This window comes from Canis lupus, chromosome 34, assembly GCF_011100685.1.
Source record: "Canis lupus familiaris isolate Mischka breed German Shepherd chromosome 34, alternate assembly UU_Cfam_GSD_1.0, whole genome shotgun sequence".
Classification (NCBI taxonomy): Eukaryota; Metazoa; Chordata; class Mammalia; order Carnivora; family Canidae; genus Canis; species Canis lupus.
Genome location: NC_049255.1, coordinates 8,937,910 through 9,009,998, shown reverse-complemented (window position 1 = coordinate 9,009,998; position 72,089 = coordinate 8,937,910). Strand labels below are relative to the sequence as shown.

At 40.1% G+C, this 72,089-nt stretch overlaps 1 long non-coding RNA gene across 4 annotated transcripts; it reads left to right on the top strand.

Annotated features, from left to right (window-relative positions):
- The first annotated feature begins 23,460 nt into the window (after positions 1-23,460).
- Positions 23,461-56,219, top strand: LOC111093865. 4 transcript variants are annotated; one of them, XR_005383693.1, is made up of 6 exons: positions 23,461-23,614; positions 43,309-44,466; positions 44,665-44,775; positions 46,083-46,232; positions 52,769-53,102; positions 53,272-56,219. It is a non-coding gene; the product is annotated as an uncharacterized LOC111093865 (long non-coding RNA). The 4 variants fall into 4 exon arrangements; XR_005383691.1 differs by adding an exon at positions 26,899-26,987 and having other exon boundaries at positions 23,471-23,614; positions 52,769-56,219; XR_005383690.1 differs by having other exon boundaries at positions 52,769-56,219.
- Positions 56,220-72,089: the final 15,870 nt, after the last annotated feature.

Below are 72,089 nucleotides of genomic sequence, written 5' to 3'. Positions count from 1 at the left end.
TTTTGTACTTCTAGCCCAATTATGACAAAAATAGATCTTTAACTGATTATACCAAAATCACTCTGGTGATAATCTGGAAGTTCTTATGGCACATTTTTTAAACCTATAATTCTGAAGAATTCTCTTTGGAGGTCAATAAAGAAAATGGTAAAGAATTGAAAACCCCCTTTATTGTGTCCATTGAGAAGTACCACTGTGCTTTGTCTTGTTTTGTTTTGTTTTGTTTGTTTTGTTTTGTTTTGTTTTGTTTTGTTTGGAGAAGGAGCAACAGATGGGTGCAAACGGGGAAAAAGGAAAGCAATAGAGACTGGGGAGCCTATAATCCAACCCATTGTGCTTTCCTAGACAATGTTCCCAAATTAGTTTTATTTCTTGGCTTCCTCACACCCCTGCCTCCTTCCCAATCTGATGGTCATACCTTAAAACTATGTGGTTTGAGCAGAAAGTCACACTAAATGTAGTCTTCAATTTATAGCTGAGCCTAGATGGAGGTCTTGGTCGTTTATGGGCTTTTTCAACCATTTTCCAGTTGTTTAAGAACCTTAAATACCTGTTTTTCCAACCCATTAAGGCCCCATATTTTTTTTACCTATTTTCTTCCATTTATCCTTGCAAACTGATCAAGGTCACACTAGTGCTTTGATTTCAAGCATCCCCCCAGAGTTGCTGACGCATTTAACTCATGATTTGCTTCTGTGTGACATGGACCAACATCTTTCAGCTTTACTCAGTATCCAGTGCCCAACTGCTAAGCCAAAGCCATGAGTTTTAGGTTCCATTAGCATTCTATTTCAAGGTACCAATTTCAGTATTAGTCAGGGTAAGTAATGCTAGAATCTGTAACAAACAAATCTCACATATTATTAGCTGCTCATAAAGGAAGTTATTTTTCATGTCACAGTTCATGAGGGTTGATGTGGGTGGAGGTGGGAGTGAACAATGTGTTCCTCCACACTGTCTTGTCAGGATCTGATCTGACACAGCCTACAGCATTTGTGATGTCCCAGTATTTGCCTAGGCAGCAACATCAAAACAACATGCAGGAGATGAGAGAAAGAAGAAATGGAGAGGGACTTCTCTCCTAAAGACCTCAGACCAGAATTCAGAATTGACATGATGCTTACACACACTAGTGTGAACCCCAGCCATATGCCCTCCTTCTCCCCTTCAGCAGATGTAAAGTAGTTGAGAGATGAGCTGGTTTTGTGTGCTCTGGAAGGGATTTGGGGAGCATCTACCCAGCAGTGGCACAACTACACTGGAAATATTATTACAATAGGACCCAAGTGGTTTCTCTCTTTCCATCTTCTCCATTCCTCTATAATCTATTTACCACACAGCAGCCAGAGGGATCTTTGCAAAAGGAAAATTATATGATTCTGCTGCCCTATGTAAACCTCCTAGCTACCTAAACCACTTGAAGGAAAAACCAAGCCATTGAGATGGTCTACAGTGTTTCCTTGACATGACCCAACATTGACCTAATATCCCCACTACTTTCCATCCCCTCTCACTGACTCCCTATGTATGTAGAGACAGCTGAGTTGGCCCCCATCTCTGGGTCTATCCCTTTGTTGTGTCCTCTCCCTGGACTTTTGTTTCTTCAAGTCTAAGCAAGAATCAGCACTCATTCTCTTCAGCTCCCAACTCAATAGAGAGGTGTTCCCTGTAACTGCCCCAAATTTGTACTCCCCTGTCCTCCTTACACTGTTGTATATTTGTCAAAGAACTTCTCACTATCTGATAGTATGTATGTTTTGATTTGTCTTTGTGTGTTTGTTCCACAAAAACATGAGCCCCAAAAGGTAGGATCAGGGTCTGTTTGGTTCATTGTTGGAAGAGTGACTAGAGCTCGGTCAACACTGTTGAGAGAATAAATGAACAAATGAAGAAGTGAATGAACTTCAGGTTAAATTAATTATGTCATTTATTCAAAGTTTAGTTGAGATTGATGACTAGCTGAGATCAAGCACAAAATTGAAAATTCTGATGATTAATGAGGGCCAACCTCAAGGGCCAGTGTATTACTCAGAGCCCCCGTCGGAACCTGAAGTTGCACTCAGAATGACATGATTTGGGAAGACTTTAATTAAGGGTATTTATGATGGAGTGGGATGATGTCCCAGAATCACAGAGATGACACAATTCTTAAATCTGGCAACTGCTGAGCTTAGTCCCCAACTACAAGACCTGAAGAACCACCAGGAGGTCAGAAACCAGACACCGGATGATGTGTAATGGGCCAACTATCTAGACATGTGCCCTGCACTTCAGGGATAGATCTAACTCCAGAAATACCACAAGGAAGGATACTCCAATCTTGCTATCTGATGTCCCTCTGAATCTCTGTTGGTTCTCTTGCCCCAGGCTGGATTCACAAGAATCTACAGAGTAAGAGAACTCCTTGATGAAGCCAAACTTCTCAGAGTGTTAAAGCCCAGGGCAAGCTAGCATGGTGCAGACAGCAGACGGGAGCAACAACAGGAAGATATACAGCAGCCATGTGACTATGTCTTAAACAGGCAAAGATGGATCAAGGCTAGATGACATTAGAATGGGGGAAAATTTTAAAGGAAAAAAATTAAGAGAAGGAGCTACTTGGAAGAGCAGTACTGAGTATCCCACTTGCTGTACAAGCTTTGGATTTCCCAAGAGATATGTGAAATCCCAGGGGAATGGGACAGTGAGGCGCCCAGAAGTGGAAGTAGCATGTTTCTGGGACTCCTACCCCACTCCAGATTTCCAGACTCATTCTGGATACTGTGCACACAATGAGATTGCCACTTTTTAGGAAAGTGGAAGGCTTGGGATATACTGGAGAGATGCCTGCAATGTAGCCCTATTTTCCATACCATGTGCAAGGAGACTAGGGTCAAAGGAGAGCCTCTGTCAACTGCAAGTCAGGCTCTCCTGAGACTTAACCACATCTCTCCCAGAGACTGGAATATTGAGCCAGAGTCCACCTGGAGCACAAGTCAGGGACCAGGCACAGGCAAACTCTGAGCCGAAGGCAAACCCAGGATAGACACATGGAGGGAGTTCAAGAACCCAGATGCTTGTTGTCAGACAGACTAACTCTCCCTTTACCGGCCCCTAGAAGAAAGTGTGGCTGTTCACTTGATCATCCAGATCCCAGCATCTGGGAAGCATCTCAGAAATGGTTGTCGAAGTTAAATATTCAAAGCATAGAATTAGAAGGTTAGAACACCAAGAAAGACAAGAGTGAGATGGAGAACAGGCCCCAGAAAACAGCCTTCATTCTAGAATGTAGCTCTTGCTTCTCTAAAGCTTGAAAATTCTGTCTCCCTGACAAAAGTTATGGTGCTTCTTTATACAAATGTTTTGTGAGAGATTGGGTATAAAAACATATTCCCATTGGATTTCAAGAGAATGTCTAAAGCAATTCAATAAGAACCATACCATGTAACATTCCGTGTAGTTAAAAATGACATTTGTACATTAAAGATTAGCATTTTTAAAAATTACAGATAAATTGAGAAAAATGTGCAATCTTTGTATTAGCATTGGTATTGAGGGGAGAGCTTCTTTATCTCCTTTCTTCCCCTCTCTAACAAACGTGCATCAGAACCTCCTTGACCTTAGCACAGAGCAGTGGCCCCACGAACATGCAAGGGCAAAAGGCAAGAGTATGTTTACAGAAGCCAGACTAGCCTGGCCCAGGACACATACCAAGTTGGTCTGTCCTGGGGGAGGGATTTGCTTGCTACACAAAAATCAGACTTATATCATTTAACAATGTCCACCAAATGTTTATTTTGTAACTATGGAGTGAGTAACAATCTCTGTAATAGCTATTAACTCTGTGTTGCTGTATATAGAAAGGCTGAAGGCGAATGCAGTGTGGGTGTTTGACTATATTTCAATAACTCTGTGACCAAATTTTATCACATTCTTGTGGTAAAGTCTGACCACAGCTCCTTGTAATCTTTCCCTAGCTCAGAATCAGGAAAAGTAGATTTGTGAGGAAAAGAGGGAGGAGTTACACTCCCCCGACTATGTGCTCATTAAGGATGGAAGGAAACGTGTAAAGTTCCCACAAAACTTGCTATGTTGATAGAGATTATGGATCTCAATGACACTATAGAGATATGCATATGCATACACAGATGCACATGGATATGTAGACATATAGAGATAAATAATACAGAAACAAATGAAATTGATGCAGCCAAGAATTGGATGTACACATGTATATATAGATACACAGGTTAGATACAGAAGTAGACACAGATATACTGTGTGTCTCTGTGCCTCTACTTCGCAGAGGTCTGTGTCATAGAGATGTAGAAACAGTTACAAAGGCATAGACTAGAGATGGAGATAGAGATCAGCTATAGACATACAACACATGGAGATATATATGCAGATGTAGGTGTGGATTTCCATGTATTTGTAGATGTAAAAACATATGTGAAAATGTCAAGATCAGTGTAAATATAGACATAGGTTAGATATGATTGTCAATGTGGTTGTCCATGTCATTGTTGATGCTGACACTTATGTTATATAAATACATAGATAGGGATAAAGGAAGATGAGATGCAGATGTAGACATAGAATGTTGTAAAGAGATGCAGATGTAAAAATAGCCATAGACACAGGAATAGATGAAATACAGAAATTGATGTGGATGTCATGTCCATAATGACATTGACACAGGCATTAACATAGTCACGGACACAGATTAGACACAAGAAAATAGAGATGGATAGAGATGTAGCTACTGATATAGTTGCCAACACTGATGCCAATATCTCTAGAGAGACACACATTGATAAAGACACAAAGTTGGGCTGGATATAGATGTTGATGTTAATACCAATATCTATAGTTACATATTTGTATATAGACAAGAACACATTGACAGAAGTCAATCTAGCCTGTCAATGTGTCAATACATATTAACATATGTATTTGTTTATGTAACTATAGATATAGACAAAGACGGAGATTACGCATATATGTAGATGCAGGTCATGATATCAACGTTGGTGGAAATGTGCATTAGAGATGTGTAGAAATGAGAGTTGATGTTGCTGCCAGCATTGATGTGGAGATACAGCCTATGGGCTTACATTAGATATGGATGCACATGTTCATAGATATTAATAGCTATATCTATGCAGGGAGAGAAAGTCGTTGATTAGGTACAGAAATAGACACAGAAGCTTCATGCGTGTTACATTGACATCAGTACAGATAGACACAGGCTTAGACTAGATACAAGAGTAGATGTAGATGTCAGTGTTAGATGCTGATGCTGTTGTCAGCATAGATGAGAGACAGACAAATGCCAATATTCGCATCTGTATCACTATGGCTATTGACATAGAGAGATGAGATATACATGAAGATGTAGGTGTTGAAAGTTATTTAGATACAGACATGGATGAAGACAAAGGTATGTTCCAAAGGAAAGCACCAATGTATTCCAGGTCTGTACATAGATATGCAGGTCCCATTGCAAAAGCCTAATTGGAAAATTACCATTACCCTTCTACTCCCAGCCCTCATTTCCCTAAACTGCTCCTGTCCCCCCCTTCCCCCCTGGTAGGTGTTGTGCATGTATATAGCCATACATGACCCCATCTTTAGCTTATTCACTTCTCCTGAACAAAGTTGCGATGGTGGGAGGGCAGCCCAGTCCTTTCTCCAGAATTATTCTATGAAGTTACTTATTTCTATGAGTTAAGTGAAATAATCTGCTGAAAGTGTTAGCACCCAGCGCCAAGCACATGCTTAGTAAACACAAGGTGGAACATGTTCCTAACTCTCACAGATTTCTGACCATTGCCCCAACCCTCCTAAGGCTGTGTGTTAGAAGCCTGAATGCCTTAGTAAGGCTGAGAAGTACAGAAATTCCTCTCCAGTCCTTAACTTGACAGCTACAATGTCTTTGTTCCTGTGGGAGTATAGAAGTTCCTGAGCATCTGATGGCCTTAGAGAGTCAAAATGAACAAGCTTAAAGCCTCTTGCTTATTCTTAGCCATTAATTTCCTTCCTTAAATTACACGGAGGAGTTACACTTGGATCACAGACCCAAATCAAATATTCCTCCAGGAGTTTTCAAGAGAAGGATGTGTTGAGTCCAGAGCTGACCAACACACATGGTCAGCATGGCTAAAGTCCCAACTGACAGAAGCAAGGGACAAATAAGAACAAGACTGTTTTCAGAATGAGTACATTTGAAGGAGATAGTCCGGGCCTCCAGGGCTGCAGTGTCTCAGGCTGGTCCACTATTATAGTTACATATTAAAAAGCATCATGCAAGAACTCACAAGTGTATACCCACAGGCTAATGGATGCTTGGAAATGAAGGTTTGGCATTATCTTAGGAGTTTCCTTGAAAGTGGAAGGAACAGAGCCACCTGATGGCAATACAGATGCGTGTGAAGAAGCATTTGAGAGGATGCTTGCCTAAATACACATGCCAAGCAGATAGGCTTGCCCCTACACACACACACACACACACACACACACACACACACACACACACAAAATGGTATTTACAAATTGCAAAGACTTTAAGACATGGAGATACTGTGGTTGGTAATGATACTTTTCTCAAAATGTCCACATCTTGAAAAAGAATTTTATAGGAGATGATTAGAAGTCACCAAAAGGAAGAAATGACATGTCTGATAGAAACTATGGAAATACAACTCCATATGTAGTAGACCTCTTTCAAGTGTCTCTACGTTTGATGTCAGTAGCAGTGCCAAGGTCTTCGGCTTGCTAACTATAACATTAAGATACCGCACATATGAAATTTCCTATGACATGGACCCTTTTTGTGTGTCTACTGGGGCACTTCAGCAGCTGCAACAGACCAGCCCATGAACAGCTTTTGGAGAAAGCTGCCTTTTGCACTTTTCCATGTTGCTTGCATTATTACTTCAGAAATAAACAGTAGGGCAAGGACTACACTATGTCTTTATTTCTTTTCTTGCATCCTTCACATTGCTGTCCTGATTTTGTTGGTTTCTTACTCACTATGTCCATCAAGTCATTATTTTTATAATCTTCATTATGTGGAGATTAACCAGATTAGATGTTTTACCTAAAGAGTCTTCCAAGCTTTTGCAACCACTTGATACAACCTAGTAGCTTGTGAGGGCAGCCGGGAAACTATAATTTTCTTCATTTTTAAAGAAGATGAATCTGCAGCTATAAACCATTGATTGTCTTGTTCAGGGTAGTGTAGCTGAGAGCAGAAAATCTAACAATTCAGATTTTGAGTCCCAAAAGACCTTGCAATTGCTCCTAGTTTATGCTGTTTTTTTTCTTCCTTTCCCTGCTCCTTCTTCTTATTTTTATTATTTCTTTTATATTAACATTAGAACTCCCAAGAAGATCACTATTTAGAGTTTAAAGATCTGATTAAAATCCTATCATATAAGTAATTCTAATTTTAAACTCATCAAACCTTTATCAATAAATAATATTTTGGTGAGTTTATAATAATGTCCCAACACATTACAAAAATAAGAAATATAAAAAAACAGATGATTGTAAACAAATCCTAAACATACCCTCAATTAAAATTTTGACCAAGTATTATGTCCCTAACAGCTTTAGGTTCAGTTCATTTGAGCAAACATGGATGAAAAGTTTGCCCTGCCTGGCCACCCTGTGAAAGACAGTTGAACAGTTAATGGTTAAAACTGAGCAAAGCAGCTTTTAGACAGAATCAATGTCTGTGTGAACACTTCAGTAGCTACTAACCTACTGCCCCAGGCCCTGTTCCCAGGGACCTTGAATTACATGGACCAGGGAGATCGGACCAATGAATTAAGCAATTTCCTTCGTCTCTAAAATTAATGCTCTTTTGCTTTGGACAATGTTTTTGCTACTTTCAAGAAAACAGGCATTGGATATAAATGCGATGCTCAGTATGGATGCAGCCTTTCACAGCAAGTTTGGTCTGTAGTTATAGAAAATGAAACAAAGAAGGACCTTTACCTTCCAAGTGCAGTGTTACAACAAAGTCATATCAGCAAATGCATGGAAGTGTTAGGTGCAAGTGGCTCCCTCCTGTACTTTAAGATTCTGGATGTTGTCCAGATCATTTTCCCCAGCTACCAGCCCTAAAAGGTTCCATGCAAAGATCCAACACTTCTCACCCTCTGATTCTCCACCTCATACCTTGCCAGCTCTTGCAGAAAGTGATGCAAAGATAATCTCTCATTGCTTTCTTTTGCTTAACTAGTTAGCGTAATCCTGATGTTCATGGCAGATACTTGAGATTGCTTAATCTCAAGCTATGACCAGGTTAGAACCTTATTCAACAGATAATGATTTCATTATTCGACAGATAATGATTTATGTTAAAAAATAGATTAGCATGTAAAGAGTTCGACAAAGAAAGAAGTATTAGGGAGAGACTTTAGTAAGATTAGATCATTTAAGTTCAGTGGATACAATTCAGTTTCTCTCTCTATCTCTCTCTCTCTCCCTCATACTTATAAACATATGCACACGTGATAGCTCAGTTTACTTATCTATAATCACACTTGTAATTATGTATTGATATGTACATCTGATTTTTTTTAATTTTTATTTATTTGTGATAGTCACACAGAGAGAAAGAGAGAGGCAGAGACATAGGCAGAGGGAGAAGCAGGTTCCATGCACCAGAATCCTGACGTGGGATTCGATCCCCGGTCTCCAGATCACGCCCTGGGCCAAAGGCAGGCGCTAAACTGCTGCGCCACCCAGGGATCCCGATAAGTACATCTGATTTTTTAATACTATTCCCAACCAATGTCAGGACTGTCATGTGAGGAAACACCCTTGGATTGATTAGCCCGAACAGGTGTTTAGTTTAATAGAAAGTGATAATTTTATTATGTGGACTCCATGTCCATGAGGTCAAGTGGTTAAGTACAGAGCAAATGGAGTTTTCAGTGTATTGAAGGTAAATAAACAAGGCTCTAGATTAATCTAAAATTCTTCCAGAAAACTTAACACAAAAGTTTCCTTAACTAAGTTCATATGACAGGGTATTCTAGATTTTTCTTCTTATTATGAAATGTTTTCCTAAGTGCAAGTAATATTTCATAATTTAAAAATATTTCCTGGGGATCCCTGGTGGCTCAGTGGTTTAGCACCTGCCTTTGGCCCAGGATGTGATCCGGGAGTCCCGGGATCGAGTTCCACATCAGGCTCCCTGCATGGAGCCTGCTTTTCCCTCTGCCTGTGTCTCTGCCTCTTTCTCTCTCTCTCTCTCTCTCTCTCTCTCTCTCTCTGTGTCTCTCATGAATAAATAAATAAAATCTTTTAAAAATATATCCTACCTATAGGTAATCACCTACAGGCAATAGTGAAAATTTTACTAACAAGTAGTATTTGAGAGTCTATGCTTGGAATGTTGCTGTTTCAATATTTGAGCTAGCCAAACAGGAAAGCTGAGCCAAGTCTTGTCTCTGGGCCAGGCAACCAGAGTGAGGAAGTCAGTTAAGAAGATCCCTTACAAAAAAAAAAAAAGAAAGAAAGAAAGAAAGAAAGAAAGAAAGAAAGAAAGAAAGAAAGAAAGAAAGAAAGAAAGAAGAAAGAAAGAAAGAAAGAAAGAAAGAAAGAAAGAAAGAAAGAAAGAAAGAAAGAAAGAAAGAAAGAAAGAAAGATCCCTTACTTCTCACAGTACTATCACAAATTCCAAGAGCTTCAATTTGGCTGTAGGATAAGACACCTATTAATTCCTACGTGCCTCCAGAACCAAGTGACTGTACTTTAGTGTATATACTATGGGCAGTCAGTTCCACTTCTTATTTATAATTGGGGAAAACATTCCTTCTGATTTGATAAGAAATTATTTAATTTGAATATTGTATTTTAATAATTGCTACATACAAATGAATATTTGTTTAATACAAAAATAATATCCTCAATGGAATCTGTAGGTTCTTACTCTTTTCTTAATAATGTAAGCTAAAATCTCCTGGTATTAACAAGTTCTTGAAATAGATTATATAAATGTGATTTAATACTTGACCAGGAGTTCTATACTCGTCATTCATTATAACTAGAAACATATTCTTCTGGGGCACCTGGGCAGCATGCAATTCTTGATTTTAGCTTAGGTCATGATCTCGGGGTTGTGAGATTGAGCCCCACGTCGGGCTCCATGTGGCACATGGAGCCTGCTTGAGATTTTCTCTCTCCTTCTCCCTCTGCCTCTCCTTGCTCTTTCTCTCTCAAAGAAAAGAAAAGAAAGAAGAAAAAAAGATAGAAAAAGAAAGAGAAAGAAAGAAAAGGAAAAGGAAATAGATTCTTCTTTAAATGGGAAAAACTTTTATGGAACCAAACTATTAAAAAATTAATATAATTAAAGGAAAGAAAAGATAATCGATGGTGTTGTTATTCAGCTCTTCGCTGACAGAAAGGCATAGAGTAATACTAAATGTTAATCCATAGTTTTATATTTGGATTGGATAGAAATTTTAAGTATAAGATCTTCTTTACTGAATTGGAAATAGTGGGAAAAATCAGGTGTGCATATCAGTAAAATCAGTGTAAGTGCAATCATGAATCAGGAACCAGAGTTATCGTGTGTATGTGCATGTACGAGTATGCATGTGTGTGTGTGAGACAGTAAGTTTGAAAAGACCCTGGATCTTTGTTTCCTTACCCTGTATTTACAGATAAAGGCATGATCCCTAAAGACACCTGTTTTTGCACCCTCTCCGGCCCCCACCCATGGCCACATCCACATCCTGTGCAACTCTTACCCATCACCACTTCATCCTGGTAAAGGCTCACTTTGACCCTCCTGTGAGCTTGGGTCTCCATGCTTCTCTCATAACACACTATTGCTTTGGGGGCTTTGCTTATTTGCTGTTTCCCCAATAGCTGTCTAGTTTCAGAGCACAAAGACTATGCCTTGCTCCTACTTCTCTCTCCAGTGTCCAGCACAGAGCTGCATCACTGGGGCCATTCAATGAATAATTGTTCTTTTTGTGAATCATCAATTCTCTAAAATTTTTAGTGTTGGGATGGTAATAATAATGTCAGTAGCATTTGAAAATCACAAATTGCACTTAAGGCACAAGTGGATGAGGATTAATATCCTTTTCTTTTCTTTCTTTCTTTCTTTCTTTCTTTCTTTCTTTCTTTCTTTCTTTCTTTCTTTTTACTCCTATAAGTAACAAAAGATGGTAATATTTTAGATTACCTTCTTGGTTTGTGAATACTACCTTATTTTTTTGTTGTTTGACCACTGAGTATGTTTCTAAACTTTACAAATCATGCCGTTTGTCAAAAGAGAAAAGGAACAGATTAGCAGTTACATTTTCACTATTCAAAAACCAACCTAAAGGATGTGGTGTGATGACTTCTTGTATACACACACAGAGACACACACACACACAATCTGTGACAGTAATATTAAAATATCTCACCAATTCAGGAGATGGTTTTAATATGCATTGACAGAGTCAACTGCAACACACATTTTCTGATATCAGCAAAGATATTCAACATTATTCACAATTATTTGAATTGTCTGTTTCAGAAATGTAGCTGTTGCTAATATGAGCCAGCTAGACCCTAAAAAGCATTTCCAACTTTTATTTTTGACTTTATGTATATTGACATTATTTGCACATCCTTCAAGTCAAGCAAGAAGAAACAAAGGGCAAAGGGCATCCCCCTTGCTTAGAGCAGAGACCAGCCTAGAAGCCTTGTCCCTTTTTCCTCTCCTTGCAGGAGGGAGATTTGCATACATGCGCATCACCTGCACACCATCAAATGCAGAGAATCCTGAGAGCATTCTAGGAGGACTGTGCTGACCAGATTACCTGGAAGCAAAAATGCTTGTGAGATGTGATTGTAAGTAAGCATGTAGTTACCTGTGTTACCTTCCAAGAAATATTTCTGTTGTTTTTCTTCACACCAAAAGGGCTCAAGCCACGTCTGTATGCCTGTTTTCCTGAATAAGGTGTGCTTGTTCTACCAAGGATATACTGATAATTCAAGGTAATCAACAGAGTACATTACAGGGGAAAATCTGAACCAACAAGCTGTACAAACAGAATAGCAATCAGGAGATTTAATGCATTTCTGATGTACATTTAAGGCACTGACACTGGGCCACAGATGTACATGTGTTGTGTTTTATATTACTGAGATATGGCCTGTGAGAACCTATTATAGCATATCATCACCCACAGTGGAGGGGCTGCAGAAGGAAATATTCCATCACACATTACTCCTGCGGATGTATTAGAGAAACAAATTGTACTCGGAATTGAAAAGTCACAGGCTTATTCTGTCTTAATAAATTCCTGCCAAAAGGCTAAGTGTAAGACTAGAAATACTTCCCAAATGCTGTTACTGTATTATCATCTTTGACATCTCAAGGGCTGTTCCCAGAATCATCAGACATCAGTTCAGGGTTCTTACAATAAATTCCTTTTTCTCTTTTTTCTTTTCTCTTTCCAAACAGTTCTTGATTTCATGTAGCCATTTTGAGTTGTCTGTTGTACCTGAGATATAAACCTCCCTTTGGCTAAAAGAAAGGATTCGTTGAAAGATGTTTGCTATTGGTTAATCTAGATAGTTTCATAATTTGAGGCACTAATCCTCCCCTTGTATTTTCCATCAGACTTATTGGAAGATTTTTCTGTTCTGCTGGAACGGCTTTAACATGGAAAAGTAAAAAGAATTCTGATCTCCGTGAGAGTAGGTTCTGGGTCCTAATTCTCCATGGATGGGGTGTCTTACAGTTAGTGGATGTTCCACAAATACCTATAAAATAAATGGCAGAATGGTTGTATGATTAATCACAATCATGATGCTTAAAAATATCCTAATGATATTAACATAGTGATATTTTATAAACCATAATAGCTGATATCAGTTTTATCAAGCTAAGATCATGACTTAAGCTGTTTCTTTTGTATCAGTATTCTAAGGTTTCATTTCTTGAGAATGGACATTTTTGGTCTTGTCATTCAGCACCATATGTACTGAAATTGAGCGTTAATTCTAAAATGAAAAAAATAATTGAGAACAACCTAGAGAAAGATGGTCATCCAATCCATAGGTCTCTAGTTTTCTGTAAAGGTGTTTATTAGCTATTTAGAGCTGTGTACCTATTACCCCAATATGTGTTGTCTCCCAAACACCAAAAATTTATTATCTAACAGTTTCTGTGTGTCTGGACACCGGGTATAGCTTGTGGGGGTCCTTTGTTTGGGGTCCCAAGTGAGGCCATAGGCAAGCTGCTATTCAGGCTGCAGCCAGGGCTCTCTTAGGACTGGATAGTCTACTTCCCAGCCCCTCCAAAATGGGCGTAAGTCCTCAGAGCACCGTAGTAGGTGGTACAAGACAGAATTCCAAAGAGGACCCAAGATGGAAGCCACAGCTCTTTTTGTGTCTGATCTCAGAAGTGACATCCATCACTTCTGTTGTTGTATAAATTCATAAGAAGTGAACCATGAAGATATTCATACATTTAGGGGGAGGAGATTCCACAAGAGGATGACTACAAGGAGCTGGAGATACCTACCACAAAGAGAGGCAACGACAGATTTCACTTTCAAGAAACAAATTACATTATAAAATGTTTTTTAATAGCTCAAGTCAAATTCTAGAGTAAAATTAGAAAGGGTCTCGAACCAAGAGCCTCCCCTCACCCAGCACAGACACCAGTTACCATCTGTGATGAGCAGATGGATCAATTAGATTGGTGCATTTTAGTGAGAAGGAGGGAGTGAAAGGCAACACTTACACATCTCAAGTGCTGTGCTGGATGCCTGGTAGACCCTGACTTAGTCAGTCCTCACTGAAATCTTGCAAGGTTGATATTGTCACCAGACAATCCATTGGGACTTAGAGAGTAAATGTGCTAGTCACTGCTCTGGACCTGCATGCTTACAAGTTGCTTGCTAGACCTACATCTTCTAGTTGATACCCCACGGCCTTACACAAGGCAGATACTCTTTTTTTTATTGACATATCAGTGACAAATAAAATTGAAAGATATCTAAAGTATACAGTGTGATGATTTGCTATCCATATATATTGTGAAAGGGTTTCCCCATTGAGCTAATTCATGCATCCATCCCTATGCATATTTTCCCTTTGTATGTGAGAAAGAATACTTAAGCTCTACTCTCTTAGATTTTAATTGTACAATATAGAGGTGTCAACTATAGTAACCACATATTTTATTTTATTTATGTTATTTATTTTATTTTATTTTATTTAGAAAAATGAACAAGTAGCTCAGTCTCTTTTTTTTTTTTTTTTTTTTAATTTACTTGTGAGACCACACAGATGAGCAGAGGAAGGGGAAGAGGGAAAAGGCAGACTTCCCACTGATCATGGAGCCCAATGTGGGGCTTGACCCCAGGATCCTGAGATCATGACCTGAGCCCAAGTCAGATGCTTAACCGACTGAGTCACCCCAGTGCCCCTTCTGCCATGTAAGTTTCACATGAAATCCTCAGACCTTCTTCATCTTATCATTGAACATTTGGAGGTATCTGGCTGGCTCAATAGGTAGAGCATGCGAATCTTTATCTTGGGGTTGTAAGTTTGAGCCCCATGTTGAGTATAGAGATTACTTAAAATCTCTAAAAAAGGAAAAGTTTGAAAAGCCTTTCTTTTTTAGAGCTGGTGGCTGCCTAAACTGAAAGTATTGCCAATTCTTTATAATATCACTAATATGCTAGAATGTCTTATAGACCACTTGCAAAGTCAGAAAATGGTAAATACTTACCCAAGAGGATTTTCTCAATTATGCTATATCATAACGTCTTGCCGAATACATTAAATATGTAATGTCTATGGAAAAAATGAGATCTTTTCCTTGATTTTCCTGTTATTTATATATGTGCGGAACTCATTAGCTCAAAACTCCTCAGAGGTAAACACAGATGTAAAGAATTACTAATGATCATGCTCATTACTTAGTGCTCATAATAAACACGGCCTTCATTCAACTCTGAAAGAAACAGTACTACAAACTATTATTCTCCACTTTGAATGTGTCTCCTCATATATAAAGATGACACAAAAGTAATTAGGAATTAATTGAAACTACTGTGAGCTGAAGTTGACTTCCCAGGATACATGGAGTTGACAACAGACCTGAGGCTTTTTGTTCCTTCTCTCTCAAATAAATTTCAGACTTGCTATTCCTGGCAGAGTAGATTTTTTTTTTTAATGACTTTGAGGGGAAAAGAATGTTCTCACAAATCAGAGAATATAAAATACTGCACAACTGAAATAGGTTTATGTTAGTTGATCATAAGAGAATAATAATTATGAGAAGAGAATAGAAAGACTGAATGGGAGTCATCCTGATATTTTCTACTTCAAAAAGTGATATTGAAAAAGTCATGTTTTTTTTTTTTTTTTGAAAAAGTCATGTTGAGAAGACCACTTATTTTGTTCACTAGAGAAATGAAGAATGCTTTCTTGTCTACTCTGTTCTTAGTAAACTTGTGGAGAAGCCAAATTCTATTGATAACAATTATAACGGCTAATACTTACTAGACATCACCATGTATTTTTATAGTGCTTTCCATGCGTTCATTCAATTAAATCCAGTGGTATTATTCTATACATTTTTGAAATAGGGGCATTGACTGATGTTACACAATCAGAAATGATTACATTAACAAGGATAGGTAAGGGTAAGGCTGGATTTACAGAACAAAACTATATCGTTAACTGAAATACCAGTCCACTGTGCACCTGCTGATGAGATAAGCAGGTTGCTTTCAAATGGGGACTCATGGTCTCAGGCTATCACAATGGAAATCTCATATGTTGGAATTGTTTGCTTCCAACCTGGAAGATTGAGGTGGGGGATACAGGGGGTGAAGTGTAAATAAGCCATGCATACTCTCAATCACATTGACCTGGAAGTGATCCATCATTTCTACACAAGGTCCATAGGCAAGAATTACTGATATGACCCCTTTTCCAATGTTTAGAGGTGCCAAGATAGAAAGAGCCACATGGCTATTGGAAGGGACTATTGGTTCTTCCATAATAATGGAATCTAGAAAATTACACCATTCATGAGGGATGCCAGTGATAAGTTCAAGGAGATGAACATCTATTTGTCACCTCCCTGACTACCTCTGTCATGGAGCATTGGTATTTGGACCTCTCAGCTGAGAGGAATATACATGGCACTTCGAGAAGGCAGAGGACTGGACTCTAAGAAGTTCTCTGCCTACAGAAGCGACAACATCTTTTGGGTAAGGATGGGGGGGAGAGGCTGCCTGTCCCTGTTTTCTTCATGAAAAATACGACAGAAAACCAGTAGTGCCAAGCCTGTGGCCTTCACACATCGCTAATACCATGGAAACATCCTGCGGCAGGGGCTTAGCCTAGCAACTGCTATGTTCTTCCACATGTAAGTGGATGGAATCTTTTTTTTTTTTTTCTTTTTTTTGGATGGAATCATTGAAGGGGTTCCCAAACAGGAAGCAAAAGCCTGGGAAAGCTTTTAGCAGGTCCCATTTGCAATTCATGTGACGCTGGGCTTGCCTTGAGGAATAGTGTCCACAGGGCCCTGTTTGGTTTAAAATGTAACTCTCAGGGCAGAAGAGGTGGAGCAGTCAGATCTCAGCTGGGTTTCTCTTGAATTCATTAACTTTCAAAAGGAAACACACTTAAAATAGTTTACTGTCTCTCAGTCACCTCTTCTTACTGTCTTTTCTAGAAGCAGCACCACTATGGGGCTTGAAATCCTAGAGGATGTCTTCCTTCTCTCCCCTTGGGCACTCAGGGTACCACCTGCCTGTCCATCCTGCAAACAGCAGGGCTGTTGTTCACAACAGGGCTCTGAGTCCTTACTGTTGCCCGTCCACATTGCAACACTCCTAAGCACTCTGTAACTACCCATTACTGTCCTCCTCACTGCAACTAAAAATAATACAAGCAGCTTGGTCATGCTATTTTTTTTCTTCCCAAGTTTAGGATGATCTGAGGTCAACCAGGCAAAGACCTTGGAACATATCATTGTACTGACCCTCCCAACATAACCAGAGTTTTTACATGAGCTAGCAGAATTTCAGGAGCTGTACAACCTGCACAAATTAGATTAGGAGATTCAGAAAACACTTCTAAATAAGAGGGGGAATGTTCACTGTCCTACTTGCTTTAGAGTGCCTATGTTTACCTGTGAGATTGGACATACCTAAGTCATCTAGATCAATTATCTTGTCCTTATAATTAACTTCTACCCCTGCACTCAAGTGCAGAGACCATTTGCCCCAGGGTCCTGACTGCTTGGTTTTTATTAATCCTCTTGTCTCTTTTCTAAGATCAAAGAAAGAGGCAATACCTAGTCAATAATGTATAAGACATTTTTAACAGACTGGCTAAAGTGAGTTTCTCCTAGCTCCACTGCTATTGGCTTGCGTTGCCTTTCATTTCAAACATATAACCATCCAGCCTAGTCATTACTAATGGAAGATGATTTCAGGGACCTTTCCAGTTATAACTAACATATACCAGCTAGTGATAGAGGTTCTCTATGTGTATAAAAAAAGGAATACAAAAAATGTAATGCAGAGGATTGGAATCTTACTAAAAATGGCTACATTAACACATATGCATCCCCCTCCTGGCTCTGCAATAGAAACTAGGGGAGAAAATATTTTATGGCCAGTGACTGGTCACAGGGCAGTTGAATCTACAAGTTGTCAACATAATAACAGGAGTAGGCAAATGAAAAGTAAATTGATTGTTAAGTACTCTGATAAGCCTTCTTAACATGATTCTCAAAACTCATAGACCTTCTGCCCACAAAGGTACAAGTTTAGAGTCATATGATTACAGTGTACACCTGCAAACCCCGTTGTGCTGCTCAATCTGTGTATTTTACTGTAGGTCAAGGCAGTTAATCACCAGAAGGCCTCGGGGCAGCCACATAGAAGCTTATTTATGGGCAAATCAAGAAACCGAAATACTGAACCGTGCCTGATTAGCTGCACTAATATGCTACTTGTGGCTAATTTCTGAGCTGGTTAACCCACAGGTGTTTGCCCTCATCCATCAATCATGTGTCCACCTCCTCTCCGCGCTCCTGGTCCTACCATGCATATAGATAGCCTGTTTAAATGACAGGCAGGGAATAATGGATGACGCACTAAATCATTCAGTGCTTAGTCAACTGTCTCTCCTCCCAAGCTGGTCCCACCACGTTCCCACTGCCCAGCTCATTTCAGATGTTTTTGTAACCCAAGTCCCAGGGGCCGCTGCATGCAACCTTTCAAAGGTACAAAGTGTACATTTCCCCATTTTTATTTGTTTTACTTGTAGAGCACACCCTTTGCATAAGTCAGCGCCATTAAAATTTCCACAACAGCCGGCAGTGCAACGAAGCAGAACAGAATTCCAATGACTTAGGTGCTGAAAGAAAATCCTCGCTGGGAATTTAGCAACTATGGCTCTCCATTTACCTTTAATTTATTTTTTTTAATTAAAGATGTTAATTAAATGGATCACAAACCAAACGACCTAAACACTAAATATTATGGGCAGGAAGTGCTTGGTTTGCATATAATTTGATTCTCTAGAGTAGTTCCTTATTTTAAATCAACTTATCGGTCAATATAAAAACCAGTAGCTAGGAAAATACGTATTTCACATATATTTACAATGTATGTCTATGTCGGGAACAGAGGAAAATGTAGGACTTAGCAGGAATTTTTTTTTTTTAAAGGTCTGGCTAAGAAAACTGTTAGAAGGAAATATCAGTGAAGAGGTACCAAATGAAATTTTATGAACATGATATGAACATGACAGGTGATAAAATAGTAATGAAAAACAAGGGTGTGGCTTCACTATATTAGAATAAGTATAAGGGTGCCTGACTGGCTCAGTTGGTAGAGTATGTAATTCTTGATCTTGGAGTTGGGATTTGGGAGCACAGCACTGGGTGCAGAGATTATTTTAAAAAATAAAATTTAAAACATAGAACAAGTATAGTAATAGTTTTGATGTAATAGACATGCAATACAAGATCTCAAGTCTATTGGTCACTGAAGGATGAACTTTGAAATTTTCAATTACTTTTAGGAATTTTACATTCCTCATTCTTAGGATAGATTACATTATAGGAAACAAAATAAATTATTTGTTATTTTTAATAATTTTTTAATTGAGCTCAAAGAGCCAAATAGAATGCCAGGATTCTGGTCATTAAAATACATGTGTTGTAAGGAATTCCACCTCAAACCAAGCCAGAGTCACAGGGGCCAGATTAGCTTTATTTGAAACAACTTAAACAGACAAACACTATGGTATGTGGTTTTCAAGATACTGGATACCAGGCACTGAATATTTAAGATCCAGGAAATAAACCTGGAAAGCCCTGTGATGGCTTATAGTCATCCTAAAGCTTATAGCCTTGAGAGAGGCTCAAAACAATAATGCAGGGAGGCAATCCTGGTGGGTCCTAGTGGACTCCTCTTGCTCAACAAACAGATGCAACTGAGCATCCAGGGAGATAATGGTGGCTAGATTATTACAGAACAGGGCACCAAAGAAGACAGAGCTGAATAGAGATGATCTTCTGGGGAGTTTCATAAGATTCTTCAAAGAATTTAGCTCAACTCTGATCAAAATTACATGTGAAGAAACTCCCAAAGCTGAGAAAGAACCATCAGAAAGGATGAAAGGCAACAGTCCTGGGCACTCATCCAGGTCACGGAGGGTGCCTATTTGACCAAACAGACCAGAACTCACGATACATGAGCATTGAAGCTGTATGTTCAGGAGGGTCTTATCTGACTAGGGAGGAATAACTAGCCACAGACTGAATAGTGCTCCCATTACACCTAACAAACTAAAAGCAGGACCTGAGAGGAACAAACTGCTTTCAAATAGTATAACTATGCCGAAGAACAAAATGTCACTATATTTATAATAATACAAAAATGTCCAACAATCAGAAATGTAAAACTCACCATGTCCATGATCCAATTAAACACTATCAGACATACAAAGAAGCAGAAAAACATGACTCATGTTGAAGAAAAAAGCCATTCAACCAAAAATTACACAGATGTCAGAATTAACAGATAAGGACACTTAAAAAGTTCTTAAATTGTACTCTGTATGTTCAAAAGTTAAGTAGAGACATAGAAAGGATGAAGAAGATACAAATTGAACTTTGAGAGCTGAAAATTCTATTTATAAAATTAAAATTTCATTGAAAGGGCTTAATTTCGGTTTAGACATTGCAGAAGAAAACATTTGCAATCTTGAAGACATAGCAAAAGAAATGACATTACATGAAAAACAGATAGAAAAAATAATTTAATAAAATTAATAAAATATCAGTGGTCTGTGGGGCAACTGGAAATGAATCAATATATATGCACTTAGATGCTCTGAGACTAGAGGAGGAAAAATGAAAATCTTTGAAGAAATAATGGCAGAATGTTTTCAAGTTCCATTAACATTACCAAGTAGTAGATTCAAGAAAATCAACAAATTTCAAGGATAAGAAACATGAAAAAGGAAAAAAACCCATGCCATGTCACATCATAATCATATTACTCAAATAAAAAAAATCTTATAAGCTAAGAAAAAAGACACATTATGTACAGAGGAACAGAGATAAGAATGATTACACGTTCCTTCTTGAAAACAAAATTCAAAGAAACAAAAAAAGAAAAGAAACAATTACAAATCTTTAAACTACTGAAAGAAAAAATGAACTGTCAACCTAGAATATCCAAAGAAAATATCTTTCAAAATCACTAGTGAAATAAAGGCTTTTGATACATTCAAAAACTGAAATAATTTATCATCAGTAGATCTGCACTAAGAACAATGTTAACAGAAGTCTTTGAGACAGAAGGAAAATGATACCCCCTAAAATGGGATTATACACAATAGAATCAAAAGCACTGGAAATAAAAAGCACATGGGTAGATTTTCTTCTTTCTTTTCTTTTCTTTTCTTTCTTTCTTTCTTTCTTTCTTTCTTTCTTTCTTTCTTTCTTTCTTTCTTTCTTTCTTTCTTCTTTCCTTCTTCTTTCTTTCTTTCAAAATCAATTTGTGATTTGTATAAAGATAACACTGTATCACAGTGTTTATAAGCAAACTTCAAATGTAAGGCAATAATAGCACAACATTTGAGAGATGATAAGAATTGAAAGTTTATGATTATGAGATTCTTATTCTGTGGATGAAATGGTACAATTTCACTTAAAATGGGACTGTGGTAACTCCCAAATATGTGCTACTGCATGTCAACTATACTTCAGTTTAAACAATAACATAAGTAGGGGCACCTGGGTGGCTTAGTCAGTTAAGTATCTACCTGTGGCTCAGGTCATGATCTCAGGGTCCTGGGATAGAGCCCCACGTGGGGGGCTCCGTGCTCAGCAAGGAGTCTGCTTCTCCCTCTCCCTCTGCCCCTCCGCCCAACTTGTGCTACCTCTCTCAGATAAATAAAAAAAAAATCCTTAAAGAAAAATAAAAAATAACATAAGAATAAAAATGTATACTGCCGATCCTAACACAACCACTAACTTAGCAAAAAAATTATAGCTAGTAAGCAAAAAAGAGAATAAAGTGAAAAATGAGAAATAATTATTTTAAATGAAGCAAAAAAAATGGTAAAAGGAATAAAGAATAGAGGGGGCAGTTAGAAAGCAAATAGCATGATTATATACTCAAGCCTGATAATATCAAAAATTACTTTAAGTATAAATGATTCAAACACCCAAATTAAGAGGCAGAGATGATCAAATTTAAAAACACTGAGAGAGAAATACCAAACTATACTCTGTCTGTAATAAGCAAACTTAGATGTCAAGACACAAATTAGTTTATTTTTTTGACACAAATTAGTTTTAAAAAAAAGATGGAAAATGTATGTCATGCTGACACTTTCCAAAGAAAACAAAGTATCAGAAAAAATCATATTACCATGTATAAAGAAAGCCATTCCATAATCACAAAGGAGTCTATTTATTCAGAAGAACTAACAATCTTTAAGTTTTATCATCCTAATAACAGTGCTTCAAAATATATGAAGCAAAAAATGATAGAACTATAAGGAGAAATAGGAAAATCAATAATTACATTTAAAGATTTTAATACCCTTCTCTTAATAATTGATAAGCCAAGTGGAGAGAAAATCAATATGGACACAGAATATTTAAACAATACTACCACTTAATTTTACTTGAGTGACATATCTAGAGCACCCTACCCAGCAAATGGAGAATACAAATTATTTTCCAATGAATAGAAAATATTTAGCAAAACAGAATATATTTTGGTTCATATAACATGTCTCAATAAATATAAAATAATTTGATTCATACACAATGGGTTCAATTAGAAATCAATAACACAAAGATCTCTAGAAAATCACAAATATTTGGGAATTGAGATAACTTGCTTCTAAAATACCCATGTATCAAAGAATACATCACAAATTAAGATAATAGAAAGAATTTTTGCTTAAACAGGAAAGAAAATGAAATATATCCTAATTTGTGGGAGGTAGCTTAGGCTATGCACAGTAGAAAAAAGAATAAGACTTAGAGCAACAAATTTCCATACTAGAAAAGAATAAAAATCTCATATCAATGGCTTCAGCTTTTCCAATAAAAAAAAAAAAGGAAAAGAAGGGAAAAACAATTATGTAACAGAAAAGTAAATGATAGTGAACAGAAGATGAAAATGGAATGAACACCAGAACAATAAAGAAGAAAATCATTGAAATCAAAGGCTGGTCTTGAGAAGATTCATATAAATTGTATAGACAAAACATATGAATATCATGCATGAGAGAGGTCATGTTAGTATAGATTCTACTAGAATAGTTCTCTTGCCTCAAAATATGCCCCCAAACAATTTGGAGATTGAACAAACTTGAAGGATTGATATCACTTTCTGTTAATTTATTATAAAGCTGTAATCATCAAGACGGTAAGGTATCGATCTAAAAAGCAGATCAATGGAACAGAAGTAGGTTCACACCTAATGTGGATTGAGCTCTGACAAAGGTACAAAGGCAAACCAAGGAAGAGGCATCATTTCTTTCTTTTCAACAAATGGTGTGGGAATGAGTGGGTATCCATGTACAAAAGTACAAAATATATATATATATATACACAAAACCACTAGCAAAACCATCGTGAATAGTTTGCAGCATAGACACAAAATAATTCCTAATGAATCATAGACCTAAATGTCAGATTTAAACTATAAGATTCTAAAGTTGTGTCTTCTTCAATCTTAAATTTCATTTGTGGCAGGGCTTTTCGCTTTTCCTGAGCATCACTCACCTTTCCCCAGACACACAGGCCTATCATCACATCTCAACCCCTGAGTGTAAGTAGATTTGAAAGGAGAACATACTGTCTCTTTGAAAATATGAGACATGTCTTGAGGTCCAGTTTGGAATGTGGAACACCTAGACTTCCATCCCTCTGGGACACTGACTATTATTACACCCAAGCTTCTTAAACCCCGGAAGCTCTGACTCAGCTGTAGCCTGAAACATAAGCGGTGCTTCTTAACGGTTATTACATCTCTGCATTCAGGATCCTATTCCAGAGTCTGCTTAAGTCTACTTGCATAATGCAGTTTCAGTGACCCATGTAAGATTCTGTAAATATGCTAAAGTCTATATAAATCTGCTAACCGTTATGTCAAGGACATTTTCTTTATTTGTTTATCTTTATGTCTTTCAAAGCCCCATAATTTCCCATATTTGTTGTGCTTCAGAATTTTTAGCATAGATTTGTATTCATACTGCTCTTTTCTTCAAAAACTTTGAGTTTTCATTATTTTTCTATAGTGAAAGCTGCCTTTCAATTATGGTCTCTCCTCATCTCAAAGATATGTGATATAATAAATCACACGTCATCCCTTAGAACCAGAGTATGTTTTGGCTATCAAATGATACACACTAACCCTGCTGTGGTCCATGCACTGGTGAAACAGAGTCCAACGAATAAGCCAACACATGCTCACAGGCCATCACGGGTCGAATGTGACCATGTTCATAAATTACAGATCTTGGGGGCACCTGGGTGGCTCAGTCAGTTAAGCATGACTCTTGATTTTGACTCACGTCACAACCAAGGGGGTCATAGGATCAAGCCCCAAATGGGGCTCAGCACTCAGTGGGGAGTCTGCTGGAGATTCTCTCTCTCTCCCTTTCCTGCTGCCCCTCCTTACTGCATTCTCTCTATTTCTCTCTCTCTCTTTGCTCGCTCATAAATAAATCTTAGAAAGAAAAAAAAGTAGCCCACAGATTTTGAAAGTAGTTTTCAAGGAAGTGACAACCTTTCCACTGAAGTGGGACATGCAGGGAGGAGAAAAGATGGTATACTCTTGAGATGCTATCTGCCCCCAAACCAAATCCAGATCTATCTGGTCAAAATGGACTCTTTTCCTCATTTCCTCATTTTAACATTAACGTGAATGATGCACTTGGTGACACCACATTATCAGAGGCAAGTCAGTCTAACTCTCTGCATAGCTTGCTTGTATTGTGCCATCGATAAAACATCTGCCTCTTGCCTTTATCACCAGATTTTGTTCTCTCTGTTCCCTGTTATTCTCTACACCCCAATGCACCCCCTCTGTTTTCATGTTAATTCTGAGCAATCATCTCAAAAACACCATTTTCATTGTATTCCTATCTATTTAATATTCACCAATAACTTCTCATTACCCCCCAAGTAAGGTGCCAAACCCTTAAATTAGTTCTGTATCCTGAGTAAGTCATCCTGGTGTACCTCAACACATGATTGTTCCCACTGAGTCCCATTCTACCACTTTCCCTGTTTTTGGAAATCGTGCTCTCCACCTCCTCTTAAGATCTTGTAGATAAGGCCAGACAGTGGAGACTCTGTCAGGAAATTCCTTCCTTCCCTCTCCTCCACCACTTTGTGTAAGATTCCTTTGGCAGAATCACCTTTTCTATGTCTCTTAGACGCCAGACTGCCAGACCTTCTTTTCTATCACTCTGGCAAAAGGAAGAATAATGACTCCCAACAATATCCGCATCCCAGCGCCCGAAATCTGTGAATATTTTATGCTAATTTAAAAATAGGAATTGTGTTGTAGATGGAATTCATGTTGCTGGCCAGCTGAGTTTAAAATATGCAGATTGTCTTGGATTATCTAGGTGGGCACAGCGCGATCACAAGGGTCTGAAAGCAGAGGAAGAGGTAGGAGAAGAGGAGATGGCATGTGTTCTCACCTTGCTGTTGCTGGCTTGAAGGTGTGGGGGAGCCACAAGCCAAGGAACATGAGCAGCCTTTGGAAGCTGGACAAGGTGAGAAAACAGATTCTCCTCTAGAGCTTCAGAAAAGGAACCTGGCCATACTGACAGTTTGATTTGGGCCCAGTTAAACCTGTGTCAGAGTCCCTTTGATGTACAAAACCATGAGATAGTGTATTTGTATTGTATTACACTGCTAAATTCATAATAAATTGTTATGGCAGCAATTAAAAGTAGTTCACATGGCTCTGCATTCCTCTTCCCTGATGGCACTGTGTCTGGGCTGCTTTTCTGTGTGAGCCTTGATTTTTATGAGGGCAGGAACCCTGTCTGTCCTGTTTACTGCTGTCTACCTGATTTGTGGAACACAGTTCATGGTAAACTCTACTGGGAGATAAAAAGATTTGATGTAAATACACATCTAAGTATTACTTTTCCGAGTTTTTTGAGATCATATTTCCTATTCTTTGTAATTGTGGAAAACAAAAGTTTCTATTTCTTTATATTTGATGTCAAGAGACCTTCCAAGAGGCATCAAATCACAGTGTAGATAAGAAGATGCTCCAAAGGACCCAGGAGCCTGAACTCGGGGTCAGGGGCTGATGCTTTTACATTACGTGTTTCTGAGGACAGCCTTGTTCTTATGTGCCACCCAAACAGGTTCACATCTGCATGCCTTTGTATGTGCTTTTTTTCTCTGACTAGAATCCTGTTTCTTGGTCCACTGGGCAGATTGTCCTGCTGCTTTCTTATCACTCCCCTCTGGGGCTTCTCTTAACCCTCCAGAATGAGGTAGCCTGTGCTGCTCCATTCCTGCCTCAGGTCTATATTATGGCAACAAAGGTGTCTCCCACAGTAGGTGTAGATTGGTTTAAATTATGGACACAGCAATAGTAGGTTCCTGGAAATGAGAGGCACTCAATACATATTTAGCAGACCAATCTCTCTCTCTTTCTGCATATTTGTATGTGTGTGTGTTTTACTTAAAAAGCAACTTCATATTTTAGTTGGTATGCTATGTCCTAGATCTACTCTTATGAGCTGACATTTCAAGGAAGAAATAATTATATATGCCACCATCTAGCACCCAGGGAGAAAAATAAAGTAAAAGAACCCTAGTTTTCAGGGAAATTTAAAATCATCTTCAAGAAACAATAGATTTTTCTTCTTTCTACAACTGCCATTCTATAATTAACTTAGCATAAATTCAGAGCCCTCCAGAGGTATTGGTAACACAGTAGGGACTGCAGTCTCACTCACTCTTCCAGGGAATATTTATCGACTGCCTATTCTGGCCTGTGCTTTTATAACGGCTAGGGCTAAACAATATGCCAAAAAGTATTCTTGTCAAGAGGCTTACACTCTAGTGCAGGAGCCTGTGTGCTGGTCTAGTGGCTGAGAAGAAAGATAAGGTAAAAAGATGAATAAAACCTTTCACATAAGAAATGGAGCATGTAGAGAAGGTGCATTGACACAAAGGAATGATATAACGCACACACTGAGAAAATTGTGCTCAGGATACAGAAAAATCCAGGATCACTTTGGCTAAGAGGAACAAAGAGACTCTTCCTGAAGGAAGATTTTAAGTTGATGGTTAAAGAATGTGGCCCAATTTAGTGGGTGGACAAACGAGAACCCCATTTTTCTCAGAGGGAAAAGACTTATACAGAGGAAGAAGTCATGGAGCTTCTCGGTGTGTTGCCATTGGGCCCAGCTTCATTCTTGGATCCCTTTTCAAGGTCAGTGGGTTCCTCTCCATTGTGTGGTAATAATGCCTTTGTGGAGGTCGGCCCAACCCAGGAGCCTCTGTCCTTTCTCTGAGAAACACTTTCTCACTAATAAGGATGGCCCGGGGGCAGGTTACTCATACTCTATGACTCCATTCCCCTCCTACAGCCTGTTGGGCTAGAACTGGATGCAGGGCTTATGGGTGACCACACCCTGCCCAGTGGACAGAGAAGCAGAATGAGAGTGTCTGGGTGCCTGAGGAGTCTCTAGTTTTAGCGCTAGTGTCTTCCACAGGACCCATTATTTTCCTGTCCCTCCTGCCCTGTGGTCCAGTTTCCATTCTCACATAGTTTTAAAAAAATGGCTTATGCAACTTGAAACTAAAGTCTACGTAAATGCATGCTTCAGCAGTCTCAGATCTATTTTTTCAGTGCCTTTTTCTCTCTTAAGATCCTGATAGATCTATGCCAACATACCTCTGGAGAGTCCGACAAGCACAACCCGTGTTTTTCTCAGCTTTACTCTGTCAGATTAAACTCATCATCTTTCCGCCCACATTTTATCCTTGTTGTTCTGTTTCTGTACATTGAATCATCACCTGGCCTGGCAAATCCAATCAACACTCTTGGAGTCATCCACAGCACTCTCATTGCTGGCTTCTGCACCATGTTGTGCCAACTAACTGTTTACATGATCTTCATACCTGGGTTGCTGATGGGATGTTCTCATGAGCTGCCGCTCCATCGGTCTGGATGTCCTCTCGTCTGTGTCCCCCTCTACATTCTTCACTTTCACCTGGATATTCTCCATCATCTTTGATAATAAAGATCAGGAATTGCCTCCTCCACAAAGACTCAGTTTACATGAATCACATTTATGAATCTCTAGTGAGCCTAATTTAAAACACTGCCATGATGTCTGCAAGTGGAGGTGTGAGAGAGGAAGCAAGCAAGAGCCTTGAGGATCAGAAAGGCAATGTTTGAAGGATGAGGAGAGAATTCCAGGCTCTGATGGGAGGCATTGTGATAATGGCTGACCCCGCATCAGTGAGGAGTTGAAAGGTCATTTCATTGGCTCTGTGACCAGATATTGGGAACACTAGAGGGACTAGGTATAAAATGAATATTAATAGAGGCGAAGAGAGTAGGAAAAGTATGCTAATTGAAATGGAGTTATAGGAGAGACAACAACATGGTCAGGAATCAATGTTTGAGCTTCTTGAAAGCTTAAAGCAATTTCCAGTGGCCATGGTGATGATGGGGCCAGGTGTGGGGGGCATGAAAATTGACACAGTGGAGAAGTTGAGTTATCCGACAGCTAGGACTCTACTAGTTGAGGTTCCAGGTGCAGCCACGGTGGTGAGTGGGACAAGCATGGAAGCTCAGCGAACTAAGAGTCTGAATCCAGGCTGCCAGAAGAGCTGCTTGCATCCTCCCCAAGGTCAACACAGAAAAGTCACTTTGTTTATACCCATTTTCAGAGCTGGAAGAAATTTATTCATTTATTCCATTCGAATAACAAACTCTTCATATCATCTCAATAGGATTAACATAATCAAACACCTAATTCTTTCACCCTCCAGGCTAGCATTAGGATCCTGCTCAGGAGTTCTTTCTGGTTGTGGAGGAAGATCTCTGTAAGCTCTCCACAATCCTCCCAATATGCACCAGCAGACATGCCTGCCTCACCCATTTCATTACTTCTTCCCGTTAAAAGCTGCCAGACATGCCAGTGTTATATAACTACTTGAAAGAAAAACCAAGTATCCTGTGGAATGAAGTTCAAAACAGAATCCCTTTTGTTAAAGGCAAGGAGCTCATTTGAATGTGACTTTCTTAACAATAATACTAGGGACTAAAAAAAAAAAAAAAAAAAAATACTAGGGACTTCATGATTTCTTATTTATTAAGCAAACAATTTATTCTAATTTATTGAAAACGTGAACATCACAGCCTAGAGTATGAAATTATTAGAAGGAGACAATATTAGTTACAGGAAGTGGGGGTGTGGAGGCAGCTCTTGATGGGATTCCGTCATTCTCTCAGACTTGGTTTTGCTATACAGAGGTTTTTAATCCACTAACCGAGGATGGAGGCGGTTCACCCTTAGATCACCCAGTACGGCAGGGCAGGGTTGTCATCACCTTGAAGAATAGATTCTGACTTGGGACAACCTTAGCAGAATAACAGGATGGTCCACAATCAACTGAAGACCCTTCATACTAGTTCCAGGCAGGACTTTGGGAGTGAGAGAGAGGAACCACATATACACGGAGGAGGATGTGGCCCTGAAACCACAGGTTTGAAAATGGTGGTTTGCAAGGTATCCATCAATCCACCCACCCCAGAGAGGGGCTCCGTGAGAATGTCTATATGTTTCCATTACACTGACTTTAGATTTCTTTAGGCAAATAACTATGAAAAAGTCAACTGACAATTCCAAAAAGAAAAATGTGAGAGGAAGCAAGGGAGTGGCACATGCAAGAGTTATTATTGAACTGTCTCGGACTGAAGAAGTGAAGACAATATGGGACTGGCAGAAAGTATATTCTAGGCAGGCAAGGCGGTTCCACTCTGGGAATTAAAAGGGCACCCGCTAAATCTGTCAGAAGGCACTTTCAAGATGTAGCACCAAAGAATTATATCACAAAGGTCACTCAGAGAAATACGAGTGTCACAAAGTTAAGTACATCTAGAGAAGATCAGATAATAGGAAATCTCTTTTTTCAAAGCTGAAATGATAGATTGCAAAAGTGGTAAAGTGAAGCACACGGCAGATATAAAGGGAAATCAAGACGATGGGAAAGAAATAAAATGGAAGGGTAATACAATAGAAGTGACGCTGTAGAAATCATAAAAGAAATGCTTGGAAACAACAGTGAAACTTATTGAATAAAGTGAAATTTATTCAGAACATTCAGATGGCAAGATTCAGAAAAATAACCCATGGAGTGGCATTCTGGCTGATTGCAAGATGCTGTGAAGAATACATTTCAAAAAATTGTCATATGTTCTCATAGAACACCGTATGAATAATTTAACAGGAATGCCAAGATTTATGAAAAGAGTATTAGCCGTGAAATGTTAATGCCAGCCCCCAAGAATCTGTTTTTTAGGTGACGTTTTGGTTCTAATCTACATAATTATTTCAATTTGCCACCCCCATGCCAAAAATGTAACAGAAAAAAAAATTAAGGAGAACCCTAGAACATAAGATGCAGCCTAAGATTTATTATCTTGATTACTCAGAACCTGTATTACCTGCTAATTGAACTGTTCTTGCAACATTATCTGATTGACCCGCCTCCTGCTTTGCCATCTGCACTTCTCTCCAAGGCCATCACTAACAGGATTTCCTTGTGTCAACCAAGAGCTTTTTCTCTCACATCATGTCAGTGAGAACACCTTTGCTACCAGACAAGGCATTACCAGGAGGAGACTTTCTTGGAGGAGGAAAATGTAAACAACCGAGCATCCACTATGAGAGCACTTACTGACATGCCCTTTAGCCACCAATGATGCAGTGCGGTGATGCAGTCTGGCTAGATGCAGTCCTGGGGATGCTTACCCAGCCACTGGCCACGCACTGAGGGCTTCCATTCTGCATTAACAGCACTAGCATATGCATAGATGGTCATTTAGTTCAGAGCCTGGAAAGCTGCTCAAAATCACCAGAGCAGAAACGCAAACTTGATATTGAACATCGTGAAGAGAAGGTCGAAATTAGATGTTTGGTGTCTATGTCAATGGGTTTGTCTTTGCAACCCTTGGAAAATGTGGTCAGTGCTTCACATTCTGTTACGCAGCATACAAGTCCTACTGAGGACAAGCGTTAACTCCTAGAGCTAGGACATGTAGCATCAGACACTGGGCCACTTGATTCATTCTTGGGCAACCTTTAGCCCGGAGCTAATCTCTGCTTTATTCACTGATGCAAAGATAAAGATAATTCAATTTAGGCAATGTTATGCAAGCACTCATTGAACTTTATGGGACTCTTAAAAATCAGCCACTGTACTTACGAAAGAAGCTGAAGCGATGGAGGAATTGTTCATGATATTGACTCACTGACATTGTACTTTGAAAAATGTACATGTAGATAAGCTTTATATTTCTATCACCTCGTAGTGGTTGGACATGTTGCCTCAGATGAAACTAGTTCTTTCTGTCTCTTATAGAAAAAAAGAAAAAAAAAAGATTGTTAAAGGAGACAATAATCGACCACTCAGGTTCCATAAAGACACATGCTCTAAAATTAATGGATGGCACTGCATTTCCTCCAAACTTCCCTCTACTGTGCTCTAAAGGGATTATTTGCAGATGGAATTTTTAGTGCTTTGGAAATAAATATCTCGTAAACATTACTGAATTTAATTAATAATGCTTGAACCATGTACTTTGTCATCTACCATAAAACTACAATGGGTTGGAGAGAATTCAATTGTGTATATACAAGCACTAATGAATAAATTAAATGTATACATCTCAATAAAATTCAGAATTTACTGTGGCTTAAAAATTGTGTGTTGATTACAAGTAAAGTGTCCATTCGTGCTTATAGCATGTCTCCTAGAAGTAAGTTTGTGGTGACATTGCAGGTACTACGTGCAGCATGTTGGCAAAAGAATAGAATGTTTATCCCTTACAGAGGAAGCACAGTATGTCAGCAGATAAGGACACATTGAAAAATAAATTATGTATCTTTCAATGTCTGCTATGGTACAAAATAATTATACAGTTTTTATCACAAATGTAGCTCACATTGGAAATAGCAACAAAAATCCTTTCCTAATATATAAATTGCTTGTTTGTAATGTTGGGGAGAGCTATCTTCTTTCCTTCTTCATTAAAATAAGCTGTGTGGACGTCAGAAGGCCCCATCACTTACACTGTGAAGAGACTTGCTGCTCCACCTGAAGCATCATCGTTTCTATACTCACAGGGAAACAAGAAAAAACTGAGCAAAATATGGTACTTCCAGAGTGACAAGAAAAGAAATCCTCTTTCATGGTCACATTCCTCCCAAAAAGCAAATGAAGTCCACCATCTGTCAGCTCAGAGGGACAGGCATGGTGGCCCCGGCACACTAGATCTGACCCATAGCAGCCCGCAAGGATACGTCACCACCCTCTGTCCTCCAGGGCCTCGAAGTCAGCCACCCACCACCAGTCCTCTGCCCAAGGCACTCCAAGCACCCAAAGATAGGGCTGGCCCATTGTAAGTGCTATAGTGACCATCACTCTTTCCCAAAGGCCCTCAACATCAGCCCCATCATGTACCACACCTCCATCTTACTATCAGTTCAGCACCAGGCCCTCTCCCCTCATCATCAGGGTCTCTATCTCCTACTGGCCCCACTAGGGACTCCCCTTCCCACTTTCAAAGCTCCTACTAGGCTAAGAATCCCTTCTATGCTCAACTTTTCATTTGCCTGCCCCATCATGCTCAGACACTTGCCAACTCCAGAAGACATGTGAACCCTGCAGCTCTCTCAGGAGGGTGCTGTTTGGTTCTCTCACCTGCTATGTGGAACACCTTCTACATGCCCAGCCCTGTTCTTAACATTTTGCATCTGTGAGCACATTTCATCCTCTCAACAACCCAATTTTACAGATGAGGAAACAGGACATTGAAGGAAGAGGCTTCTTGTTCTTTGTTGTAGCCTGGGGATCATTTCTGAACCATTTCTCTTCAGTCCCTTTGGAAACACCTTCCTCTATGTGGTGAGTGTCTCAGATTCACTGTGCTGTGCCCTTACTGTGGCCTCCTGGACACTCCTCTCAGTGAAGGGTCCAGCCTCTGGTTTTCTCTCTTTACTACCACCAGCCTCCTGAAGACTTGGACATCCCTGAAGACCGAGCCAACAGCCTAGGCTCTCATTATCTCATCACGCTCAGTGGTCATTAACTGCAGCCCAGTCAGTCATGCCCTCCTGTCGCCTTATTTCTGGAATATGCCATAATTGATAACTAAAACCCACCTAAAATTCCAAACCCCAATATCCGACTTACTGAACACTTATTTTTCTAAGTAATGCTTTCCTTTAACCGGGACTTCCAAGCTAAGGATTCCATGCCTTAAAAAAGATTCTAATTTTTAATACAATTTTTAAAATGAATTATATTCTTATGGCTTATAAATGAATAAAAATGAACACTTAGACTGTGTAAATGTTTCTCTCTTACATTATCTTCCATCTTTCCGTTCTCAGCCATGCACCCTGTGGATCTTACAGGTCAACAGTTTAGTTTCCTGAGTAAACTTTCAAGATTCCTCTGCACACTCTGGCCAAAGCAAACAAATGTTCTTAATGTCCATATTTTTACGGAAAGGGAAGAATACAATGTACAATATTGGTCATCTTTTTTTTACTTAATAAATCCTCAAGAAACGTGAAAGCTTTTTCTTTCTTTTTTTAAGCTATCTTCACCACTTTTTAGCGTTCAGTTCAGTATGCTTTGTACTGCAACAGATTTCAAGAACTTTTTCATCTTGCAAAACTGGAACTCTGTACCCATGAAACAGCTCTTCATTTGCCCCTTTCCCTCAGCTTCTGGTAACCACCATTCTACTTGGTATTTCTAGGACTTCCACTATATGACATAACACAGAAGAGTCAAATCAAAGAGTGTCGTCCATTTGGGATGGACTTGGTTGTACTTAGCATAATGTCCTCAAGGCTCATCCATGTTGTAGCATGTGATAGAATTTCCTTCTTTATTAAAGCTGACTAATGTTCTATTGTATATATAAATACCACTATTCTTTACCCATACACCTGTTCACCCATCTTCGGGTTGCTCCCGTTTCTTGACTATTGTGAATAATGCTACAATGAACATGGATGTGCAAATGACCCTCTTGAACTCTGTTTTTAATCCTTTTGGATATACACCTATAAGGGTTGCTGGATTATATGGTAATTCTATTTCTTTTTTCCCCCCTTTTCTGGAGAAAACTCCATAATGTTTTCTTTGTTGATTTTTTAGATCAGGTTATTTGGGGTATTTTTGTGGTTGTTGAGCTGTAATGTAAGTCTTCTTTATATATTCTAAATGGCAATTCCTTATCAAATATATTATTTGCAAATTCTTCTCCCATTCTGTAGATTGCTTTTTCACTCTGTTGATTATTTCCTTTTTTATTACTTTTTTTAATGTGCAGAAATTTTTCAAGTTTGTAGTTCTATCTGTCTAGTCTTGTATTTGTTGCCTATGCTTTGGTGTCATATCCAAGAAATCACTGCCAAATCCAATGTCATGAAGACTTCCCCTGTTTTCTTCTAGGGGTTTCATAGTTTTGGGTCTCCTGTTTAAATCTTGCACCTGTGAGGCTTCTGGGTGACTCAATCAGTTAAGTACCCACTGGAAGTGAAGCCTGCTTAAGATTCTCTCTCTCTCCCTCTCCATCTGCCCCTCCCCCTACAAAAAAAAGTCTTTTGTCTATTTTTGGTTATTTTTTGTGTACAACGTTAAAGGTACAACTTTACTCTTTTGCACATGACTATACAGTTTTCCCACGTTATCTGTTAAGGAAACTTATCTTGCTCCACTACATGGTCTTGACACCTTTGTTGAAGATTAATTAACCATGTCCATGAGGATTAATTTCTGTTCTGTTCTGTTCCATGGCTTGCATGTTGCTCTCCATTCCAGCATCACCCTATTTTGATGACTGTAGGCTTGTAACTTGTTTGGAAATCAGGAAGTATGAGGGATCCAGATTTGTTGTTCTTTTGCAAGATTGTTTTGGATGTTTGGGTTATTTAGTGTCCCTTGATATTGCATATGGATTTTTAACATGTTTCTTTCTTTTTAAGATTTTATGTATGTATGTATGTATGTATGTATGTATTTATTTATTTATTTATTTATTTATTTATTTATAGGGAGTGGGGGAAGGGAGAAGGGTAGAGAGAATCTCAAGCAGATGCCCTGATGAGTGTGGAGCCCCATATGGGGCTCAACCTCACAACCCTGAGATCAAGAGTTGAGCTGAAATCCAGAGTCAGATGCTTAACTGACTGAGCCACCCAGGTGCCACTCTTTCTATTTCTTTTTAAAAAATGCAATTGGGATTTTGTCAGAGATTGTGTTGAATCTGTAGATTAATTTAGGTAATATGGACATTTAAACAAAATTAAATCTGAGACACCTGGGTGGCTCGGCAGTTGAGCATCTGCCTTTGGCTCAGGGCCTGATCCTGGGGTCCTGGGATTGAGTCCCACATTGGGTTCCCTACAGGGAGCCTGCTTCTCCCTCTGCCTATTCTCTGCCTCTCTCTGTGTGTCTCTCATAAATACATAAGTAAAATATTTTTAAAAAATAAAAATAAACAAAATTAAATCTTTCAATCTATAATACATTTCCATGTATCATGTTCTTTTTCTTTATTTTGCTCTAGAGTATTTTCTTGTATGTACATATTGGCTTATGTAGATAGTGATTTAATTAATCTGTACCTTACAAGTGAATATTTATACTGGTTCAATTTTGTTTTTAGAAGTCATGTTGTGATAAATAACTATATACAAACATGTTTTGACTGTCATGCGAGGATAAATTCCCAAAGCTAGTACTGCTGGGTCAAAATATAAGGGTATTTGTAATTCTGATGGGTGATGCCAATCACCCTCTAGAAAGGTGGTACTATAATTTTCACTCTTTATAGAATGCTTCCTTCCTTACTACTTCAACAAAAAGTGTATTATCAAACTTTCAGGTGTTTGTTATATGGTAGACAGAACTTAGTATCATTTTAATGTGAATTTCCTTCAGTGTGAGTGAAGTAAAATATCTTTCCTTATTTTTTATTTTCTTTCCTGTGAAACCTCTCGCTATGTGTTTTGTCTGTTTTTCTATGAGGTTGTTGGTGTTTTTCTCATCAACTTGAGGAACTCTGTATTTGGGAGAGTAATATTGGGTTTGTGATATGTACTGCAAGAAAGTCTTTATAGTTTTACATCTTCTCTCAGACTGTTTTTATTTTTTCTTTCTTTTTTTGGTTTATATATAAAATTATTATTTTTACAGTCAACAATCTTTTCTTTTTTGGCTCCTTGATTTTTATTTGAGACTTCCTCTCTCTAAGATTATTAAAGAATCTGGCCATTTTTCTAGTGCTTTAATAGTTTATACTTTATAATTAAATCTCTGAACCACTGGAATGCATTCTGGGGTATGGTGTACAGAACAGATCCAACATTAATATTTTCCTAAGTCAACTTAGTTGTCCCAGCGCCACTTATGGAAAAGTCCATCTTTATCAATCTTTAGCCCTCATATTTTAATTGCCACAAAAATAATATTCCACAGTCCCAGTGCATTTCAGTTTATTTTCTTTGGTCTATCTTGTTATGTGCCAGCACCGCACTATTTTCATAATGGAGATTTTATCATGTGTTTTAAGATCTGGTAGTGTTAACCACCTACCACTGCTTTTTCTCTCTTGCTATTTCTGAATCTTATCTTTCCACATGAGCTTTGAAATCATCTGGTCTTATTAATCCCAAAGTATCTGTTGGCATATTTGTATTGGCTTTATGTGAAATTTGTAAATTAAATTGTAAGCATTTGATATACTTTTAGTTTTGACTATTCTTGTTCAAGAACTCGGTACGTCTTTTCCTACGTTCAGTTCTATTCCTGTTCGTTGATAATATTGCGAAGTTTGCTCCAGGTAGATACTGCCTCTTTCCTCTTGACTTTTCTCCACTTTTTGGGGGGTTTGTTATTTTTAATGAGGACTTTTCCATCATAGATGTTATTGGTGGATGTTACTTAATTTTATACATTGTATAATTTCTGAATTGTGCTATTGTTTCCAGCAGTATTTCAGTATTTCAGTGATTCTGTATTTCTGTTAGTTTTTTCACATAATGCGTCATTGTATAGTGAAAGAATTATCTCATCTTTTCCGATTATTCCATCTCTACTTGTTTTTTTTTTTATTCAATCACATTGGCTAGTGCCTCCCACACATTTTTTTTTAAAGATTTTATTTATTTATTCATGAGAGACACAGGGAGAAGCAGAGACATAGGCAGAAGGAGAGGCAGTTTCCCTGTGGGAGCCTGATGCAGGCAGGACTCGATCCCAGGACCCCAGGATCATCCCCTGAGACAAAGGCAGATGCTCAATCACTGAGCCTCCCAGGTGCCCCCCTCCCACATATTTTTAAATGATGTTGGTAATCACGAACATAATGATAGTTAAATGAATAATTTCACACAAAAAGGTATTATCAGAAATCTCACTTCTACATACTAGTGTAAAATCCTAAGTGAAAAATGAGCAAATATAATCAAAGAGCAATTTATAAACATAACTATTTAATATAATTAGGTGAACCTGATTCCAGATATAGTGGTGGTTGAATTTTAGGAAATCTATTAATTCAATCCATAATATTAAAAGATCTAAGGAAAAAAATATGCTCATCTCCATAGATGCTGACAGGCATTTGGAAACATTCAACAAGCGTTCATAATTTTAGAAAAATTAATAAATCAAGAACAGATGTCCATTTCCTAATTGATAAAATGTTTCTACCTTTGTTCAAAAGTGAAACACATGAAGAATTGCAAGTTCTGCTCTTTCCTCTGTGCCCTAGTTTCTGCGCAATTTTAGTGAACATTCCATGATCGTGTATAAAGAAGGATATTTTCTCCACGTATAGGATGCAGTATTTGTTCTAGAAAAGGAAGATCTCCTTTGTTAATTATGGTCTTCGATTTTTGTATACTCCTACTTTAAATTTGGTCTTTTGTGGACAAAAAGAATACGCTGAAATGTCCACAGTTTCTTCTATTTTTTCTTGCAGCTGTACTTTCTGCCCCATTAATACAGAGACTGTGCTGCTTCCTGTGTGCATGTTCATGGCTGCTGCATTTCGCTTGTCAACAGTTCATCTTTGTATTATGGTTTCTCTGTATTTTTTTTTTTTGTCTTGTTCAAAGATCTCACCTACTGCTCTTTTTGTCTGATACTACAATCCTGTCCCCTGCTTTTGCACCCTTTTCCTGGCATGACTTTGCCAGCCCTTTGGTTTTCATTTTTTATTATTCTAAAGTCACATTGTTTTAAGTATTTTCCACTAAACAGCATAAATGTGGGCTTTACTTTGTAAATTAACTGAATTTAAAACTGTTTATTGGCATTTATTGAAATAAGAAATATGTTTCATTTTAGTTTTGCCATATGATCTTGTGTATTTTCTATGTTTAGAGAATTTTTTAAAAGATTTTATTTATGTATTCATGAGAGACACAGAGAGAGAGGCAGAGACACAGGCAGAGGGAGAAGCAGTTTCCCTGTGGGGAGCCCGATGCGGGATTTGATCTCAGGACCCTGGGATCATGACCTGAGTTGAAGGCAAACGTTCAACCACTGAGCCACCAAAGTGCTCCTGTTTGTAGATTTTTTTTAAAGTCTTTAATTTGTGTACAATTTCCTTTGTGCTTTTTTATGAATAGATTTTCTAATATTTATGAAGGCTGTTAATTTTGTTTGTTTTAGTGGTTATCTTTGTAATTATAACTTCATACAGTACCTTCATCCTTCAATTACTTAGGCGGCATCCATCAGTCCCTTCCTGTAAGCAGTGATAAAGATAGCATCTTTCTATCATCTTCCCTATCTTCTATTAGCATCAGTATTAGTCAATGTTACCTTTCTTGGTGTTATAATTATTCCATTAAATATCTTTGCTTTTCTTAATGTTTCACTTAAAAAGACATTAGTACAAAATTATTTTATCCTTTCTCTTCTGTGATCTATGCTAGTTGTTGGTCCTACTTAGCGAAACATCACACTTTCATTTTGGTGGTCACCTTCATCCATTTGTGGTTCTATTCCATACATTTCAGGTATATAGCTAATCTCGTGGGTTTAGTTTCCATGTCCACTGCTGGATTGGCTGAAGTTATTCATCTGCTAAGTTTCCTTCTATGGAGCTTATGAGGGAAGGTCTCTTAGTTTTCATGTGCTATAGACAGTAATTTTGACATGATAGATCTCCTTCTTTAGGTGAAATTTTCCTGGACCAAACATGTAGCCTTGAAAAACAGATTCAAATTGTCTTTGTTTCAGGAAAAAAAATTCTTAAGACAGACATAGATGCAGGAAGCTGTCTCTCTCTGTAGCAAAGGATGAAAAAGCCTTTGGCATTTGTGGCATCTGGAAACTCTCTTTTTTAAAGAAAAATTCTGTTTCATTGTATTTTATACTTTTGGAGATTGCAATGGTGGATACACTGTATTTCCATATAAATTTTAAAGCAACTGTTTATTTCAACAAATCACTGCAGAGATTTGGGTTAGGATTACTTTGAATCCATAAGTCCATTAGGTGAAAATGAATTAGGACTTTCCACTTACGAACGCTAGTTTTTAAAATTTAGTCCTTCTTTGATTTCTTTCTTCAAAGTCTCTAATTTTTATTGTAAAATTTCAAACAAATTTTCAGTAGATCTATCCCTAAGTATTTAAATATCTTTTTGTTCTTATCACAAATTGTGTTTCTTTTAAAATTTTCAATATTTAATTTTCATTTCTACCATATAAAAATACCATTGATTTTTGCATATTGACTTTCTGTATAACAACATTGCTGAACTAAGACATTATACTCAGAGTGTTTTTTAAGTTCTTTGGGATTTTTCACATGGGCAATAATAGAGTCCATGAATAACGATTATTTCAGTTATTTCCTTCAAACTCCTGTAATATCACTCTTTTCTTTTCTTGTCATATTGTACTTGACAGTTCTTCTGCTGTGATATTGTGGTAGGCAGAATAATGTTCACCCCCCACCAAAAAGACCAAAAAAAAAAAAAAAAAAAAAGATATCCACAGCCTAAATTCCAAAATTTGTGAATTAGTTACATTAAGTAGAAAAATGGACTTTGCAAATGTGATTAAGAGTGTAGACCTTGATCTCAGTCCTACATCTCAAGAAACTGATTTCTACCAACAGCTTCCTGCTTAGGAAATGGATCATTTCCTATGGTGTCTGGGAAGGAATGAAGCCCCACTGACACCTTGATTTTAACTTAGTAGATCTGTGTCAGATTTCTGACTCACTGATATGTAAAATAATAAATGCAGGTTGTGTTAAGCCACTAAGTTTTTGGTAATTTGTTGCGATAGCAATAGAGAACTAATATAGATATTGACTAGGAATGGTGATAAGGAACATCCTTGCTTATTCATGTCAGTCTTAGGAGCAAGTCTTTCACCACTAAGTAGGATATTAGCTGTGGTTCTCTGTAGGTGGGACTTCTCAGGTTAAGGAAGTTTTTCTCAGGAATGGCTATTGGAATTCACTAATGCTTTTTCTGCACCTATGAAGATGATGACGTGTTTTTTTCTCCTCATATTGATATATGATATAAATGTGTATGTATGATATGTTGACTAATTGACATGGATCATTTTATGAAGGTTGAACTAGCCTTGCATCACTGAGATAAGCTCTACTTGATCATGATTTATTATCCAGGATTTGATTTGCTTATGTTCTGTTAAATACTTTTTTGACTGTATTCATTAGGCCTACTAATCTATATTTTCCTTTCCTTGAAATATCTTTGTCTAATTTCAATATCAGTATACGACTGGACTAATAAGTAAATTGGGAAATAAGTAAATTGGGAAGTGGTTATATAGAACAGGTATATTATAGTTGACTCTTAACACAAAAGTTTGGGGCATCCACCTCTGAACAGTTGAAAATCCATGTATAATTTTTGACTTCCTAAAAACTTACCTATCAATACCCTATGGTTGACTAAAAAGCCTTTTTGATAATATAAGCAGTGGAGTAACATATATTTTGCATATTGCATGTATTATTACAATAAAGTAAGCTGGAGAAAAGGAAATGTTACTCAGAAAATTGTAAAGAAGAAAAAGTACATTTACAAAACTGTCTTGTATTTATAAAAAAAATCTGTATATAAGTGGACTCACATAGTTCAAATCCATGTTGTTCAAGGGTGAACTATATTTCTTCCACAACCACGTGATACAATTGCCAGTAAAGACACCTGAGCCCAGAGTCTGCTTTTGTTTTCGTGATTGGGGCAATATTTTTAACTAAAAATTTAATTTCCTTAATAGATATTACAGTATTCAGGTATTTATTTCTTCCGGAATGAGCTTTTGCAGTTTATATCATTCAACAAATCTAATTTAACCTATGACATGTTTTTGTATATCTTTAGTAATATCACTTAGTTATTCCCTTTAACATCTGCAGAACTCTAGGATTCTTTTATTTTTGTTATTAGTAAATTGTTTCCTCTCTCTTTTATTTCTGATCAGTCTGGCTAAAGTTTTATCAATTTCACTGATCTTTTAAAATTAACCTGCTTTGATTCCATTGATTTTGCTGGGTTTTTTTTCCCTTCTGTTTTTAATTCCACTGATTTCTGCTGTTATATTTTTTTATTTTCCTTTTTATGATTCATTTACATTTAACTTTTCCTCCTCTCTAATTTCTAAATGTGGAAGTTTTATCAAATGATTTGTAACATTTTTTTTAATTTAACCTTTAGTGCTATAAACGTCCCTCAAAGAACTTCTTTATCTACATCCCACATTTTTTTTTTAAAGTAGGCTCCAAACCTAGCATGGAGCCCAAAGCAGGGCTTGAACTCATGACCCTGAGATCAAGACCGGAGCTCAGATCAAGAGTCACATGCTTAAGAGACTCAGTCACTGGTACCCAAGATCCCACAAGTTTTTATATGATGTATTTTAGTTGTACCTTTTTTAAAAATATATTTCAAATTTTCATGTGATTGCTTCCTTGTATCATAGGTTATTTAGAAGTGTGATGTTTATTTTCCAAATTTGGATGGGGAGGATTGTCCAGATGCCTGATCTTGATTTAGATTGATTCCTTGTAGTCAAAGAACACATGCTGCACAATTTCAACTATTTTAAATTTTTTGAGGTCAGGTTAATTTATTTTTAGATGGCAACTAGTTTTCTTAATGCTATTTGGTGAACATTCTGTTTTTTCCACTAATTTAAAATGTGAACATTACCATATACCTTAATTTTCTGCATCTTTGCCAAATTAAAAATTTTGCAGTGTTTAATGTTGCTCTGAAAAAAAAAAGTAATTTGTATCTTAGCTTTTGCATGTGAATTATAGTCCAAAGAAAATCTTTATGGCACAAAACTATGAGAAATTCTGTGGATGGTTATTTTTCCAGTATTCTTTTAAATAAAGCTTAAAAATTTTTCAGGAATTTAGTCACATCCTTGTAAATAATTATTTTATCTTTGCCAAGTTCACTTTTCTAGCACACTTTTAGATATTCTGGGCTCTTTCCTGCAATATGAATTCAAAAGCTTTTATGTAATTAAAGGAGGGTATTGTTTTCAATCTGGGCTTGACTTGCAGAATTATGAATGTCAAGATCATGAAGATACCGTTGATTTAAGATGGCACATGTTACTATAATTTGCGCTATCCTCAGAAAGAATGTTCAAGTAATACTTTCAGCTCCAAGGACAAAGGTGAAGATTTTTTTTTTTCAAAAATTTCTGATAATTTATTTTTTAAAGCACCTGACAAGGGTAGTCAGTGATGCACAAAAAAGCACAAGAATACTTCTCGCCCTAGGGGACCAGCGAGACAAGAGGCAGGCATGCAAATCAGAAGGTGACACGAAGAGCATTGAGCCCTGAGATCCTGTACCTGCATCCGTATCTGTCCCATCTATATCTATATCCACTTCTGTCTAGATCTGTATACAAAGAGTACAAAGCCACCTTCTGAAATAAATTCTCACTGTGAAAGACTGAGAAAAGAGAATGAGAAAAAGCTTTCCCGAGAAAATGCTTTCAAATTCGTCGTAGCTCAGGGGGCCTTTAGAGAGTCTACCTGAAGAGGGAGATCCCAGCTCCTGACAGAATGAAGAAATGAGACTGTGGGCTAAAAGTCACATTACCGTCAATTGAAATGCTCCTTCTAGAACATAGGTGTAAAAAGGAAGAAGCTTTTCACAGACAGGAGTGTACTTCTCCTAACTTTTTTTTTTTTTCCTCACTAGAAGTGCATTTAAGGACGTGAATAAATTGGGAGGGAGCAGAAACAGAGCCTACGTTCCTGGAAGACAATTCTTAGTAAAAGATCTCCAAGTAATGACATGGTCCTTCCAGTTGTTCTCTGGAAAATTGCATTTATTTTTTTGAAGACTCTTCCCCAAAGCTTCTTCTATCATTCTCATACAGTTTTGAATATGTAACTACATGAACATAGACGCATATACTGATTGTCTCTCTCTCTCTCTCATTTTTTTTTTTTTTTTTTTTTTTAAGATCAGGAAAGCATCTTTGCCCCTAGATGACATTTCATATTGACAGCGCCTTCCGGAATATCTGCTCATTGATGATCGGGATCCCGCATTTATGGAAGAAATATTTTCTTTTCGTACCTCAAGGCATGACTATCTCGCATCTTTGCAAACTGCCCAGGGCAGAGTACTCTGGCGCTATCTGTTAATACCAGAAGGTTCTGCATTACATATTTTATGTTAAGATGCAAAACAGTGTCACCTAGGGGCCTCAGATCTTTGAGGAAAAATTATATTTCTGTAATGAGTGTGTGCTTTTCCTTCATCAAGTCACTTTTCCAAGCATGAAGAGATGTTAATTTTTGACCGTTCCTCCGTAGTCATATTAGGAGGAATTTCCCATAAAGGATTTATTGGCTGTAGTTAAAGTGAAATAATGCATGAATTAAATGGCGAGAAAACGGAAAGCCCAAGCTGTGAGTTTCTTGAGTTTATGGTTAATATTTAAATATATTCTAGGAAGCACGGGTCCATTTTATCTTTCATTTTGACGTAAACTGGAAATGTTGGTGACTAGCCTCCCGCCTGGGTTTGTGCTTCCTCCGGAGAGGTGACAGAGGAGGAAAGAGCACTGCCGTCTTTATACAAAGCAGGCATCTACCAGCCACCAAATAGTCCCAATTTCGCTATTTTATTCTAAATATAGTATCAGCTTTGCAAATGTATATATACCTATTATTGGGTAGGGGGGACTCTCGGGAAGCCGCAAATGACAGTTAGTTCCGACTGTCAATCTACACGTTTAATGAGAAACTCTGCCCGGTTTAATGAATCCTGGCGCTTCACTCTGGCATCATTTACACGGAACTTGCATCGACGGCTCCACCGTGTCAGACCCGGCCTCGGCGTGGCAGCTCCACGGACTTCTCACGGGAGGAGTTTTACTAACTCCCGGGACGCTGCTCCAGGCCTGGGCGCCCCGCGCGGGCACCAGCACCCGAGCAAAGCCGAGACCCAACCACGGCGGCCGGACAGCAGGGCGCCTGGGCCGCGGAGGCAAGGCCGCCGCCTCCTGCCACCTGCCACCTGCCTCCTGCCTCCTGCCACCTGCCTCCTGCCTCCTGCCACCTGCCTCCTGCCACCTGCCGCCGCCTCCCGCCTCCCGCCGCCCCGTGACCCACCGGTGAGTGCCCGCTTCCAGCGCGTCGCCCTCGGCCGCTCTCCCGGCTTTGCTCCTCCGACCAAGGGCCGGGCTGCTGGGCTGCTCGGGGACAGGCACCGGGGTTGCCCTTCCCGGGAAAGTGCAGGCCCGGCCGGCTGCGTCCTGGCGGCGCCTCCCCCATTGTGACCCGCCGCTCCCCATTGTGACTGTCCCTTCCAGCGCTCCGCAGACTCCGATGACAAGGATGGGCCAGCTGTCACTCATCTCCATCACCACTTCGAGAAAAAAGAAGGGTCGTACCCAGGGATGTAGCCCACCTTCAACGTGAAGGTGAGACCGCATTCCTTCCTACCGCCTATGCCCCCCATCCTGCCCCTACTGCCTATGCCCCCCCATCCTGGTCCTACCGCCTATGTCCCCCATCCTGCCCCTACTACCTATGCCCCCCCATCCTGGTCCTACCACCTATGCCCCCTCAATCCTGCCTCTACCGCCTATGTCCCCCTCCATCCTGCTCCTACCGCCTATGCCCCCCATCCTGCCCCTACCGCCTATGCCCCCCATCCTGCCCCTACCGCCTATGCCCACCCCATCCTGCCCCTACCGCCTATGCCCCTTCCATCCTGCTCCTACCGCCTATGCTCCCCACCCTGCCCCTACCGCCTATGCCCCCCATCCTGCCCCTACTACCTATGCCCCCCCATCCTGGTCCTACCACCTATGCCCCCTCAATCCTGCCTCTACCGCCTATGTCCCCCTCCATCCTGCTCCTACTGCCTATGCCCCCCATCCTGCCCCTACCGCCTATGCCCACCCCATCCTGCCCCTACCGCCTATGCCCCTTCCATCCTGCTCCTACCGCCTATGCCCCCCACCCTGCCCCTACCGCCTATGCCCCCCATCCTGCCCCTACTGCCTATGCCCCCTCCATCCTGCCCCTACCGCCTATGCCCCCTCCATCCTGCTCCTACCGCCTATGCCCCCCACCCTGCCCCTACCGCCTATGCCCCCCATCCTGCCCCTACTGCCTATGCCCCCTCCATCCTGCCCCTACCGCCTATGCCCCCTCCATCCTGCTCCTACCGCCTATGCCCCCATCCTGCCCCTACCGCCTATGCCCCCCATCCTGCCCCTACTGCCTATGCCCCCTCCATCCTGCTCCTACCGCCTATGCCCCCCATCCTGCCCCCTCTGCCAGTTGTTTCTGGTTCGGTTTTGTTCTTCTTTAGCAAGAGATAGATTGGTGCTATCTCTCCCACGGGTAAACCAGGTGAGGGAACGCAGGTTGGTGTCACACAGGAAAAACAGCAAGTGGAGGGAAGAGTTCAGATAACTTGAGCTTCGAGTGCTGGTGCCTAATTACTCGCTTCAGTCACAGGCAAACAATGGAGCAGTCAGGAGGTGGCAATAAATTCTTGAAAGGTCCATGTCCTCTCCACATGCGAAACTTCCTGCAGGACGCAAGTGTCCCTGCCCGCTTGGCCTGGCCGCCAGGCCTGTGACAATGCTGCCACCTGCTGCTGCCTGGCTCCTCGGGTGCGAGTGGCTCAGGAGCACCGTCCTCGGAGCCGGTGCTGGGAGAGCAGGCCTTTTGTTCGGGCTGCTTCCTGGGTTTCCTTTTCCCTGCCCTTCTCCAGGCCCAACTCAGAGCTCTCTGTGCCGGTGGCCTGGGCTCCCCTTGGAGACAAGCCCTACTCGGTGCAGGTGCACCAGCTCGGGTGAGAAGCAGACACACAGTAGGGGCCAACGTGACACACACTCCTTAGACATCTGCATCACTCCCAAAGGTAGGTTGGGGTCTGACAGGCTTGTGGGCTATGTGTGCTTCTGCTCCCCGGCTGCATGGCCTACAGCCTGTGCTCTGCCCCAGAGTGATCCCACAATGTGCTGGAAACAAAACACCAGGCCTCTGGCATGCCCTCTGCATGGTGGCAGCACTCCAGGGAAGGTCACGATGAGGAAATGTGGCCATAGGGACTGGGGCACTGCGTACGTGTGTTTTCCGCCAGAAGGAGCCCCACAGATGAGCACAGAAGCCCGGTGGCTTAGTGCTCCTGAGCCTCCGCAGCAGTGGGCCCCCTGCAGTGTCCTCCTCACCTCCTGGGGCACAGGCACCCCTTTCCCCAAAGTCCACAGGGTCACTCCCAGTGCCCAGTGTCTGTCTCATTGTCACCTTGTTCTTCAACATACACAATTGCTACCTGCAAAATCAGATTCCTCTGATGGATGATGCTCTTTGGTTATTTTGTGCCTTTTTTTTTTTTTTTTTGAATCCTGCTAGAAAGAGATTCTCAAATATTTTCTTTTTGTTGTTCCTCGGTAAAGAAAAAAATAAGGGGTTACCCTTTGCACTTGATGAGTAAAAGATGAATACTTGAATAGTCTTCCAAATTCACGATTTTGGAAATGGCCTCATGCTCCCTAAGAGGTGAATTTAGGAACTAATGTCAGGGTTATAGGCCTGTCAGTGAGGAAAACACCAAGGGATGGATAGTGTGGGTGGACAGGCTGAAGCAGGAACCAGTGACCAGCAAGGAGAAGAGAACATTCTGGAAACATTAGCATGGGCAGAGGGAAGGAAGGCTCCCCACTTGACTTCTGAAGGAAGAATAAGGAAATCCCAGTGCAGGAAATGGAAAAGCAGAGCAGATATTTGTAATCACTTTTGTAATATTAAATAGGGGGAAAAAAGAAATAGAAAAACCCAAGTAAAGCAATTGCTAAGAAACCTTATAATCCAGGGAGAGTGAGTGTGTCTCACGGGCTCCAAGCCTGCCCCGCAGCCAGCTCAGCCTCACGTCCAGCGAAGAAAAGACTCCTAGGAAACCGGCTTCCAAAAGACATTTCAAAGTATGAAATTTTAGTTTGGCTTCTAGTGAAAATGAGCTCTCTGGAAGGAGTTACGTAAAGAAATAAGTGTCTATCGTACAAAAAGGACACTTGATACTGATTGGGAGCATCTCACATTCATTGCATTTCTTCTAAATCAAACATTTAATTATTACCTGAAAAAAAAAACTGATAAAAGTTTGCTGATCGTGTTTGTTAGCCATGAGAACAAAATACACTTTCCTAAGTCTTCTTTATCATGCTCTGATATTTTGCATTTTATTAGGTGTGTCAAAATACGATTAATCTCTGAAAATTAGGCCCATCTCCAGTCTCTGAGTTGTAACATGAGCTCCATATTCTCCTGCTCTAAAAAATGTGAGACCCCCAACACATGCTTTTGTACGCTAATAATCATGCATTTTAACTACAAAACACATGAAATCTAATGTAACGATAACCGCAGTTGAGGCATTTAGCTGGAAATCGATAGCTCTGTGTTGCTGCAGGAACAGTCCAGAAACACCTTCCATTTGCTGTTAGGAGCTGGTCACTGCCTGAGTCACCATTAGAATCAGTGAGTACTCATGGGGGGGAGAGTGTGCACCCAACTCAACTCCTAGGAAAGGTTCTGGGAAGATGGTGAAGGCACAGCTGTTTGGAGGAAAATCATAATAAATTGCTGCAAAGCATCATAAACTTTTCATTTAATATAAACACTTATGCTCATGTGGCATTGCACTTCCATAGATAAATAGGGTTTTTCTTTGTTCCCTGATGCCAGCAGATCTCAAGCCCTGATTGATATTGACTTTATTCCCAGGGGTCAGACTGTCAAATAGTTCTCCTCCAGAGTAAAGTATGGAGCCAAGTGTATGGAAAAGGAAGATGCTACTGACATTCCTTCCCAGGCCAGGACACCTCACACCCCTCCTGGCCTGTCCGCTGTGAGCTCATCTATCAGATTTAATGTGTGAAGATTTTAAGTCCTCAGATAATTTACATTCCAATATGTGCCAGCATTTACATAAACACTGTTTTTGTTTTTGTTTTTAAGTCAGCTTTTGCAACGTCAATATACGGTGTTCACTCATTTTAACATGAATTCATTCGGCAATGTGTTATTTTCTGGATCATGATCCCAAACAAAGTGTGTCCCCATTTTAGCTAACCAAATGCTGTTTTTCTTAATTTATCTCCTTTTGGTTTCTCCCCGAATCTCCACACTTTTGTTTTCCAGATATGTTTCCTCTGACTTCCTATTTAGAATTCCCCCAAAGTGCTCCACAAGAAAGACAAAATCCAATTCACTTTTATCTGGAGTTCTTTGTATTCTTCCTCATAAATCAGTCCTCTCACCTGCTTTATCATTTTTGCTTCTCTTCTTTGCTTTTGAGTTTGTCAACATCACTTTGATGATGTGGCACGCGGCCTCCGCGTGGGTCTATCTGGGTGATAGACTCTGGGGACCCTGCAACCTCACGACACAGGACCCCCATGTGGGGATTCACAGCCACACACACACACACACACACACACACACCCCTGCGTGCACCCATGCACCCATCCCAGCAGATCAGTTTAAAGGCAGGTCTTGTTTTAACTCTCCGTAGGGAGAGAGGCCTCGACACTGTAGCTTCCTGCCAGAGGGCTTTTACACACAAACCTGCTTGGCTTGGAAATCAAAGAGAGAGGAGACGAGGTCAGGTGTTCTCATGCTGAGGGAGGAGGCTCACCAAGAGACAAGACTGGACTAATGAGGTCTGAAACCGGCTTTATCTAGTTAATAGCAGGCTTTGACATCACAGGACAAGATGCTGTTTCCTTGTGTTTATGTCCTTAAGCATTGACACGGTGAAAGCGAACATGGAAGATTTTAATCTGTGCACTAATGCATCCAAGAAAACTGCAGAGTGAAAGTAAGACATTTTACACCTGTTCCCTGCACTCCAATTGCAGGAGGAGGTTAGTCAGTGAGACTGAAACTCTTAATGGATGCTTTTCCCTGTTTTGTCATCTACATTTGCTTCGGATTTCTCTTTCATCCCTGAAGTCACAACTTGTCCTTCAAAGTTTATCCCTTTTTTCTTTTCTTTCTTTCTTTCTTTCTTTCTTTCTTTCTTTCTTGCTTTCTTGCTTTCTTGCTTTCTTGCTTTCTTGCTTTCTTCTTTCTTTCCTTCTTTCTTTCTTTCTTTCCTTTGCTTTGTTTTGTTTTGTTTACCCCTCCTTTCTAAGGAAAGCCTGAAGATTTAGCCACGCCCCTCTGCAACACCTAACCTGGCTTCTCCTGCCTGTGGGCACCAGGCCAGTGCCAGTCAGGGATGTCCAGCTGGGTTTGGCTGTTCCTCTGTTATGTATATAGCACTTGGGGAAAAATGCATTTTGAACATGAATTAAATGGATCACAACACATAGGCCAGAATTCTTGTTAATATCAAGCCTGCAAAGCAAATCTTCCCTTCATTGCCACTTTCAAACTGACAAAGAATTACAGTGCCCTGGAGTAAAAGCAAACCTAATTGTATTCGGCCAATATTTATTTTGTGCCCACTATGTGTGAGTATAAAAATTGGCAAGTCTTGGCCCCTGAACTAAATAACCTCACTGTCTGGTAAGGGGAGGAGCGAACAATCAGTTCACAGGTAACAGTAGTAAAAGCCATAATGTATAAGACAAAGTAAAAAAAAAAAAAAAAAAAAAAAAAAGATTAAAACTAATTTTCCAAGAACACTTTTAAAAACATTTTTAATATTCAGTTACATACATATACTATATTATACTATACATACATTTATTTATTCTCCCAGCATTTATTGAACTTCTCCTTGATGGGAGATAAAGTTCTAGGGTTAGGGACATATGAGCAACACATACATCCGTGTACACCCATGCACGGTTCCTGCCCTTTCTGCAAACTGGCCAAGAGATTTGACAATAACAATTGCCTCATTTAATTCCTGCCCCAGCCAGGTATTGTAATCCCCTATTTACATAAGAAAGCACTGAGGGTAACCCGGGGGAGGTGGCCAGGCCATAGCCACTCCTAGCAGTTAGTGGGTAAGATTTGGGAGCAAGATGCCCAAGTTTCCATTCTGGGCTCCACAACTTGATTGCTGGGTGACATCGGGCAAGTTGTGCAACCTCTCTGTTTCAGTTTCCTCATGCTGCAGAGGTTGGTGGTGAGAATTCAATAAATTAATCCTTGTCTTGGTCAACCTAGTTTAGTAGCTCCGTCTTGCTGCTATTGTCCCTTCCTTCTTTTTCTTTTGAATTGGCAAAGAGCATAATTATTCACCTCTGACAGCCCCAGAGTTTACTGACAAATATGCTCTTTATTTCACTAGTTTTCACTTAATCGATTCATATGCCTTCTGGAGTGGGAGGAACCACAAAATTTTAAGATCGAAGTGATCCAAGTAGATCATTTGCTGTATTTTTCATTTTTGGGAGCTGTTTTTATCATGCAGGGATTCAGTGAGGCAGTGAAAATCTTCAAATCTAGTCCAGATTTTGATGGTAGTAAAAAGCAATTGATTTCCAAAATACTCATGTTGCTTTAAAAAAATGGCTAAAATGACCCCAATTATTTTTAGAATAGATTTTCAAGAAGAAAATCTAATTTACCTGATCATGAATGAAGGCAAACAGGCCAATAAAAGCATCTGTTTTGAAAAAAATCTCAGAGTAATTTGCCGTGGGGGCAGCGTGGGACATGTGTCCTGCAGAGTTAGTCACTCAGAGCTCTGGGGGCTGCATGGCCCATGTTGGGGAACCAGCACCAGGCTCGGAGGGTGCAGGGGACGAACTTGTGTCTCCAACAGACCTTGGTTCTGCAAGGCATTCCTTGCAGCACCCATGATTTTGTCAACGATGCCCCACAAATTTTACAAACAGGAAACCAGAGAACACTTTTCTATCTTTCGTAAATACTATGCAGTTGGATGTGACTTCATGAAACAGACAAATGTTCAAAATCATACCATTGGAAACATTATCATTCTGCATCTGTGTATCTAAAAATCTTTGGCTCAGGCAATCACTTCCTGCAAAATATATATTGGTATCAATTATATATAAAGGTAATCTGATACTTATCAATGAGAAACAATCTTGAACAATTATTTGAAGAATTCAAGGATCTCACTATTCTCTCTGTACGTTTTACTTATATGAGGTGATCTTAGTATCTCACATCAAAGCTGGAAAATTAATTAGGATAGTTCAAGCAGGGGATAGAATCGCCTGTTAATGAAAATGCTTAAACTCAACAGTGGTAATTTATTTAAAGACATACAGAAATTATCTATAATAGTAATAGGAAAATTATTTGATTTTATCATTTAGGAATATTTTAGAGATGTGACTGCTAATAAAAAGGAATAATTTAGTTGTTAAAACACAAGTCAAGAAAATAAAGTCTGCAAAGTCAAGAGCAGCCCAATTAACATCAGTGTTTTCAATATAATGTATAATAAAAGGAATTAAGTATATTAAATAACACATGTTATACATATGATGGCATAATTTGACAATTTATAGCTCAATGTTATTTCCTCAAAAACCTGTGTATATGTATATGTAAAAATATACAGGATCTTATTTTCATAAATAATTTAAATACTGTTTATAAAATATGTACTGAATTATCTATTATCTAAATGGATGCTGAGAAGAGGAAACCTTTTTTCTGTACCAGCAAATATCAAATTATAGCAGAGTTAATAACTCCTATTAATTTTATATAATTGGAACATTTTATCTCTGTAAAGTTAGTGAGCATTTCTTACTAAGACTTATTTACCAGATGAAGATACTATTGCACAAAACAAAAATTTTCAAATTTATGTCAATTCTTTTTGGTGTTGAATTTTAAAATTGTGCTAAGAAATGTAAATAAAACCAAAAGAATTGCTATTCATGTTGTTCCATCAGGTATTGACTTGATTTTTAAACTTGGAAGAGCAATTGCAATCCTTTGAAATAAAGACATGGCCAACAATAACAGTAGAAACTATGAAATTGAGATGAGCTTGTAAAGATCCTTCTATTACGCCAAAATATTATGGACTCCTTTCAATATTTTTTCCTAAAAGCCCAACAATTACCATTATACTAAGACCTAGTCTGGTTATTGTCTGAGTTTGCATTTCAAGGGTATTTGAGTAACCTCCTAATTAAAAAGCACAAATCAGACCCCTTCACCAAGTGCAAGTGGAGCCCGGGCTCAGCTACTTTGAGTGTCTTTCAGATGGGTTTTGGAATCCTGGAGTGCATAGATTGCATTTTAAATGATGTCATTACACTGGCCCAAGGTGGCCTTGTGGTGGTCATACAGGGGGTGGCAGGCCCAACCACACTCCTGGGGCCTTGGCGTGAGCTTGGACCGCAGCCCGCATGAGGGAATGCAAGGGCAATCTGACACCATTGTCGCTGCTCTCTTAGTACAAAAACTGGCACATATGGTAAATGATCCAAACCAGCATTTTTTTCCCAGTCCTCTACACAGGAAGGAGATTTGGAGCAAAACCGGTAAGCAGAAGATGGAGATGAAGAAAGTGTGTTTGTAACTCAGAAGGAAGAGCCCCCACCCTTGGAGAAAGTGATGTGCCTGGGAAGAGACAGGTCATAATGAGGAGAGAAAAGGCGCCTGGCATTTGCATGGCCCCGACATGGAGCCCTGACTTGGAGAGGGTGTAATTAGAGCTCTCTCTGTGCAGGAACAAAGGCCTGTCACGATGAAGAAGAGCCCCAAGCTAAGCAGAACCCCGGCCACCTACATCTTTCATTTCCATCCCCCTGCCTTGAAAGAGGGAAATATAAGAAAACAGGTATGGGGGTGAGGTTTGAGGATTTTCCTAATATTAAGGAGAGGAGGTTCCCTCTGGGCTGATATTATTGCAGGGATTAATTACAGAGGTTTGAGGTCAGGGAACTAGTCACCAGTCCCTGGGACAAATAGCATCACTATTGAAATGACAAGGCTAACACACGACACAGACTCTGTTTCCCTTCATCTTGCTCATTCCTTCGGGATCCTGAGGATCAGACTGAAGAGTATGGGCTGGGGAGGTGCCCTGGGTTTGGGCATCTCGACCCCAAGGCACAGAGGGGACAGGCCACGCCAGCGACGGAGGGCGGCTGGGGCCACTCTGCAGAGCTTCTCGTCACTTCCTCAGTTTGCAGAGCCGGACAACCCTGCTGTAGGTCAGAATGTGTGAGTTTCCAAAATGAAGTTCTGTTTACATGCTCCATTAATTTTAAATAGTGGCCAAGTGTGCTTCGTGAAGGATTCCGCTATCTGGCCTGCACGTCCGGACGCTCGCTATCTCCCCAAATGCGTGTGGGTTCTTAGGTCCCTCGGGGTAGACATCCCCTCTGCACAGAGGAGGCAGTGACTGCTATTAAGTTTGAATATTTAGATTTCTCACTTCAGTAAATTTCATCAGGGAAAGCTTATTTTCAGGGGATTAGAAAATGTTGTTAGGCATTGTCGGAGGACAGCCATAGGAAACCAACAGTTTGGATGATGGTTTTTCATTGCCTTTGGTGGTATGAAGGGTTTAGCCAGCCAGACTGTATGTTCACACTATGATCTGGGGCCCCTGCTCACCTCCATGGCAGTGGACAACTGGCCAAGCCCCAAACAGAGATTTGTCTCCCAAGCACACAGCACTGCCTTAAATGAGGAATAATAAAGGGCATGGAGGGCTTGGGGAAAACATATATGTTATTTATGGGGCCAGGACATATCAATGTGCAGTCTTCATTGTGTTGACTTTTACATTTCCATGAAGACTATGGCAGACATAAGGAGCATCTTAATCATTTCCATTTCACTATGGTTTTAATGACATAGATTATTTTGGAAGAGTTAAAACATAAAAGCATAAGGTGGATGCTATTTGTATTAGTGACAGAATTTAATGCCTAAATTATTTATAGTATTAACAGAATTTTTGTATATTGACCAACATACTACACCTTTCTGTCTACTGTGCATGTATAAATTTCTTTGGCAATACCCCTAGGTGGCAGGGTAATATTATGATACTTTAGTTCTGAAGATGCTCAACATTCTAACCTTAAAAAGGGAGAGACAGAAAATTAGTAATAATTTCTTGAATCCTTAATCTTGAATTTGAACATCTCCGAAAATAGGAAGTATAAAAAATCAGTTGGTAGCTGGCCCTAAGCAGGTTTTATCATCAATATGGAACCACATGTGTTTGAGTATTCGAAAACTTGTCTGAATAAAAATAGGTTTTTCTTTTATCTTAGTAAAGAGGAGGGAGAAGAGAGACCTTGGAGCCTGTTGCCCCAACATCTCGGTAATCAGAAGCTCATGTTTTGGATTATAATTTCTTTCCAAAATATTCCATATCATTTACTAAAACTGATTAAACAAAACCCAACAAAACAAAAACAAAGCAATAACCAGGACTTAGGGTATGGATGATAGTTAACCTATATTTTATTTTGCCAAAATAACATTTTAGAACATGTGAAATATATTCCACTGAAGGCGTGGCTTAAGAGTCCTCTGAAACCTTGCTCATATAAATTGGTACAATTATGTAGGGAAGTCATTGGACATCTGGACAAAAAAACTCAAAATATTTAGGAACTTTGACCTCATGCTTCCACTTCATGAATTGATCCTAAGGAAGTTAAATATAATAGCAACAATAACTCTTATGAACTTTGATGCACATTTAAAATGATATAGAATTTGTTAATGAAATAACCAGGTGTTCATGTGGTGGAATAATATATAACCATCAAAATTTGGTTTACAAACAATATTTAATATACTGGGAAATGTTTACCATAGCATTAAGTGAAAAATTTGGATTTGAATTGCAAAAATGTCATTACAATAAGATATTAAAAATAAAAGTCTGGCATAAAAAAATCTCAAAATAGTTACAGAAGTTTCCTCTAGATATTATGGGTAATTCTTCTAGAATTATGGGTAATTTTTTTCATTAAACTGTTCTATAATTTTTAAATTTTCTCCAAAGAATTATATATTTTTGTTATGTAACAACAAAATAATTTTAGTTCCTGTATTTCTGTGACTATGTCCAAACACAAAACATATTTAGATAGATGACTAAGATGTGTAAATATAGTTTTATATATGTGTTTGGTGTGAATAGAATGAGAAAAATGTGCTGGTTATTTCTATATTAATATTCAGATTGAAGTAGATCATTGAACTTATCTGAGCTTGTTATCTAATTTTTAAACATCTAAATAGAATGAAAATCAGTCAAGATAATCATTGAGATTTTAAAATGATAAAATTTACAGATTAATAATACTTTATAAATCTTCAATAGAAGTGCCAATTCATAAAGCTTGAATTCCTGTTCATGAGAATTAAAAATTCATAAATGAGGTGTTTTCACAGTGTTCTCTTTCATAATCTTACAAAGCTATGTACTTCTACTTTAATACATTATGTGCAACTTCATGGCTATTAATGAATAAAAAATAGTCTTAAATGTTCATATATTTGCAAAATGTCACAAAATATATATCCCTGTGTTGACTGAGACCCGTTTTTACGTGGTCTTCTTTCTCTCCTAGCATTTTTAAAAATAATATTTTTTAAAGATTTTATTTTTGAGTAATGTCCACACCCAACATGGACTCGAACTTAGAATCCTGAGATCAAGAGTTGCACACTGCACCGACTGAGCCCGCTAGGTGCCCCCTTTTTTTTTGAAGTATTTAGAAGATACCACAAGGGTCAGAGGTGAAGGAGCCTCAGGGGAAGCCCTCAACATGGGCAAATTAGGTAGTGTGTCCTTCAATAACTAAGGCTCTCAGCTCATAACTCCTGTTTTCCTTACCACCTACATCTGTGAGACTTTGGTTTGCTAGTTTCACTGGTGTCTCTCACTCCCACCTACAACCTTTGCCGTGATCATTAAACTGGGTCTGCATTTCTCTTTCACTCCCATTTTGAGTTGTATTTCTACTTTGTTAGATAATGTCCTTAAAGGTTTATTATGCTTATTTTAATCTTAGATTTATAATTAAAGCCATTCAATTCTCATTATCTCTTATTTTGCCAAAGTTTTCCAAATTTTAATTGGAAAATTTTTTGATTTTCCAATTAAAGCCATTCAGTACTCATTATCTCTTATTTTTCCAAAATTTTGTTTTAGTTGGATGAAGCTTGACCCCTACTAGAATACTCAAAAATTTTTGACTACAAAATTTCTCAAGTTCTAGGAAGTTTAGAACTGAAATCCTTGGGGTACTTGGATGGCTCAGTCAGTTGAGCCTCTGACTCTTGATTTCAGCTCAGGTCATGATCTCAGGGTTGTGTGATCAAGCCCAATATTGGGGGGGGGTCCCTGCTCAGCAGGGGTCTGCTTGAGATTCTCTCTCTCCCTCTCCCTCTACCCTTCCCCCCACTCACATCCTCTCCCTCCCTCGCCCTCCCTCTCTCAAATAAATAAATAAATCTTTAAAATAAAAAACCTTGAAATCCTTGACTCACACTTTTATTTTATTGAGATATACTGGCATACAGCATTCTATTAGTTTCAGTGTACAAAGTAATGGTTGACATCCATCACTACTGGGGTTGTGATGGAGATGAGTGGGGAGTGTAAGGAATCTACGGGAAGGGGAGATAGATCATAAATCTCTGGTTTGGGCAGCTGCCCCCATGAGGCAGGACAATGCAGGAAACCCCAGTGGTGAGATTTGGAGAAGGGGATAGCTTTGGTTCTGGGCATGGGACTCATCAGGTTATCAGGTCAGGCAGGCATCACTGGGGGCAGTGCAGGATGTGGGCTATATAAGGAGGGCCTGGGGTAGTGACAGAGGTTAGTGAGGAAGCATCAAAGGAAGGAGTTGAAGCCATAGAGGTGAGTAGGCACACTTAGAAACAGTGTGGGAGTAGGAAACAGGGGCCACCCAGGGCAGGACCTGAGGGACATGGACTTTCATAGGACAGCAGGAATCAGAGCAGCAGGCACTCAGGGCAGCGGCTGTATGGGTTGAACTAATCTGAGGCACAAGACAGTCACAGAGAAGAAGGGAAGAAGATGTTTGAAGAAGTAAGGAATGGCTGACCATATCAAAGGCAGCTGAGAAGCCAGATGAGTGAAGGAGTAAGAAGAGGTCATAGAGTACTCCAAACAAGTCACTGATTGAACAGTCCATGAACTGCTGGAGATGGACAAGTGAATGAGAGATAAAAGCATTTATAATCTCTACCTAAGTCTGTGCCTATGCTTAAAATCATACCTGCATCACTGATGTCTGGTCTATATCAACATCATGTGTACCTATGCCTAGATCTACATGTACGTCTACAGTTGTGTATCATCTACACATATGTCTACATCTGCATCCACATATCACCTACATGTACATCTACATATCATCTACATGTACACATATACCTACGTATCATCTGCATGTACCTCTATATCTATATATTGCATGTATGTCTATATCTACATATCATCTACATGTACATCTGCATATCTACATATCATCTATATGTACATGGACACCTACATCAATATTTTAATTGCAGATGGATTCCTAATTTTTTCCCTCACATGGATAAATACTTCAGTCTGATTGGCAGAAAGAACACCGTCATTGGCATTACCAACACTTGTGTTTCTCCTCAGTCATGTATTCTGTTTCTTTTCCTTTTTTCCAGCTTCTGCCCTAGAACCAAACTTATCCCCTGAGACAGAAGAAGGGCTTTCATGTTCTTCATATTGAGAATTAACCTCATTTCTAGTTTCATCCTATTCCCTAATGTTATCCTCCTTATAGTTGCTCAATTATTGAAATTTATTTAAACATGCAGTAAGGATGTATTTTTTAACCATATATTTAACAGGGCTTGCTAAGTATATTACAACTAGATGATGTAATAAACCCAAAATGTATGATGGGCCAAACACAATAAAAGATTCTTTTTCAATTCAACTCCAAAATTCAACTGGCAGCAGCTATGTTCTAAGCAGTGATGCAGGAACGACTTACCTTCCACACGTGATGTCTAGGCTTGGTGGGCTCTTCTGTCAGTGGACAGAAAATGAAATACTATAGACTTCAGGATGAGGAGTTACACGGGGTGGGGGTGGGGGTGGGGAGGCTTCTGGGTCCTGCCACCTGGGTTTGCTTCTAGGCTCCGTTGCAGATACTGTGGGATGGAAACTCTGTCATTTAACTGCCTCAAGTCTTCCTTTGTAAATGGCAGACAATGGCACTACCCAAGACATAAAGCTGCTGGTCCACAGGAGAATCAAATGGCAAGGTTGTACATGAGTCCAAGCTCAATATATTAGGGATCTTTTATATTAAATGTAATGACTGAGACATGATATCATCAAAGCCACACAATGATGATGCTAAGAGACAAGAGGATAAAGGAACGCCAGTGAGCAAGGGCAGCCCTTGAAGCAAGAAAGACTATTTTCCAACAAATGAAAAGAAACGCCACTGTGACCAGCAGGCAATAGGTAGATTAAACTCCATGCTTCCCAAGAGGTTTTCAGGGTTCCAAACTCTCAAGATCAGAAAATGTGGCAATTCATTCCATTAATTCGTAAATGATGGGTTAAAATGGAATATTCTTAAGAGAAAAGAAGGGAGTCTCTGAGTCCTTTGTTCGATTTTACAACTTAACATTCCAGGGGATGCAGAGAGGCTCGTGTCTGGGCTGAACCTAGATGACCTTATTTTTCTATTCATGGAAAATAGATTTATATATCATGTTTATTGTGCTATATGTTGCTAAAATAGAATTTAAAAGTTATGTTACGTACATAAACATATGATGTATATATTGAAAAACAAGCCGGCTTCTTGGGCATGAAGGTTACATTTCATGAAGACAGCAAGTCTTCCCAATCTAATTGGCACATGTAATGGCATCCTAAGAGAATTCCACTGGAATTTTAAGAACACAACAGAAATAATTCTAAAGCTAATCCAGGAAGTAAATATGCACAAGTAAGGTTGGGAATTATGAAAGGAAGTGCAAAGACCACCACATGATATCCCAGATAATAAAATGCAGTTTTCAGCTAAATAATTGAAATGTGATGGAATAGTATGGGCATAGCGATTTATGGGCGAGATTAGAGGAACAGAATTGAGAGTCTAAAAATAGATCCAGTTTTATATGCAAATCTAATATTTGACAGAGATGGCCTTTCAACTCTGGGGAAACGTTGAACTTTGAATGAATGGTGTTCATTCAGCTGACAAGTATTTTTAAAAAGAAGGAAATTTAGAAAGCTCCCCATCCCTTGCATGGAAAACAAATTCCAAATGAAAACATGCAAATTTTGTATATGGTATTCTAAAATTTTATGTCCTATATTCTGAAAATTATGAGTCAGGCACATATTATAGCTCCATCAATGTTTGTTGGAATAATTTCAAAAACATGCCCATAGAATAGGGGTAAATAATCTGGTAAAGACCCAGAATTATTTTCTCCTTTGAAAAAATAAACATACATGGGAAAACACAATATGTATGTATGGTAAAAACAACTCAACCAAAGTTAAGAGACAAGCAGGTAGCTGAAAAGAGATTTGAAGCACCACCAACAAAGACTTACTGACAAGTTTCTGAATTATTCTCCTTGATTTCAATGAGAAGAAACCAATGTGTCAATAACATCAGAAGAAAATGAGAGAGGACACCCTGAAATAATTCACGAGAGAGCAAGTAAATGCGCCAACAGACAAGGCCTTGGTGGAAATACATCTGGCCCCAGAAGTAATCGAACAAATGCAAATGAAAACAAAGAAATATGTTTTACATCTCATGTTAGCAAAGGTTAAAAAATGGTGAACACCACATTAGTAATGTTAAAAATAAATTCATTCATCCAAAGGAATTTATTAAATGTCAATATGTGTTGGATACTGCTAAAGATACCTGTGAAAACTGCTCTTCCATTGGAAATGAGCACTTGTGCATTCCCTGCAGGGTCACATGTCTGTGGAAGCTTCTGAAACCAAGTTTCAGAGATCTCAAGTATGGACTACCTAGCCCTGAGGAAGTGACCTTTGGGGAATGTATTCTCACAAAATGTACACAAGAAATTTTGTCACAACATTAGTTAAAATATAAAAAATAAAAGAAGAAAGTAAAAAAAAAAAAAAAAGGAAAGAATGGTAATCATGATGATTATGTATCCATAAGTGATTTGTTAGCTAAATTGAATTAGGTGACGTTCTTAAAATGCAACGAAGTCAAAGTTTTGTTTTTAACCATTGAAAGAAAGATAACATGTGCTGCATTATAAAGAAATGAATTTGTTAGAAAGGAGCATGGTTGGCACAGCCCTCTAGGTGGGTGTCAGTGTCGATAAACCATTCAGTGGAACATGCGACTGACGTTAATAACAGACCTTGCTGGACTTCCCCTAATCTTGAACAGGGAAACAGGAACGTCACAGATAAGAACAACATGCTTTCACTTAGAAGACACAAAATAAGAAAGTCAGAAAGTGAAGTTTTCCTTTCAGTAGCTTGGCTTTGTCAGGATAAGCTCATTACAGTCCTGTGTGTGTGTGTGTGTGTGTGTGTGTGTGTGTGTATCCCACACTCCTGAGGGTGTGGGTGGGGGCACGTGGGGGTCTGTAGGTGGGACCCAAACATCCTCCTTGGACTGTGTAATGCCAGCCTTCCCAAGGGGAGCAGAATTCCATTCTGATTAAAATTACCTTCTTCTAATCTTCTGAATGTAAGTTTTCAAATCTGGGAGAAAAAAAAATATCCTGAACTCTGGAAGGCAGAGCACAGTCGCACGGAAGTCTTGAGGTAGAAGGTTTGAGGATAGAAAGAAGATATTTTTCCACTTGGGAGAATCTTCCAGTCTCTATAATTGACTGTAAGATATGCCATGAGAACTGGGTTGGGTCCACCTGTCCTCATCTGAGACTCTCACTCAGGAACTGAGGCATATGCGAGAGAGTTCCATGAAGAGGAGCTTCTGGGAGAGATTTCTGCATGGACCCTGATCTCAGCCACAGGTGCTCACACAGTCGCCGCTTCACAGAAACAAACCTTAGTGACAAGTTAGAAAGTGTCCACTAATGAGAAGCCACTGATGAGAAGCAGAAGAGAAACTAACTTAGGTTGCTGGCATATTTGAAATAGGAATTTGATGAGCACATGGAATCACGTTAGGAAACATATTCGTATAAAAACAGATTACAGCACTTAGAAGCCATATCATGAACTTGGGAAGAGCAACAGGGCATCTTAAATGCTTTGCAATTACCTTCAGATCAGATTCCTGTTTTAAATTGGTGTTCTTTTTACTATATAACATTTCTAGATTGTAAATTTATTCACGATTATACTCAGGTTCATTTAAATAATGTAATAGACTCATGGATTAGATGCTTCAGAGGTCCCAAACCTCAGTGTGCAAGGCACCAGGTGGGAGTAAGTGCACACGTGCTACCTCACACGCCCTTCGTTGCTCCTGCTTCGGATCACATGGTAGACTCTTGTTCTGGAGCAAGTTATTTAACTTCTCCCTGCAAATCACTTAGACTGTTCATTCTTCAGTTTTCTTATCAATAAAACAATAATAGTCATCATAATAATAATAGTTACTCTTATTGTAATTATTGTTACTATTATTGTCATACTGTTTACCTTAGGGACAGTGGGGAGGGCGTGCAGAGATGACAAGTCTGACGAACTTCCTTAAACGGTAACTATTATAGGTAAAAGCATGTTGTCATCTAAAGTGGCATTAACCTTTTTAAAGAGATAATTACTAAACCACAGCTCTTGACTACCTTGCTCCAAAAAATGTAACTGCAGGCAAGATTCTGGTCAAATCCTCCTGGGCTTCCCAGTGGCGATTTGCTAGATCACCAGAGGGCACAGAGGAGGGAAGGCTACTGCTAGAGCCTCCCCTGTGACGGCTGGACCTTGATAGAAAGCCACACCCCACATCCTAGGTTGTGTCTTGATGTGCTTCTCGTTTTTGGGTTTCGTGCTAAATGACATTTCTCCTCGATGTCCCAAAACTTATCGAAAATTTGGGGGATGGGAATAGGAGTCAAAAAAATGGAACCAAGTCACACTGTGAAAAAAATTACGTACAACCAGACCCAAGGCAGATGCTGCTAAACTATGTATTAGGGTTTGTCTTTCCCTTTAAGGTGCTTGTTTTATCATCAAGGGACTACTTAGGTAGTTCTCCTAAGTGCTCTCATCATAATATTGACTATTGTTAATAAAGCAGGTACTTACTACCAAGAGGGCATGGCCTGGCAGTTACTCGCATCATGCTTTTCACCCTTGACAGAACTTTGTGAGATTGAAACCACCTCTGGGGCCCAGGAATCTGAGCACTGGGGAAGTCCTGCCAAATGCTGTGCCTGTGTCGCCTTATAGCAGACTGACCACTGGGCAGTATCCTCTACTGTGATGTCATTCCCTGGGGTGTCCCTAAAGGGCTCTTTCTTGTTTTGGGTTCAAGTATTCAGAGTGTTTTTATTTCAATCCCCTCATTGTTGATGATTGTCCTTTAAACTTTCGTAAGTCTTGTTACTTTCCTGTAGAAATGGGCGTTTTATAGACATAAGCAAAATAATTGTCAATCTGAGCTATAGTTCTCCTAATTTTTATACAATTACTATTCGACAGATAATACTTCTTAAGATATTTTAGATAGCTTTAAAGTTTTTTAAGGCCACATTACCTGTAAGAATACAGTCATCATTTTAATCCAAGAAAAATCAAGTGTTGAGTTACAGATCTCCCCAATACAAGTGGTCACCAAGGCATATTTTTCTATAAAGGAACAGGATCTCTCGGTAATTTTTGAGCTGCTAGCCATCCTGGATGCTTGAGAATATTTGGGCATCAGTGTATTGTCAGATTAAAGCTTCAAGTAGTGGTGAGCTTCCGGGGATTGGAGAGAAGAAAGCAGAACACGTTGTTTTGATATTTTGTTAGACATTAAATCAAAAGAGGCACAGTCCTGGTGTGATTTCTGTGCCCCATCTAGCGTTACCCATCTGTACACTGTCACTCTTTCGAGGAGACTCATCGTTGGGATGCACGTTGCAGGCTTCTCTCGGTTTCAGAGGACAGCGGGTGAGTACTGGTGCCATGAAAACAGTGTTGCAGACAGAGGACAGAGAATGTGATTTACTCTTCTTAACACTTCAGCTTACCCAACAATGTGTGAATGAGTCGGAATTTCACACCCTTTTTGGAGAGGAAAAATAAAACAGAGCATCTAAAGGCATGCTCCTTCGCAGAGAGGGTAACGTGCCACACGGACCCAGGAGGAGGTCGCCACTATAGGCTGACTTGCCTTTTACGGGTGACCTTGAAACGCTGAGGGAAAGCTGGAGAGAAAAGCAATTTCATCTTTGAAATTACACACCACTGTTCTCATTCATCTTGATAAGCACTTTTAAGGAATCAAAAAAAAAAAAAGCAGTGGAATATTGCTTCTATAAGGGTTATGGAGACCTTCCTTCTGCAGAGTCGGTGTAAAGTAAATTTAGATGTTCAGAGATGCATTTGATTTCTATTGGGAGGCTCAATTGGCCACTTTTAGAAGGTTGAGGAAAAAAAAAGGAAGAAAAAGGCAAAGAAAAGGGGGAGAAAATATATTTAAAGAAATCATTTTGTAATCTATTTTTAAGATACACTGAAAATGAATAGTTCTGAAAGGAGGTCCTCTAAATGTGATACGCAAATATCAAAATGGTACCAAACTCTGAGAATAACAGGTTACATCAAAGACATTACTAGTGTGACGCTAACATTTAGACACTAAACAATCATCTCATCAAGAAAATAGATAATCAGGAAAATGTATTCTGACCATGAGGTTTATGTAAACATTAAAACCAGCCAGCTGTTTTGTTCTTAGGTGTCCACTAGCGTTGATTTGGTTTGTGTGTGTGTGTGCGCGCACGTGCAGCCTTGCCCTTACAACAAACCTGTACCTAGTCACCAGCATAACCATCCAGGCTTTGACCCCACATAGTGTGGGGTCTCTCTCAAACATGCACACAATAATGCAATGCCTTACACAAAATCTACTCTTCTCCCCACCGTCTGGTCCATTTCCATCGTTATAGGAGCAGTACGTCCCTCCTTGGAATCCAACTCTGGATGATGCCCTCCTCTCTTCTGTTACTATGAGGGCTCACTGTGAGCAAAGTGAAAACTGTGGCTTTAAACCCAAAAGGAAGCCACATGGTCCAGACATGAAGAGCCACGGCAGTCTGGTTCAGTCGGGAAGGGGAGCACCTCCTGGAGGGATGCAAGAGTTGTCCTGCAATGAGAAGGGGCTGGACGAGCCCTGAATTCACACGGAGCCCAGAGGAAAGGAGACAGCCTGAGCTTCCACTCTCTCTCTAAGAAAGACAACAGGGGATCTTTCTGGAAGCTCCTGGTAGTTCACAGGTAGGGGCAGAGAAAGCAACTTCAAAATTCCTCCCTTTCCTTTATTGAAGACTCCCTCAGGAGAACTGCTAGAAGGAATTGGTTCGCCCTGTCCTGGTTACCGGTCACCCAGCCACCAGGTGAGTGCTCCCCAGAATCAGTGCTGCTCCAATCTCCCCACCTTGAAGCATCAGTGCTTCAAGGAATGGAGCACGTGCTCTGGGACAGCTACTTGGGAGTGGTGGTGACGAAGAACAAAATGTGTAATGGGTCTTGGAATCTTCTAGCTCAGAACAGAAGCCAGGGAGGGAGTGGGCTTTCTTTGAGCAAGGCTGTGAGAACAGGTTGTCCCCCAGTTCCTGGGCCCAGCTCCTGGCGTATCCAGGCTTCACCTGCCATGCCTGGGTCAGGGGCTGGTCTGCATACATCGCCTTGCTGTCCTCACACAGAAAGGTCCTCATGCCTTGGCCAGGAGAGAGGGAGGGCGGACTGCATCTCAAGTGACACTAGTGCTGGGGAGCACATCCATTTGGATTTGATGTAGTGCAGGTGGGTCCCTGAGCCTCCCCCACCCAGAGGGTGTCCTCTGGGTATGTGGGTACGGAAAGCATTCGGTGACCTCTCCCTGGCTTCTATGTGGATCCTTCCTCCAGCAGTCAGAGGCCTTGGAATTTGGGGCTAATCCATCACCTCATTGCGCTCTCTTCTTTCTTCTGCATAATGGTAGTGGGGCAGTATCTACCTAGCCCAGGCTGATAGGTGTGAAGCACCTGGGCTCCTGTGTGATTCAGGTCTGTACTACGAGTGTCATTCTACTTAGAGTGATGCACAACCCTACAGAAAATCCCCTGCAAGAGAAATTCTTCCTGCTTTCTCCATCTTCTCAGACCCAAATCTTTTAGGGTATTGTTGGGGCACCTTATAGCAAGTGAAGAAACGTGTGAGCAGAAGAATCACAGCTGAGTGGTGAGCTCAGTCACTTGATTGGCTCTCTCCTGGCTCTAGAACGGATTATAAGACCACCACTCTTAGACATTCCCCTTCTAAATTCCCCCCCCCCTTCTCCCCACAACATCTGTCATACAGTAAGGGAACGTGTATGTGTGTGCGCACGCTTATAACCATATACACACACTCAATCTGGAGGTTATGGGGTCACTACTCAAAACTACAAGGATGAATTTCATCAATTCTTTTACTCTGCTCTTTGCTGTCTGCTGAAGAGACTTTAAATGTGAACTGAGAGGGAGAACATTTGCCAGGATTCATCAAAAAGAGCCAATACCCTTCAGAAACACAGAGCGGTCAAGTTCAGTTCCAGCTTGCAGGAGGGTGTAGCTGCTTTAGTAATAGCACAGCCTCCAGCCACATCCCAGCTTTCTCTGGGAATTCCCCAGGCTCCTCTGGAATAGTTTTGGCGCCTCCAAATTTCCAAGCAAATCTCCCCACAGAGGGAAAGCACGAATGCTATTTATCCTTGGGTGAGTATTTATTTCTCCTTTGAAGGTAATTATCCTTTTCAAAAGGTTAGGAGCCTCCATCCCTTAAAATCACTGAAAACTCACACGAAGATCTCCACACTTGCCTCGTTTACCAGATGGCAGACATCCACTGGGGTAATTCCCTCGGTTAAAAGTCTCAGACACGAAGAGTCGATTCTTTCACTCTTGGATTCCCAAAGCTGGTGAGACAAGTTCTTCAGTAGTTGAATGAAGAGATAATCTACACATTGAATTTGAGAGGTTGGGCAAAGAAGCTGACTCCTTGGGTATCAGGTATTAATTTAATATTAGAGCATGTTTAAGACAGAAAAAGACATTTTCAGTAATGCTTAAAAATTAAGCTCTGCATTTGAATTGCTCATGCAGTAATTCATCCTTGATGAATGACTAGCATAGAATGGTACTGAATATTTGATTTCATATGAAGTCAGCTAAGAGTGCAAAATGTGTAAGACAAGATTGTTACTGAAGTGATATAACCCCTATGCCGACAATACCCACCTTCACTGCAGGTGGAGTCTAATTGTTACACTGGCACTGATATGAGTTGGAGGATGTGCCCGTGGAGGAAGTCAACTTGCCCATGCAGCTTAGGCACTAGTGAGGTGTGGTGGAGTCACTAGGTGCAAGCATATGGGATTGGGACACCATGGCCAAGTGCCCAGGATGGGGTGCTGGGAGAAAAGGGACAGACTCTGGTCACATACAATCAATCTATCGTTTCCTGGAGGAGCAAAACGCCACAGCCTGGGTGACCAAAACAACTCACATTTCTTTCTCATGGATCTGGAGGCTGGCTGTCCAGATCAAGGTGCTGGCCTATTTGGTAGCTGGTGAGGACTCTCTCCCCAGCATCAGTCAGCCACCTTCTTGCTATGTCATCACGGGATCTTTCCTCGGTGTGAGTGTAAATGGGGATTAAGAGGGAGAGCTAGTTCTGGTGCCTCCCTCTTTTCAAAAGGACCCTAATCTCATCATGGGGGCCCCATCCTCATAACTATTCCTAAATTTTTTCACCTTGTCAAGGCTGCATCTCCAAATTCTGTCATATTGGGGGCTCAGGCTTTGACAGATGAATGGGAGGGGGCATAAGCACTCAGTCCACGACACTGACCCATGGGCTGGATGTACCTTGGAAAATACTCCCAAACACTTTGAGTCCTCAGATGCCTCAGAAACTTAAAAATCTGTAGACTTGTCCCTTCTTTCCCAAACATGAGGCAGGACATCTCCCTTTGCTGGAGAACAATGCAGAAGTATCTCCCCTGAAAGGTGAATGGTGCTCCCTCAGGACCTGCCTCCACTGTACACTCCATCTAGGTCTGTGACTCAGTTAAGTTGCAACATAACTCAGCCGGGGATGTTTAAAGGAGGAGCCATGGGTTCAACTGTGTCCCACAGAAAGATAGGCTGGGATCTTAACCCCCATGCCTGTGGACCTGACCTTATTTGGAAATAGAATCTCTGCAGATACAAAAAGTTAAAGCAAAGCCATTAGGATAATCCCCAAGCCAATATGATCCATGTCCTGATAAGAAGAGAAAACACCAAATGAAACAAGGACCCACAGGGAGAAAGCCACGTATGCACACAGGCAGGGGTTGCAGAGCTGCAGTGCAAGCTGAGGATCACCAATGCTGCTTATGGCCATCATCAGAACCTGAAAAAAGGCAAGGAAGGGTCTTCTTGGCATCTCCCAGGGAGCATGGCCCTCCTGACTTCTTGATCTCAGACTTCTAACCACCGGAACTGTGACAGAATGATCTCTGTTGCTTTAAACTGTCCAATTTGTGGAAATTTGTTACAGCAGCCACAGGAAACCAATACAGGAAGAGAGAGATTAACCCCCCAGGGATCTTCAAAATCTCAGCAGCTTGTACCAGCAAGCACAGCAAGTACATATAGGATTGGATTTTGAAGATGCCTGATCAAGGGGATGTTGTAACATACAGCTGATGGGGAAGAGTATATTGGCTTGAGCGCTCTTCCTACACACAGAATTTGCCACCTTTGCAAGGACCCCACTGGATGGGGCCTGCCTACGGCTAGAAAGAATCACTGAAACCGGGGCAGGAGGATGGACCAGTCTGCAATTAGCTGAGATGCCTGAATTGCTATGGTGACTATGGAGGTGTTGTGGAAAGTTTGAGAAGGGGGCATGTTGGAACAGCTCTACTACAGATGCCAGAGGGCCCACCGCCTTTTCCAAGAAGGCCCAGAGGACTCGCCGTTTCCCAAAGCTATAAGGAATGTTCTGGTGAGAATAAACAAATATCACTAAAATGTTTGGTGGTACCTTTCATCTACAGGGATGTGATGTAATGACAGGGAGGATGGCAATGGTGATGAAGATGATAGGACCCTGAAACAACAGGGTCCAGGCACTGCTGCCAAGGGGTAGCACTTTGCTTACTGAGTAGCCGATGAAGTGGTATCCTACAAGGCTGACCCAGGAGTGTTATTGAGCCAGTCAATGGAACACAGCTTCCCTAGCTGATCAGGTTGTAACAGCAGAATGTACAGGGAGACATGATCGGAAGACTAAAAATAACGCAAAAAAAATGTCCTAATCCCTTGCCCACATTCCACACCTGAGCCAGAGTCAGACCCAGAGCCCAGTGACTGCAGAAGTGATCAAGTTCCAGGAGTGAAGACCTGCTTATAATAATTCTCCCTGTTTTTTCTCAAGAAACCGACAATCATTTACCTGGGTAACTATTTTAAGGAAAGGGAAAGATCGAGCTTTTTGGAAATGGTTGGATCCAGTGTCTGAGATCACCTGAGATGAAGAGATCCGAAGGGTCACTATGTTTCCCCTACATAAGGCTGGGTATGTGTGGTAGACACCATAATAATATGGAGTCCTGTCCAAAGTTCAACTTACAATAAATCTGTTAGGCCAATGAACTCACTTGGTGCTCCTTTCCCTGGTGACCAAACATATAGTTGGATTGACAAACATGGCAGTTGGACAACCCTCAAAAAGGCCCTCATTTTGTGCAGTATAAGCACTATCATAGCAAAAACCACTCCTCACCAACCCTGATCTTGGTAGGAAATCACAAATATTTCCATTCCAGACATCATGATGGAAAGCAGTGCCAACATTAAGGACCAAAAGGGCATAAGGGTGGTAGTTCCCTTGTGTATACCCATTTGATTGACCAGTCTGATCTATGTAGAAAAATGGGTGGATCTCAAGAATGACACAAACTGCCACAAGCCCAACCAAGCAGTTAACCAAAATCTGGTTATGCTATCAGATACAGTACACTGGCTAGAGCAGGTGCATGTGGCCCCAGGTACATGTATTGGGTGGACTGTGGTCAACTCAGAGAAGTGCTGACTTCCCAGATACCCCTGCAGGGAAGAATATGTTGCTGAGACATGGTGTCAACAGCTTCAGGGTCTCCTCAGCTGAGAGGTCATGCCCTTGCTCCCTGGGTAGCCTTCATCTTCTCCTCAAGCGATGTAGGATTCCATCCCCATACCAGATTCTCTGATGAGAAATGTGCTCCCAGAGATCCCTGAGTTGATGGGGATTTGGGAGTCTGCACCCCAGGTTGACTTCTGTCTTTGACCAACCCTCCCTCTTCCCACTTCTCACAGATGTTGACCCCATGAACATCTAGCTCAAGGTCCATCTCCATGTCTGCCTCCAGATAACCCAGCTGCTGCAGTGGTGACCTGTCTGGCTCCTCTAACACCACAGGACACAGCGTGGAGTCCTCCCCCCAGAAAGTCTCTCTGTGTTTCCACCTCAACCACCAGGCTCAGAGCTCAGTGGACCACTCCAGGTTGTGCTTTATGCCTCTGTGCTTTATGCCTCCACCCTAGACTCACCAAACTCGGCGGTGGCTAGTCTACTTTCACACACTCTCTGAACATCGCTTTTTTTTTTTTTTTTTTTTTAATATTTTATTTATTTAGGATAGTCACAGAGAGAGAGAGAGAGAGAGAGAGAGAGAGAGGCAGAGACACAGGCAGAGGGAGAAGCAGGCTCCATGCACCGGGAGCCTGACGTGGGATTCGATCCCGGGTCTCCAGGATCGCGCCCTGGGCCAAAGGCAGGCGCCAAACCGCTGCGCCACCCAGGGATCCCCTGAACATCGCTTTTAACAGAAAACTGGACTTACTGTCCTAATCCCAGCATAAAGCCTAAGCACTGAGTAAATGTACATGGATCATTAGGTGGACCCTTGATGTAATTTGCACAATGATTCTTAAAATTGAAAGTAGTATGTGGACCCATACAGTTGACTAGAGGTATTTTCTACATAACAAAGCACCATGTGGCTGTGCCACTGTATTGTAGATGTGATCATGTAGATGTGATCATGGCTGAGTCTTCTGAGTGCTGACCAGGCTCAGCCAGAGTTGTCCATGTTCTCTTCCCAGGAGCACAAAGCTCCATGGTGGGGATTTTGATTAATCCACAGCTGATGGTGGAGGAAGTGAAAGTATGAGGAGAGGAGGAAGGTCCCTGGAAGTCACACTGAGCAGCAGAGGGCCAGGATCTGGCCCCAGGCTGTCTGTTGCTGAGCCTCTGCTCAAACCCACACCGACCCCCATTTCAGCTGAGCTGGAGCATGTGTTTTATTTAAAAAAAAAAAATCAGAGACTTTAAACTCTAGGAAACACACTGAGGGTCGCTGGAGGGGAGGGGGGTTGGGGCTTGGGGTACCTGGGTGACAGGCATGAAGGAGGGCACATGGTGGGACGAGCACTGGGTGTTGTACACAACTGATGAGTCACTAAACTCTACCCGTGAAACTGATAATACACTGTATGTTAATTGAATTGAATTTAAATAACAAGTTTTATTTTTTATTTATTTTTTTAAAGATTTTTTTTTTATTTATTTATCAGAGAGAGAGAGAGAGAGGTAGAGGGAGAAGCAGACTCCACGCTGGGAGCCCGACGTGGGACTAGATCCCGGGTCTCCAAGATCATACCCCAGGCCGAAGGCAATGCTAAACCGCTAAGCCACCGGGGCTGCCCTAAATAACAATTTTTAAATAAAATAAAATGGGCTTCAGGGTGTAGCATCCTCAGCCAGAGGAGTGTGGGAACCCCACGTATCTCTCTGCACACACAGCTCCAGGGTCCAGGCTAAGGGTTTGCTCACCTTTGCAGCTCCCATCCCAGCGCTTCATTTGCTATTAGGGAGACTTGGAGCAAATTATTTAAATTTCAACTCCATCTGGAAGCTTCTGACAATAATCTCACAGAGTTTTGTGAGGTTAAAGAACAAGCCCTTGTGCATCTCACGCTCAGGCACAGCCTGTTGTGCATGCCCCATGACTGTAGTTTCAAAATATTATAGTATAGAATGTTATAATAAATTCTATGTGGGCAGCCCCGTAAAAGGCACTTTTGACTCTTTCTATACAAAACAGTGTAAGTGGAAGCTCAAGCCTTCTATCACTCATTATCTACCCTCTGACATTCTTTTTAAGCTGAAAACCTGCATTTGATTACCATGTATTCTCATTCCCCTCTGTCAAAGGCTGTTGTGTCCTCAGCTCACAGTCATTGAGGCCTAAACAACAGGCGTGCAGGAGGAGTACATGCTTCAGGGGTCCATGCATCGCCAACATGTCCCACAAAGCAAGCATGTGACATCAGCCTCAGAGCCTTTTTCCTAGATGCTGACTTATCTAAAATAATACAGTTAAAACATGTCCAACGAGAGAGGCCATCTGGCCATAAACTCTGTTTTGTCACTATTTCTCAGAATGCACTTCCTCCAGCAAAGCTCTGCTCTGTGACACTGTGTGGCCAGGGTGTCTGTGAAATGCCATCGGAAGGTTCCCCCCCCCCCCCCATTTTGGTATCCTCCAATAAAAAAATTAACTCTGATAGAAAGGGATCCGCT